The following is a 72,089-nucleotide window of genomic DNA, read 5'->3' on the forward strand; positions in this document are numbered from 1 at the left end:
CGAGGAATATAAAGAATGTAATTAGAATCTTAAGAAATTAGAAAAGCTAAAAGAAGATACGAGGTTGCTTTGGCAAGTAAGATGAAAATAAATCCGAAGGGTTTCTACAGTTATATTAATAGAAAAAGGATAGTGAGGGAAAAAATTGGTCCCTTAGAGAATCACAGTGGACAGCTATGTGTGGAGCTGAAAGAGATGGGAGAGATTTTGAACAATTTCTTTTCTTCGGTATTCACTAAGGAGAAAGATATTGAATTGTGTAAAGTAAGGGAAACAAGTAGGGAAGTTATGGAAACTATGACGATTAAAGAGGAGGAAGTACTGGCTCTTTTAAGGAATATAAAAGTGGATAAATCTCCAGGTCCTGACAGGATTTTTCCTAGGACATTGAGGGAAGTTAGTGTATAAATAGCAGGGGCTCTGACAGAAATATTTCAAATGTCATTAGAAACGGGGATGGTGCCGGAAGAATTGGTGTATTGCTTATGTGGTTCCATTGTTTAAAAAGGGTTCTAAGAGTAAACTTAGCAATTATAGGCCTGTCAGTTTGATGTCAGTGGTGGGTAAATTAATGGAAAGTATTCTTAGAGATGGTATATATAATTATCTGGATAGACAGGGTTTGATTAGGAAAAGTTAACATGGATGTGTGTGTGGAAGGTCATGTTTGACAAATCTTGTTGAATTTTTTTTAAGAGGTTACAATGAAGGTTGACAAGGGTAAAGAGTGGATGTTGTCTATATGGACTTCAGTAAGGCCTTTGACAAGGTTCAGCATGGAAGGTTAGTTAGGAAGATTCAATCGTTAGGTATTAATATTGAAGTAGTAAAATGGATTCAACAGTGGCTGGATGGGAGATGTCAGAGAGTAGTGGTGGATAACTGTTTGTCAGGTTGGAGGCTGGTGACTAGTGGTGTGCCTCAGGGATCTGTACTGGGTCCAATGTTGTTTGTCATATACATTAATGATCTGGATGATGGGGTGGTAAATTGGATTAATAAGTATGCAGATGATACTAAGGTAGGTGGCGTTGTGGATAATGAAGTAGGTTTTCAAAGCTTGCAGAGAGATTTAGGCCAGTTAGCAGAGTGGGCTGAACAATGGCAGATGGAGTTTAATGCTGATAAATGTGAGGTGCTACATTTTGGTAGGAATAATCCAAATAGGACAATCATGGTAAATGTTAGGGCTTTGAAGAATGCAGTAAAACTGAATGATCTAGGAATAATGGTGCATAGTTATCTGAAGGTGGAATCTCATGTGGATAGGTTGGTGAAGAAAGCTTTTGGAATGTTGGCCTTTATAAATCAGAACATTGAGTATAGGAGTTGGGATGTAATGTTAAAATTGTACAACGCATTGGTAAGGCCGAATTTGGAGTATTGTGTACAGTTCTGGTCACCGAATTATAAGAAAGATGTCAACAAAATAGAGCGAGTACAGAGAAGATTTACTAGAATGTTACCTGGGTTTCAGCACCTAAGTTACAGGGAAAGGTTAAACAAGTTAGGTCTTTATTCTTTGGAGCGTAGAAGGTTGAGGGGGGTACTTGATAGAGGTATTTAAAATTATGAGGGGGATAGATAGAGTTGACGTGGATAGGCTTTTTCCATTGAGAGTAGGGGAGATTCAAACAAGAGGACAGTTGAGAGTTAGGGGGAAAAAGTTTAAGGGTAACACAAGGGGGAATTTCTTTACTCAAAGAGTGGTAGCTGTGTGGAATGAGCTTCCAGTAGAAGCGGTAGAGGCAGGTTCAGTATTGTCATTTAAAGTAAAATTGGATAGGTATATGGACAGGAAAGGAATGGAGGGTTATGGGCTGAGTGCAGTTCAGTGGGACTAGGTGAGAGTAAACGTTCGGCACGGACTAGAAAGGACATCTCAGGATGGCCTGTTTCCATGCTGTAATTGTTATATGGTGTAACACTTACCCACAGGCTGGTATATGTCTAGGGGAAAAAGGGATCCAGCCACTCTCCAACCCACCTCCCGTACACGCAGGTGCTGTGAGAATCGAGTTTACGCCTCGAGCCCGCCAACAGTATCAAATCCACAACAAATACCGTTATGAAATACACTTTAAAGAGTTTACTAAAATTAAAAAGAGTAGTAAGCAATACAATATATATACACAAGGAAAAAAAACAAAAGGCGCCACTTATCAAAGTTCAGTCTGTTTAGTGCACTCGTTGGAGCTCAATCAACGAACCAATCGACCCATCCGGCCGTCGCACCTGGGACCACCCCGGTGGTCTTACGAACAGTCCAGCACACGTCCACCTTCTTCCATGTCTTCCTCGGCCTTCACGGTGATAACAAACTGACACATCGCCTTCACTCCAGGGGCAGGGACACTCTCCCACTCCTCGTCCTTCTCCTCCTCCCCCAAGTTCCCAGCATCACAAGACACAATGACATTCCCCATTGATTAACAAATGAATACAATTACCATATCAGCCATTCTAAAGTGAAACAACGGCTAGAGAAACACTTATCCGACAAAGAAACATTCCTACTTGTAACAAACCAAAGAGGCCATTTTGAGTAACATACCCAGGACATTGTACATTCTCTCCCCACCAGCAAATGTCATGCCCTCATGGCATTACTAGAGGTCCCCAAAGCTTCTCGCAACACACAAAACCCAACCCAGGTGCAGAAGGCAATGACATAACTACCCAGAGCAGTAGAAATCACACTCGGTTCTCCCGGTACCACATATGTCAACCGCTCCGGGGGGCGCCTAATCCTCTGAGATCTCCATACCCCTTCTGCCCCACTGGGCTCCCTCGTCACCTGCGAACCCACTGTCTCGGACACCCCAGGTCTACCTGACAGACCCGCACCCCCTTCCTCACAGGGGTCCTCCCTCACCCGAGATCTCCCCGGCTCACGCTCAGATTCCACCCTCTCTCCCACCAATGTAGTCTGCCTCTCCATCTGACCCTCAAGACCTTCCCTCCTCTCACCCAATTCAGTATGGGAAGGGCCAGGAGCCTCCTCTCCTGGTACTGGAGCACTAGCGAATGGGAACAGGACCCACTCATCTGAGTCGTCCTCCTCTGAATCGGTAGCCATTCCCGAGTGAGGGACCCGTCCCCGCTCTTCAGCAGCGGGCTCTTCCCGTTCTCCGCTCCCTCGCAGAGTCCTTGTACTGGGCGTAACCTCCCACTCGGGCTCCTTATCCACCTGCACCGCTTGACCCAGTGGCAGCAGGTGATTCCTATGGAGTACCTTGATAGGCCCTTTTCCATCCTCGGGTTTCACCCGGTAAACTGGCAGGTTCGGCATCTGGCTCTCTATTACATAGGGGCTGGCCGCCCATCGATCTGCCAACTTGTGCTTACCAGGGAGTCCCAAATTCCGTAAAAGGACCCGGTCGCCCGGTAATAATTGTACAAACTTCACCTTTCGATCATACCGCATCTTATTCCGCTGATTTTGTTTGGTAGCCGCCGCCTCGGCCAACTCGTACGCCCGCTGTAACTCCCTCTTCATGTCGGACACGTACTTTAGATGGGACTTCCCGGGAAATTCACCCACTCCACCTCCAAAACACACGTCAATGGGCAACCTCGCTTCCCGCCCAAACATCAGATAATAGGGTGAATACCCTGTAGCCTCATTGCGAGTACAATTGTAACAGTGAACCAATTGTCCAATATGACGACTCCACCTGCTTTTCTGCCCAATCTCCAGCGTCCCAAGCATATCCAACAGGGTCCTGTTGAATCTCTCTGGCTGAGGATCTCCCTGTGGGTGGTAAGGGGTAGTCCTGGATTTCTCAACCCCAAGCATAGTCAGTAATTCCTGGATAAGGCGGCTCTCAAAGTCCCTCCCCTGATCACTATGGATTCGCCTGGGAAGGCCGTAATGCACAAAGTACTTCTCCCATAGCACCTTCGCCACTGTCGTCGCCTTCTGATCCTTGGTGGGAAATGCCTGAGCATAGCGAGTGTAATGATCGGTGATGACTAATACATTCGCGGTGTTGCTGGTGTCAGGCTCAATCGACAGGAAATCCATACATATCAGGTCCAGAGGTCCCGCACTCTGCAAGTGCGACAGTGGAGCCGCCAACGCTGGCAGGGTCTTCCTCTGGATGCAACGACGGCATCCCCTACAGTATTCTTCGACGTCCCCCCTCATCCGGGGCCAGTAGAACCGGTCTTTGAGTAATCCATATGTCTTTTCCACCCCCAAATGTCCAGAATCATCATGTAAGGCCTGGAGTACAGTCTGGTGATACTCCTCTGGCAGGACCAGTTGCCAACAGCGGGGTTGGTCCGGAGGCGTTGTTACCCGGTACAAGATTTTGTTCTTTAACTTCAACCGAGACCACTCCTTCAACAACAGAGGCACATATGGGTGTTTCGCCTTCTCAGCCAACGCCCCATCCCCCTTCTCGACCGCTCTCCACACTGTGCCAATGCCCGGGTCATTTTGCTGAGCAGTTGCCACTTCCCCCGGACTCAGTTCCGGCAACTGTTTAGTCCCCAGAGCGGTCAGGTCACAGTAAACTAGGGGTATGGCGTCGTCAAAAACCCCCAAATGGTCCACGGCTCGTTCCAGCCTCCCTCTTCCACTCGCACCTCTCTAATCAGTGGCCCGAAGGATGGAGGGGGACCTTTCCTATAAGCCTGCCGGATAGTCCACGCCACCTTGTCCTCCTCCAGAGAGCCACTGAATAGCTGACTCATCCTCACGCTAGCCACGTCAGTCGCCTTCACTACCCCTCGGCGCCGCAGCCCCGAGAGCATCCCCTCCATCCTAAATATATACTCGGAGAGCTTTTCCCCTCTCCATTGTTCCAGGCGTTGAAACTCTGCTAAAAGCAGCCAGGGTTCCCCTGACAACCCAAACGCTCCCTCCAAAACTTCTAGGCAGTCTTCCACTGAGGCCCCAGGCTTCTCAGCTTTCAACTCCCGGATGGTTGTGGCTGCTAAACCCCTCAAACTTCCCAGCAATCGCTGCCTCTTCTCCTCCTCTGAACCTGGCCACTCCTCTAACATCAAAGACGTATGCTCGATCCAGGTCTCATAGTCCACCTCCCCATCCGGAGTAGGCTTGGCTCCGGAGAACACCCCCAGCTTCAGCCGTGGCCTCTCGGCCACCCCCACCAGGGAATAAAGTGCGGCTGCCAGCTCCGAGGCTTCCACCCTACCTGGGGAGCGGGGCTTAGTCACGACTCCCTCCTCCCACCTCCCTTTACTAGTGCCGGGCACCTCTCTGGGGTCCACCTCTAGCTCTAACTCCTCAGCCTCATCCTTGTAGGAGTGAAGCCCCCACGGGCCCGCCTCCCCCGGTACACTGACCGTCGCCGGCAGTTCCACCGTCCTGACTTCAGTACTCGTACGAACCAACACCCAGCTAGACCCCACCTCTTTACCACACCGTCTAGCTACCAATTCTACCTGCCCAATACCCTTCACCGAACTTAAACCCCGCACTATCACGTCTCCTGAAACTCGAAAATCCACTCCGCTCACTACGCATGCGTACTGTACCGGTACATCTTCAAACTGGCACCAACAAACAAACTTATCTCTGTCCATCTTCCTCTGCTGCCTGCGCGATTCCACAGCCCCTGACAATCCAATCCCGGACGAGCCCCCACATATGTAACACTTACCCACAGGCTGGTATATGTCTAGGGGAAAAAGGGATCCAGCCACTCTCCAACCCACCTCCCGTACACGCAGGTGCTGTGAGAATCGAGGTTACGCCTCGAGCCCGCCAACAGTATCAAATCCACAACAAATACCGTTATGAAATACACTTTAAAGAGTTTACTAAAATTAAAAAGAGTAGTAAGCAATACAATATATATACACAAGGAAAAAAAACAAAAGGCGCCACTTATCAAAGTTCAGTCTGTTTAGTGCACTCGTTGGAGCTCAATCAACGAACCAATCGACCCATCCGGCCGTCGCACCTGGGACCACCCCGGTGGTCTTACGAACAGTCCAGCACACGTCCACCTTCTTCCATGTCTTCCTCGGCCTTCACGGTGATAACAAACTGACACATCGCCTTCACTCCAGGGGCAGGGACACTCTCCCACTCCTCGTCCTTCTCCTCCTCCCCCAAGTTCCCAGCATCACAAGACACAATGACATTCCCCATTGATTAACAAATGAATACAATTACCATATCAGCCATTCTAAAGTGAAACAACGGCTAGAGAAACACTTATCCGACAAAGAAACATTCCTACTTGTAACAAACCAAAGAGGCCATTTTGAGTAACATACCCAGGACATTGTACAATGGTTATATGGAAGCCATGCTGACTTTGCCCTATCTTGTCCTGTGTCACCAAATACTCCATAGCCTCATCCTAGCAATTGACTCCAATAACTTCCCTACCACTGAGGTCAGACTAACAGGTCTATAATTTCTGTTCTGCTGCCTTCCTCCTTTTTACAGCATTGTGTTGTTTCATTTTGTCTATTTTTACAATGTAAAATATCACCACTTTATTACGTACAATATTCATACTATCTTGTTTATTGAGCATCATACAAGCAAGACAGACCATTGCACCCTCGTGTATGTGACAATAAACTAATCTGAACCTGAATCTTCAATCACAAATAGTCCCCATTCCACACAAACACCTTCTTTATAGCAAAATGATTTATATTATAGTCCACCCACGGAACACTTTGTTTAGTGTTGGCATTTCATACAACAGTCTTTTGTTGAATAATCTCACTGTTGTTTTTCCATCTTATTGTGAGGTTGAAATTCCACAGAAGCCTTTCTCACAAGTTCCTTTATACTGACTGTATCAGTGTGAGTGCATCATGGAATCCTACACTTGGTTATGGACAGTACATACATGTATCGACACACCACCACACACACGTTAGATAGTTGACTATAATATTTTGGAATTGGCTATCATTTTCATTCTGTGAGTTCAGTATTTAACCTGTGGCTGCAATGTCCCCAATCTTCATTCCAATTGTAGCAGAATTTGACTTGGGTTTAGGGCTCTAATATGCAGTGGTTCATTTACTGGGTTACTGACCCAAGTGTGGAACTGCTGATGCAGGAGGCACACATTTGAATCCCACTATGATTGCTGGGGAATTTAAAATCAAGGCACGAAACAAAAACCAGTGTCAGTCATGCTGATGCTGATCTATTAACATTTTGTAAAATCCCATCTGGTTCACTAAAGCTCCTTTGGGAAGGGACGTCCATAAATGATTCTGTACTTACCAATATGGTGACTCTCAACTTGCTCCTCAGTTCAAGGAAAGCAGGGATGGGCAATAAATGCAGATATTGCCTATGATGTCCATCTTTTCCAAACAAAACTCAAGTGTAAACTGTTGATACGCAATATCAATGGTTGTGGTTCTTGGAGTTCCTTTGGGAACAATAGCATTTTGTGTGTTTTTCAGGATTAATACAACTACAAATAGGTGAAGTACCATTGAATAGTTATGACATCAACTTGCTCAGCCAGCATTGTGATGAGCTCTTGCTTCCTGAAGCATCTTATGGAGCTCTGATCATCCGGACATCAGAAACAATAAGAAACAGGAAGCTACAAGAACATCCCTACCATCATTGGTTGAGTTCAGTATTCAACTAAGCAAACATTTGCGAACCATGTTCAGCTAGAAATGATGAATAGTTGAACAATTTTGCATCTGGTTGAGATCCTCATTGGCAAGTCTCCAGCCAATTCCCTTCATTCCATGTGAGGTCATAACCCAGAGTACAGGACTGGGTTACGATCTCACAAAGGCTGTGGGGTCAGATAAATCTGTGACTCTGGTGCTAAAGAACTGTGCTGGTGAACTTGGTTGAGCTCTGTCTAAATGGTTCTGGCATCGACCCAACAAATTGAGAAGTTGACCAGGCATATCCTAGTCACTGAAACAGTATGAAGCCAATCCAACAAACTACCGACCATTCAGATTACACTCAGTCACCAGCCATGATGAAAGCCGTCAGTGGTGTCACTGAGTGTCACTAATCTACTTACTGATTTCCAGTCAGGACCCAGGACCATCTGTGGTGAACTATGTGCCTGTCGGGACATGCCCCCTGCTGACTGCTCCTGTGGCTCCTCCCACAGGCCCCTATTTAAAGGAGATCTGAGGCCTGACGCTCGGCCTCAGTCTCCAGGACATTGTATGATAGACACTCACTCCTGGTTCCTTCTTCCAGTCAATAAAAGCCGATATCTCGCCTTACGTCTCAGTGTGAGTTATTGATGGTGCATCACCATCCAACTCCAGATATCACAATGTTGATCTAAATATGGACCCAAGAACTAAATTTCAATGGTGAGATGAGTCACAGCAATGGATATTAATTTAAACTTTGACCAATTGTGGCATCGATGGGTCCTGATAAAACTGAAGTCAGTGAGAATAGAGTGAAAACATGCAATCAGAGTGGAAGTAACATTCAGAATGATAGGTCTCACTATCTGACTGACACCCATGCTGGTGATCACTGGAAGCTGTGACTTCTGCAAGGCACCCATTGTGCTTGAAGTGTAAACAAATGAAGCTTATTTCACAGTGGGAACAAATTGACTTTATTGGATAACTTTGCAAAGTGCAAATAAAATTACAATTCAGATGAATCAGTGTTGTACATAGGCTTTTTTGAGTCAAAATAAAGCTATTGCCGGCTGTCGGTCAGGACACAACATCCCCAATTGCAGTAAGGTCACATAGCCTTCAGGCTTCACCCCTATACAGTCTGGACAGCAGGGGTCAGAATGCACCCATGGGTGAAATTCTCTCAACAATTCAACAACCTCACAAGATCTTGCCTGGCTTCGATGTTACTATAGCAGGGCCACAGTAAACAAGAGGGTGTTGGTGTCTCCTGTTTCAGGCTGTTCATTGTCATGAGCCAAGCTTCTCCTCTCAGCTCCTACAAACATCTGCTGAACAACACAGTAATGCAGCCCTGGGCAGGTAGAACAGAACTCAGTTCAGTGTGCAGGGAGTACAACACAAAGGTGAAAACATTTAAATCACAAATTTTTATATCAGTAGTGACAATTAGAAAAAAGTTTATCCTAGAAAAAACTTACCAATTACAATTTCTAATAAAGCGTGGTAAATACACAATTCCTGAGCTATAAAACTGCCCTAGAAATACAAATATCCAGAGCGTACTGGGTGTACATTTTTGTTCAATATTCCTGTGATGCACGTATATAATTAGCACAGATCTGACTGGGACTCACCGTATACCGTAGCATGAGCTGTTGCCGCCTTGACAGACGAAGCAACCAGGACATGAACCAGAGCCTTCCACAACAGTGCAGCACTGTTAAAATACTAAGTGGCGGCTGCTGCCTGATGGCTTTCTTAAATTGACAAGTCACTGTTGTGAAACATTAACTCTGCTTGTCTGTCCATTGGCACTGCGTGGCCTGCAGTTCGATCACCATTTAGTTGGGTGTTTCAGTGATTAGGGATTTAGAGGACTAATTCCTGATTCCCATGATAATAACGTGTTGTGCTATTCTACAACCTTTCCAGCCTCCCACATAAAAAGCCAAGGTTCTTGGAATTCTATAAAGGACACCCAAACAAGCTGAATATTAAAATCCTAGATGTTTGGATGTTGGCAGGCCGACTGAACCTGAAGCCTGAGGGAAGGAAGGAAGTTGTTGACCCATCAGTTTGTTGTCAGGAAATTTCACAAAGAAAAATTGGTCTTTATTGTCAGGCTGCGTGGAATTGGGCCCTTTCCCCTGACTTGTCCATGCCAACCAAAGTGCCTTCCTTAACCACTCCTGATTGTGTGCATTTGCCTCAAACCCCGCTGAAATTTTTCTCTCCATGTACCTGTTCAAATGTCTTTCAAACATTGCAAAATGATTTCCCAGTATTTTTTTGCCGGGGAAACACAACTCAAAAATATTGCCAGATGACTACCACTGTCATAGAATACAATGCAGCACTGGACAGATATATTGAAGAGTCACCGGTGTTCTTAATCACAAAAGCAGCATGATGATGTTTCACTCCTCTTTCATTTGAAATGCATTTATAAGAGCCAACGTCACTGTTAGAAAGTTCACCTATGGACAGCAGACAATTATCGTCACTTGAAGAACAGGGCAGCTCCTTGGAGCCATCTTTGAAACTCCAGTAGTAATCAGCATGATAGGAATGCTTCGGGCAGGACAGATACACAGGAACACGTTTCTTAAGGGGAAAAGTGAGTACCAGCCATCCAGGGTGAGTTGTTTGCCACGAGGAGCAGGAAGATACAGCTAGGAGGAGGAAAACAGCATTCATTACTTTGCCGGTTTGTTACAGCTCTCTTCAGCTCACTTTGCTGCTAGACTTCCTGAGATTTTACATCTTTTAAGGGTCAACTGCTTTAACAATTATTTTAGTTCAGGCACCTGACCTCTGGGGTTTCTAAATCTTGTCAGCACAGAAGAACATTTGGCCAATTAAATCCATGCAAACTCTTTGCAAAAATTATTCCTGCCCTTCTGTGTTCTCCTCAAAGCTGTGCCTCTACTGTGACCACAGTGATCTTTGCTTAAACTGCTCTTCCACAGACCTACTATTGTTCCTGTTTTGCATGGTCTAAACAGAAAGAGGAAGAGAGTCATCATTTCCTAACTCAAAAAATCAGAAAGCCAAGTGATTTGCCTCTATTAAAGGGTATGTATTTTGTTTAGAAATGGTTCAGACCGTGTTGTTCCAGTGGCCACAAATGGGCCTCATATGAAACATACCCTGAAATGAGAACTGAACCTGTGACCAGAGGTATGAAACAGTGCAACTTTGGATTTTTTTGTCAAAACAATGTCACCTTTAGCTGGAGGACAGCTGTCACCTCTTTTGAGATCTTGAAGGATATTCCTGCAAAAGGAAATGGAAAATGGACTTCAGCATCTGGTTATGGTTTATTATTATCAAATGTCCCGAGATACAGTGAAAAGCTTCGTTTCTGATGCCATCCATACAAATAATTTTTAAACAGAAGTACACTGAGGTAATTTGAAAGGAAAAACAATTACAGAATGCAAAATATTGTGTTACAATTGCAGAGAAAGTAGTTCAGGTGGACAACTAAAGTGCAAGGGACATGTTGAAATAAAATGAGAAATCTAGAGTTCATATTTATCAAATGAGCGTGGATGCATGTGTTTTCAAGTTTTTGTATCTTGTGCCAGATGGGAGAGGAGAGAAGAGACAATGACTGGGGTATGATTGGTCCTTGGTTATACTGGCTGCATTCCTGAGCCAGAAGAATAGTCACTGGAGGGGAGATTAGTTTTCCTAATAGACAGGGCCATATTCAAAACTCTCTGCAATCTCTTGCAGTCTTGGACAGAGCAATTGTTGAGATGCATTCTATATTGAGTTAGAGTTTATAGCCAAGTAGGGAGGAGTGTTGAATTTTTAATATTCAGTAATATTTAAGTAATATTGTAAATATATTGTTCAATTAAGAATTTGTTGCTTAAATAATTCATTACAGGTTATATGTAAAGGTATGTGATGGACATACATCATCACGCCTGTGCATCATAAGTGCATGCCTTACATAAAGTAAAAACAAAATGAAGACTTCTTTTCCTGGGCTCCCATAAGTGCCCCTTTACTGCTCATGAACTAATGTGCAAGGCCAGAAAATATTGAGGCTAGGGAACTCTATGGAGCTCAGGAATCATAATTTTCCTCCCACAAATCTGGCTTGACCAGAGTTCCTCTAGCAGATTGTTGCATTAGAATCCAGGTTCTGCAATCTCTTACATCTCTAATACTAAAAATAATTTATACACAACAATCCTGGCTGTGTGTTTACTAGCTAATGTATTTTATGTTCAATGGATGAGGGACAGTGACTGGATAACTTGGGGGATTCCTGTCCAACTGACAGAACAGGTGGTGCCCTGGTTTAATGGGTCACTGGAGAGTTGATCCCTCTGACGGTGTTGCTGTCTCTCAGTACTGCATAGACTTTCAGTCTGAATTTCATATAAAGGAAAAAAAAACAATGAAAAGACTTACTTAGAATTGGGTGTGACATGAACACATTTCTTTTTCCAATGATTCCATCCACAGTAAGGATCTCTGGCCTGAACACATCCTCCACACGATCTACAGTATTCCTCACACTGCACCAGTGGGAATCGAAGCAGCTCCTTGGCGGATGTGATGTACAGGAATTTCTACAAAGTACATATTCAATAACTATTTTAATAATTATTTACAATGCTTGTGTATGAATATTAAGTACTGGAAAATAATTCTGGTCATTTCTATCGGGGGTGATCATTGACACACTTTTTTTAAAGTTCCTTTTCCGGAAGAGATTTATTCAATGATTACAGAGCCACACATTACAATACTACAGTATCCCACAATTTATACTATTTCAGTTAATAAAGAGATCTCTATCCAGAATGTACTTAAACTCATGGTGCCCACCAGTCCCATTTTACCTATAGATATGCATACTCCTCCAGGGACACTTACTCTCACAGAGTCAAGGGACATTGATAAGATTAACGCAGGTTCCTTTAAAAGGGTTAGCTCTGTTATGATGAAGGCTGAGTGACCAGTCTCAAGAATCTTCTGGACTTTACCATCTCCTGTATAAACAAAAATCATTCCCACATTTCAGAACCTGGAGAACAACAGGAATTTGTGATGAGAGAGAGTGAGAAAAAGAAAATGAAAAAAAAACAGGCCACTAAATCACCAGAGTTTCAACCACCCACATTTGCTGATAAGGCATATTGTCACTTGCCCATAGGGTCACTCAAAGACCCGACACACTAACCAACTCTCCCACAACACCACTGAAAAACAGCCAGAAGCAGGTTCAGTTGTAACAATGAGATTTAGATAAGAAATGAGGCGAGGAAGCTGGAGTGCAGCTTAAGTGCTGGCATGGACAGGTTGGGCCAAGTGGCCTGTTTCTATATTGCATACCTCATGCGAGTAGGATCTCATGCAAGTCATCACAAGTAGGAGCCCTTAACCCTTGTGTACCTTTGATTTATTGTAATCATATAATGAATTGCCATGTGAATATTTACAAAGGTAACACTCTATGGAAACATGCTGCACTGTAACAAAACCCACCTACTGTGGGTGGAACTGTATCCCTACTATTGGAGAGAAAAATAATGCCAATTCAATAAGGGGAAAAAAAATTCAAATAATTAATTTGACTGCTCCAAAAAGCCAGAATTAGAATTATGAACAAAATGAATGTATATTATACAATTTCATTGTACAATACTATTGACAGTCAATACATTGGACTACAACAGCAACAACAAAATTGGGCACCTTCACATTGCTGGTTATCAGCCCTTACCCATCGCCACATACAGGATACGGGACTCATCTCCATTGGGGTCAACAACAGAATCCACAACTATTTTCTTGAAGTGATTCTGATGATTGATAATGAGGGGCTTTTTCCCAATAGGATATATCCAAGATTTCATCTCTGGGTTGTTCTCCACAACAGTAAGTACTTGATCCGATAGTTCTTTTGTGTTAGTGACACACTGAAATAATGAGCAAACAATAATAGAAATTGTGTTATTTACCAATTCAATGTGCATCAGTGTGAAAGGTGAGTAACAAAAGAGTCCTTCACCAATCTAAGATATTAAGTGAAGAGGTGGTGAGAGAAAAAATTTGAGACCAAGTCAAATGGTTTTAGTTGGAATGTGATTTTTTAAATGCACGATAAGTTACCAATCAAAAAATGCAATAGGAAGAAAAGTGACCATGAAGAAGTTGACAGATGAACACCTGGTAAAGCAGAGAGTAACAAACATTAGGAAGGTTGTTCTCTGGTCAGTGTTACGTACCCCGTAACTGGGTATCTTACCAGCAAAGATAGGAGTATCCGTTGAAGTCTGATGATACTATTTTTAACAGTATTTATTAGTAAAAATACACAAAAATAATATCAATGCAAATATACAGATAATATACATCATCAATACTAAACCTAAAAGTGCGGGTATAATAATAATCAATAAGAAATAAGCTCTATCGTTGTCTAGGCGATAATGAATTGCCCGATGGAAATATAAAGTTCAGTTCAGTTCATGCAGGCTGCGGTAGTTGCTGATCACTGTGTTGCAATTGTTGGAGAGAGAGAGAGAGTAACAGTTATTGACCTGCCGACTTTCCTTTTACGATCTTTATCCATCGATGTGTAATTTTTGTGGCCATTCACGTATGACCCCTCCGTCCTTGAGCTAGACCGTTCCATGGAGGACTTGTCACCCAGGCAAGGGTGGACACACACACACAAGCCCCCCACCGGTCTCAAAGCGTCTCTCCTGGTGCGTCTGAGGGGTGTACCCCAGATCCTACTTTTATCCCTACTCACGGGGTCTCAGGTGTCAATCAGGTTGGGATGATGCAATACATCAACCAGACCACTCTAGTTGTCCCCTGAGGTGTTTCAATGAATAGAACAGTACTCAATACACAATTCCTTCTCCAAGAGACAATAGCAGTAATCAGTGGTTCCATTCTGCTTTTGTTAGGAGGAGACATTCCACCTTTGTGTATCCCTGTGTTGTCTCTCTCTCATTAACTGACATGAGCTGTTTATCTCTCTCATTTCCTGGGTACCAGACCCGAAATAATAGCGATTTTGTGATTCTCAAAAGGGGGGGGGGGCGACTTTGCACCCTTCTGCCCATCAGAGATGCTCTTCATTCGTAATACCCCCATCCTTCTAAGAATTTTCACCACAAGGGAAAATTAACTAATACAGAGTCTTACAGAATTACAGAATCTAACACAAGAGTTTTTCACTACAGAGTAATACAGTTATACATTCAATTCAGCATCTAGACAGTTAGCGATTACATTGTCACTTCCTTTAATATCTTAATATCTTGTACCTTAATAAATTCCTGTAGCATCAGACTCCAATTTAATAACCACCTATTTTTATTCCTTTTCTTCAGCAAAACAAAACTAAAGAGTTGTGATCTTAGCTTAAGTGTATATTACAAAATGTGAACCAATACATGTGTGATTATTCTGTAGTACATTACAAAAGTTTATGCAAATACTAATCTTTATTTTACTTCTAAACTTAACAGTCAATCTTCCAGGGTGTTGTCTTTATTATTTACATGCTTTGTCGAAATCCCTCAAAACCAGATCCTGTTATTTAAAGTGGCATTTTTTTTAACCTTCGCCTCTTTTCCACTTAACTCTCACGTGGTTAGTTTGCTCACCAGTGTGGAATAGGCTTTCGCATACTCCTTTCATAGGAGTTATTTTATCAACAATGTTTTCCAAACTTAGCCCATCTTCTGAACTTCCACACAATTCTTTATTTTTAAGCAAGTCATTAGTTTTATCTTCAGGACCCTTCATTCTATTAGTTTTCAGTTTAATATCTGCAAGCAATCCCTCTTTGTCGAAACAACATTTCAAATTCTGCCTCTTCGCAACACACCCTTGAATAACATTAGCGAGTGGGGTACCTTTACATTCCAAATCAAACTGTAATTGATTTGCAGGCACCTTGTTAACAAGCCATTGTTCCTTCAGCCTGGTTACTGCTTCTGACACCAATGCAGACTTTAAATTTTCTTCATTCAATTTAGGAACTACACTTTTCCCTTCTCCTTCAATAATGATATCCACATCACCACCTTTTATCTCCTCACTAACTTCTAACACACCTTCTAACACAAACAACTGCGAATTCTCACTTCCCACTAGTACCAAGGTTAACCCTTTCTTCACTGAACCAAGTCCATCTGATCCAAAAGGACTGCATTCCTTTTCAACTAAATCAGATACCTCAGACTTTTCCTAAGTGTCACTACTAGGTTCAGTACCATGTGCATCCACATCTTGAACACACTCAAACGGGACAACTGCCCCTTCCAGGCTTTCAATACCCATCCCCTTTTCAAATTCTAAGTTCCCCTGATCCTCCCAGTTACTCTCTGGGCAACTCCCTTCTGAAGTAAACTCAACCCTGCGGGTTAAAACAACCTCATCTGCTAACCCAGCAGACTCCTTCAAGGTAATGGCATCCTTTTCATCTAGGACTGCCCTCATTTCATTATTGGGAACACCTTTAAATTCTTCAACTTCTTCAAACAGTTCTGTCAAGCCAGACAGATCATCCATGTCCAACCCTGGACCTTCTAACAGCCTTATTTGTTTCTCATTTTTACTCCGTGCCTCTATAAATTTCCTCCTGGCTAAGGGTAGGTCTACCACCTCTCCTTTACTCTCTTTCACTTCCCTATTCTCCGTTTTACCACCCTCTAACCCCTCTTGGTACAGGGTCGGTAAAAACGTCTCAGCCAAATCGATACTGGACTGATTTAAACTGGTCTCTTTCTCAGCTGCCTTTCTCGACATGCTGCAAGTGATCGTGCATGCGGGATAGATCTTGGAACCTAGGGGTGGGTTCTCAACACTTACAGGCTTGCTCATCAGCTTCACTGCTGCACACACATTACCACCTGCTAAATCATTACCAAGAAGGACGTCCACATCGTCTCCCGGTAATTCTGACTGTACCCCGATTTCAACTGGTCCAGATACCAGATCACAATTTATAATGATCCTATGCAAAGGTACAGCTTCTGTCCCTTTTCCTATGCTTCTCAAAACTACCTCTCCCGTCTCAGGACCAAAATCTAGTACCTTACTGAGAATCAATGACTGCTCAGCTCCAGTATCTCTCCAGATCCGCACTGGAACTGGTGTTTCTCCCTCTTTCACAGACGCGGTCCCTTCTGAAATAAATTTCTCATGCCCCTCTTGTATTTTATTTACCTGGGGCTTTCTCGTCAATTTGCTGATCGACACAATACATCCTGTAGGGACTGCTGCATTCCCTTTTCCTTTCTCCTTCCTCGGAGCAAAGCACTTAGATGCAATATGACCCACCTTTCCACAATTAAAACAGGTCAAGTCAGGAACCCTCCTGCCAGCTTGCCTTTCTTCCTCCTTACTTTTACCACTAGCTCCCAGCTGAACTTCTGCCTCAGCTGGCGGGCTTTCTCTACTGTTCCTACAGTCTTTCTGGTAACTCTTATTTGAGGAAAACTTTCTCTTGTGGGTTAGGGCATATTCATCTGCGAACCTGGTAAATTCTGATATGGACTTATTCGGCTTCTCATTCAAATACATCTGGTTATCATTGGAAACACAACCTTTAAATTCCTCAGTCAGAATTATCTCCCTGAAACGCCGAAAATCCTCTTCCACCCTTTCTACTGCACACCAACGATCCAAGAGCACACCCTTCTCATAGGCAAACTCTGCATACGTCTGATTCCACACTTTCTTTAAATCTCTGAACTTTTGTCTATATGCCTCAGGTACCAATTCGTAGGCCCAAAGAATGGCCTGTTTTACTTCCTCATAATTCTCATATTCCTCCTCCTCTACAGACAACGCCGCATATGCCCGTTGCACTTTCCCTTTTAACACACTTTGTAACAACGCCACCCACTGAACACTGAGCCACTTCTGATTCACTGCCACCTTTTCAAAATGCAAGAAATAACTATCAACATCCGTCTCCTCAAACGGAGGTACTAACCTAAACTCCCTACTAACATTAAACTTCTCCTCTCGGTCTGCCCCTTGAGCTCTTCGCTCTTGCCTTAACTTCTCCATGTCCAGCTCATGCTGCCTCTGTCTCTCCTTCTCCCTTTCAGCTCTTTCCTTCTCCCTTTCCTCTGCTTCTAGCTGTTTTAACCTACGTTCATGCTCCCTCTGGTTTTCAGCTCTTTCCTTCTCCTTTTCAGCTGCTTCCAGCTGTTTTAACCTAATTTTACGCTCCCTCTTCGCCTCTAACTCCTTTAGCTGGAGCTCATACTCCCTTTTCCTCTGTTCCGCGTCCAGCCTCAATTTTTCCAACTCTAACTGAACCGTCCCACTAGCTGGTACCTTTTCAGGGATCTGTTCCAATACCTCAGCCGAAAACACATTCTTCTCAATATAATACTGAGTTATGGCCCTCCGCATCTCCCACTTCTTCATGGATGACCTCACCTCTGTGAGATTTAGTCCTTTCGCAATATTTACCAAGTCCGTCTTTGTGGCCTCCTCTAGCGCCTTCAAAGTCGGGTTTTGTGTAAATTCGTCTAGGTCCATCTTTGCTGGTTTCCCGTCTGGTTACCTGCGCAACTAGATCCAAGTCTGGACTTAAACACCCGATTCTCTGGCCCTCCAATTTGGTATCAAATCTCGAGACGAGGCCCCAAGTTGTTACGCACCCCATAACTGGGTATCTTACCAGCAAAGATAGGAGTATCCGTTGAAGTCTGATGATACTATTTTTAAACAGTATTTATTAGTAAAAATACACAAAAATAATATCAATGCAAATATACAGATAATATATGCCATCAATACTAAACCTAAAAGTGCGGGTATAATAATAATCAATAAGAAATAAGCTCTATCGTTGTCTAGGGGATAATGAATTGTCTGATGGAAATGTAAAGTTCAGTTCAGTTCATGCAGGCTGCAGTAGTTGCTGATCACTGTGTTGCAATTGTTGGAGAGAGAGAAGGAGAAAGCGAGAGTAACAGCTATTGACTTGTCGACTTTCCTTTTATGATCTTGATCCGTCGATGCGTTATTTTTGTGGCCATTCACGTATGACCCCTCCGTCCTTGAGCTAGACCATTCCGTGGAGGACTCGTCACCCAGGCAAGGGTGGACACACACACACAAGCCCCCACCGGTCTCATAGCATCTCTCCTGGCGCGTCTGAGGGGTGTTCCCCAGACCCTACTTTTATCCCTACTCACGGGGTCTCAGGTGTCAATCAGGTTGGGATGATGCAATACATTAACCAGACCACTCTGGTTGCCCCCTGAGGGGTTTCAATGAATAGAACAGTACTCAATACACAACTCCTTCTCCAAGAGACAATAGCAGTAATCAGTGGTTCCGTTCCGCTTTTGTTAGGAGGAGACATTCCACCTTTGTGTATCCCTGCGTTGTCTCTCTCTCATTACTGACATGAGCTGTTTATCTCTCTCATTTCCTGGGTATCAGACCCGAAATAATAGCGATTTTGAGATTCTCAAAAAGGGGGGGGGGGCAACTATGCACCCTTCTGCCCATCAGAGTTGCTCCTCATTCGTAACAGGTCAGTTTGATTGCATGGAGATTGGATAACATTGCGATGATACGCACTTTAACCTTTGAAATTTGGGATTTGCCAGAATGAATGAATTGAACATTTTGCCTGTAAGATTTGCATATTTATCATAGATAACTTTACCGAGTGGTCTTGATATCTACCTACATATTTGAATATTTAAGAGAGACCAGTCAGGCTTAAGAATTCAAATTTGCAGATATAGAAAGTATTATGGTTCATTGTCTTAACCTGTGAATCAGCTAATTTGGTTTGAGCTGCAAGTTTAATCAGAGACTGATATTCTGTGTAATGGACGAGTCTGGTGTATGAAAGGCAAGTGTGGAAGTCGTGAATAGTGCTTGATTTTAGACTAAAATAGATCTAAAATGAACCAAGTATTTTTTCCTCCAGGAAATGAAAGCAAGGTTGGGGGTAGAAGATCTGGTTTGAAGTTCTTTAATTGATTGCAGATTTCAACAGAGTGAGCAGAAAGAGCAGAGCCCATTTGTGGGGAAGAGTGTGACCATGACCAGATGCCTTCAAGAGAGACACCAGGAAACTTGAGGAGAATTCAGAAGATTCCTCTTTACCCAAAGGGCAGTAGGAAAGTGGAACTCACTCCCATAGAGGGACTGAGCTGGCACTGTAAATGCATTAAGTTCATAGTCAAACAGCATGGAAACAGGCCCCTTGGCCCAACTCATTCATGCTGACCAAGATGCCAAGCTAAGCTAGTCCCATTTGGCTGCATTTGACCTGCATCTCTCTACTTCTTTCCTATTCATGTACCTAGCCAGTCGTTTTCTTTAACTGCTTGAACTGGACCCACCTCCAGCAATTCCTCTGGTAGAACATTCCATATATCCACCACCCTGTGTGAGAAACCTGACCCTCAGGTTTGCTTTAGAACTTCCACTTTTCATCTTAAGCTAATGCCTTCTAGTTTCACACTTCCTTATCTGGGGAAAAAAAAAGACTGATCATCTACCCTACAATGCCTGTTGTAATTTTATTAATCTCTGAATGGTCACTCTCAGCCTTCTTTACTCTAGAGAAAAAGTCCTGGCAAATTCAATCCCATCTCATAACTCAATGTATGGGGGACAAAGAAATATAGAGTACCACTGGTAGATTTGCATGGGAAACGAGATGAGAAAATTGAGTAGGGCTTAAATGCTGGGATAGACTGGTTGTGCCAAATGGTCTGTTTCTGTACTGTACATCCATGTAATTCTGTGCAAGGAGGGATCCAGTCATCTTAAGTGAAACCGTTAAACCTTCTGTATCCTTCACTTACTTTAAATTGCCATCTAAACATGTATAATGATGATTCAATGCAGACATACTGCTCTGTCATTTCCCCCACCTACCATGAATAGAACTGTGTCCCTGGTGTTGTACCTACCAGCTCCTCCCATTGTCCTGTAGCCTTTCCCAGACACCATCCACCTCTAAATCCCTACTACTCAAACTTCTGCCAGTTTTCAGAAAGACAGACAGACATACTTTATTGATCCCGAGGGAAACTGGGTTTCGTTACAGCCGTGCCAACCAAGAATAGTGAAGAAATATAGCAATATAAAACCATAAATAATTAAATAATAATAAGTTAATCATGCCAAGTGGAAATAAGTCCAGGACCAGCCTATTGGCTCAGGGTGTCTGACACTCCGAGGGAGGAGTTGTAAAGTTTGAATGACTTCCTATGATGCTCAATGTAACATCTCGGTGGAATGATTCATCCTGAATCACAAATGCTGACATTAAATCAGTGGCCCACATCCACATGCACTGGTCCAATTTTTCCCCTCACTGTACTCCTCACGTGTAACACCACAAGACTGTAATAAAGATTGTTCAAGTCCTGCTCTCATGAGATAATTACCCTGCGTTCATAAAAGTCAAACATCCAATTGGCAGTTCCTCACCTGGCCGGGTCTGGGGTTGGAGGGAATACTGCCCCCGTAACCCACAAAGGCAGATTGTCCAAACACGTCACTGATCTCCTTCATGGAGTACACGCACACAGCTGTTCCATTCCTGAAAGAGGCATGGTATTAGAAAAGTGTCTGGTGAAGGACAGAAATAGAACAAACTGAGTCATTTTTCACGCACAGCACTGAAATCCAAAAGCACCTCTCCTATTGGCCTTGGGTGAATTGTCTTCTATCCTAAATGAACAATTTAACTTACTTTTTACCTTTTATCTCCTCAATGGATTAATTTTACAGCACATATTTCAATATTACAGTGTTGGATCAGATCTGATGAATGTTACACTACAGGATATTGATCTTACTGATATTACAGTATACTGTATAGAAACAATCAGATTGATAATAGTGAATCAGAGATCCTTACATATTGTGAGCCCTTCTAGCCCATTATTCAGACTTTTCTCAGTGTAAGGATGCCTCTGCACACCCTGTCCTGTTATCTCTCCATGTCCAAAAGAACACATTAGTACAAAGGTATTTAACGACAAGGTACTGAGCAGTACCCTCCCATCCTGGGACAGTTTGTTCCTTTGTTTCCAGGGATGAAGTGCCCCATGATCCTTGGATGGCTTCAAAGTGAGTCTCTGCAGAGTGAACTTCAGGTCAGGAATTTTAACATCGGCTGGCTTACCTTTCACAAATGCCTTCTGCTCAAGGGCTTCTGAAGACAATTGGCCGAAGAGGGCTTTTTGTAACACAAAAATTCTTCCTAACCCTCAATGTTGAGAAAAGTGAAGCAATTCCAAGTTTGTTTAGAAAAAAAAAGACTGGCTGGAAGAATGTGCGGATAGTGGTGCCTTTTATCACTTACACTGTATCAGGGTGGCTCAGGCTCACATGGAACAGCATTAAATTTGATAGGTTTGATTTGTTCAGCTATTCTTATAAACTCACCAATTGCTGCTAAAAACTCCATACACTCTCTCTTCGTTGTCACGGGGCGACTTGTATACAAAGACATCTTCAATTCTGTTGAAATGGACGTTCTCAGCAGGGTTGCTACAGAGCAGACGGGCTTTGAGAAAGGTTGCCCACTTACTCAGCAGTCGTTGTCTGGATCCACCTCGGTCATTCTGTGAACAAAACAGATCCGAACCTGTTGCAACCCATCACATCGGCAGCTGACCCAGGAAAGGTGGAGAGGGAAGACGCCTCCCGTCAGGTGATTAGAACATGCGGTCAAAATGACTGCACGCTTTAAAGCGCCTTAAATCCTGGTGTGATCTCACTGAGCGGTACAAGGTATTGATAGAAGCTGTGGGCAAGTTTTATGATGAGGCACAGTGTCCAGAATAACATGTGGAGAGAAGATCACAGATGACTAACTTACAGCAGAAATGACCAGTTCACAGCAGATAGTACTCTTTAGACTTCTAACATGTGCAGTGATCAGCAACAATGATTTAGTTCAAACCGTACCTTTTAATGGCATAAAGTTTCATAACAAAATCATTAAGGTTCTCATTGAGGACAAAGAGGTGGCAGCAACAGATTTAAATAGACTCAACCTTTAAATAAATTGTCTGCGTGGACTGTCAGTGATTTCAGCAGTGTCCCATGGCAGGGCTAGACACTTTCCAACATTGGGCTTTGACCTGGAGCTTGCACTAATGGGGGGGGGGGGGGGAGGGGATAGAACTCTGATTACCGACCGCACTGTCCGATTTCCTTGAGGGAAATATGGCGAGAGGCCAGAGGGAAGCTTCTCAGTGATGGAGTAATGATCCAACTCAAGGTGACTGAAAATCCAGTCACAGCCCATGGGGCACACTCACCTTACACACTCGGCCAATCCGTGAAATCCATGGGTCAACATCTGGGTTTTCCTGTGCAATCCTTTCTCTGAAGAACACATAAACCAAATTGCCCAGTGGTGACATTCCCACAAACTTGGGATCTGAAGGGAAGGAAGTGAGATTACAGTTTATTTGATGAAGTGGCTGTGTAAGGATGAGAGAGCTCATGGTAGCCAGGAAATTGAAGGGTTGGGAAATGGAGAAACCCAGAATTCTTCATAACTGGGTGTCTTTGCTGTGGTAACATAGGAAACATGACAACCAGTTTGTACACAACAAGCTCCCACAAACAGTAACTTGGTTAATAAGTGGGTGACGCATTTTGGAGATTTCAAAGCAATCTTACCTCATTCAAAATGGAAAATTGGACTTTGTCTCTACATAAGGTATTAGACTGAAGATGAGACCCCTCATACTACAGCTTCATCAGTTTCCCACTGACATCACACCACTGATAGAGGGCTGAAGACATCCCACACATTATAAATGTTTCAAGCTCCAGATGCTCTGATGTTCTGTTGTCACACATTCCATTTAAACACAGGAAAATCTTCACCCTTCCCCCAAGTGAGATGGCACTCTCTCCGGTGAAAGCCTCCCGTGACCTTTTACCAAACCACAAACGAAGAATTGATTTTGCAATGGTCTCCCATGAGGAAGTCAAATTCAGTGCCAAACCCCATGGCTCACTGGCATGAGACACTAACACACAGCACTGAACCATCTGAAGCCTTCTGATATTGAGCCTTTATTGCCTCTGGTTTGGTACCACAATCCAGGCAGGCTGGGAAAATAAAAATCCGTTGTCCATAAATGTGGATTAACAGAAAGTCAGAAAAAACTGAAGCAAAACAGTTTGTTGTCAGAGCATCAGCCACAGGAGACAAACTGCTTCAATTCCTGCCGAAGAGACAGGGAACATCCCAGGTACGCAGTCACAGTCACCATTTCCAGCAGGCAGCTGCAGTTGATCTGACTCCAGCAAAGGGGTGGAATCACTCAAATTCCCTCCATTCCTCCCACACACCATCATGCAAAATTCAGCAATACTTAAAGATCTCAATATAGCATCTAACGGTGCAGTGATAATAGATAGATACTTACTGATCCTAAAGGAAAGTACAGTGTCAAAGTAGCATTACAATTGCACAGAATAAATTTTTTTCTTAAAGTTACTACAAATAGTCTAATAGGAGGGGGCCATCACTTCCCTGGCTATAGGTTGACTCATTTATGACCCTAATGGTCGAGGGTAAGAACGACCTCATACTTGAGCAGGGCAGTTGCCTTAGTCTGTAAGTGCTCCTCTGGTCAGCTAAGGTGGTATAGGGAGGGTGAGAAACATTGTCCAGAATTCCCAGGAATTTCCGTAGGTTCCTTTGTTCTACCACAGCCACCAGTATGTCCAGTTTGACTCTGATAACAGAGCCAGCCTTTCGAATCAGTTTATTAAGTCTGTTGGCATCACCCGTGTTGATACCAGCAAGTGGAGGAGACTCCGGCCCTTCTGGCACACAGCCTCTGTGTTGGTGTTCCACTCAAGTCTGTCATCAAGATGCAACCCACAGATACCTGTAGGTACTCACCATTAATAGTAACAGGGAGCAGTGCAGGCTTAGTCTATCTCCATCTCCTTTGTCTGAATGAACTTGAGCTGCAGATGACTCAGCTTGCACCACTTGACAAAGTCCTCCAGCAGGGCCCTGTATTCATCCTCCTTTCTTCCCTTTATATACCCAACTATTGCTGAATCATCAGAGTATTTCTGCAGATGACATGACTCAGGGTTGTATCTAAAGTTTGATGTATACAGTGTTTCAGACCCATTCACTGGACTAAAACTGGTGACACTTGTGGAAATGGTCATGGTCCTTTCTGAGAGAAGGGGTCATGGAAGAACTATAGAGACAGAAAAATAAATACTTCCACTCACAGGGTGAGGAATTTGAAGGAAAGAAATCTTAACAGGAGAAGCGAGAGAATGGAATGTCACACTTACCTTTAATCCATTCATCACGAGACTTTAATCGTGAGGGCTCATCACCTTTCTTGTAACCAGTAAGGATCTCTTTGTGTCCATTAGATGCTGAAGAATAGATTCTTTCCTCTGTAAAAGTACACACACACACACACACTGAGTGTACTAGTTCTGGATCTCCAAATTAATGTGAATTGAAACCGCAAGAGGACCTACCGACAACCAGTGAAGCAAAACCTCGTTGTGCACTTTTAGGGCAGATACCTGGTCCCACAGAAAAGTTCCTTTCATTGAGAAATTCCTTTAATTCATTATTGAACTGTTAAAAAAAGAAAAAAAAATTGGTAAGGGATATACCTTTTAAAATTAATGCTTTTTTCTCTTGTAGTGAAGATAAAGAGGAAAAGATTATTCCTGACATGCAGAGGGAAGCGTTAGACTCATGAGCCTAATGGCCTCTTTCCATGCTGCAACCTCGAATAAGAGGTTATGCTGATAAGATTAGGGAATAGCCACGTTATCCTGAGGAGAGTAGGAATTACTTCTTGCAGACGGTGGTAAGTCTCTGGATTTATTGACTCCGGAGGGTTTGTCACTAGGCAGGTTCATTCTGACTCCAGGAGACTGCGCACAATGAACTATATTTGGGTGGTAGCCAAGGAAATGCAGACAACAGGCAGGAGGTCTAGCCACTTCACACCATCATATAGGTTAAAATTGCTCCAAATCTGTTTTTCTAAACCTTTAAGGTGAAAGGCACAATTCAAATGAATATGTTAAAATATTAATCACCAGTTACTTACAAGCAGCCAACACTTTGGTGTCATCCAATTAGTTCCACACAAAATGAAGTTAGTTTCATTGAATTTGTGCAAGATCATGATATAATTCCCACAGGTCCCCTATAAAATAAAGAGATTCAATAGTTAAACAGCCAATCAGTCAAAGAAACCAGGTTCCTGATACCCAGTTGAAGAGACATTGTTCACAATGTCTTCTGATACATGAAAAGGCTAAATATTACTAACGTCAAGAAGTGCAAGGGCTGAAATGGACTGAGGCTCGAGGACAGTTTGTTTGATCTGGAGACAAGGTCCCTGTTAAATGCTGACACCATTTCCATAGCCATCAAATCTCAGAGGCATCAGGCTGAAAGGAAAGAGTTGGAGGATCACCCATTAAGGGTTTGAGAGGGTTGAAGGGGATGATCTCGGGAATTTCAGAGGGACTTGGGTGGGAACAGATGTGACATCCTTCACAACCAATGTTGGAGAGTCCCCGGGCAATCAGAAAGCTCTACAGACACATATGGCCACCAGTCCGACACAAAGGAAGGGTCTTCAACCAAGATCAGAATCTACAGAGGCAGGAAATCTTGTCCTCAGCACTCAGATTGCAGCTCACATAACTCAATGCACATGGATCTCTGGATTAGAGTTATAATTAAAACAGACTATCACTAACTGACTTGCAATATGATATCACTGGAAGAGCAGATTCCAGGAGCCACGTCACAGTTCATCAACATTTAAAAACCATTGACTCCTTTTGGAAGCTGGCTCAGTGCTAAAAAGAAGATTAAACAACAAATGAACACTCAAAACAGTTCTACAAGAGCTGTGTAAACAAATCAGGAGATTGCATTCCTGAAGAACTTAAGATAAGTGAATAGACTGGAAACAATTCTGAAGCAGAACTCACCGATTTGTCCCCTGAGCATTCTTTAGAATCACCAGGCACTTTGATCTGTAAGGTGAAGAGACAGGATCCGTGACCACTGCTGGACAATTCCCATCAATATAGCTGGTGACAGAGCTTATTTTACCTCGTTCTTCTATCATTGCGAATTGTTCTGTGCTGTACGGGTCTATTACTGAGACAGTGAACTATCCTGCACTTGTTACTACAGCAATCAGGATTTGAAACACGTTAAAGCATCTTGCAAAAAAATAACTGCCTCACTCCGCTGGACCTCACTGTTAATTGTTTTATATTGACACATGCACCAAGATAGTGAAAAAACTAGTTTTGCAAATTATCCACACAGACCATTTCAAAACATAAGTACTTTGAGAAAAACTGGAAAAGCAGTACAGAATGCAAAATCTAGCATTAGAGTTACAGTACCTGCCTCAACCACTTCCTCTGGCAGCTCATTCCACTTGAGAACCAGCTGTAGTTGAAAATGTTTCCCTCATGTTCTTATTAAATCTCTCCTCCAACCTTAATCCTGTGCCCCCTAATTCTTGATTCCACAATCCTGGGAAAAAGACTATTTACTTTAGCTATGTTTTTGATCGTTCGTACATCTATGAGATTACTACTCATTCTCCTACACTCCAAAGAAAAATGTCAGAACTTGCTAAGCCTCTCCATAACTCAGTCCCTCAAGTGCTGACAGCATTGTCTGTGCTCTTTCAAGCTTATTGACATCTTTCTTATAGCAGGGTGAACACAGTATTCCAGCCTTACCAACATCTTGAACAACTGCAGCATATAAAGGGGATTATCTGTAGGAGGCAAGCATTTGGTTTCTATCTACATTGTATTCTGTATTACACTTTTATCAGGGTAGCTAGTCACATAGGGTGGGGTGGGTGGTGAAAGTGAAGGGAATAAGTTATGTGTGCTTTGTTCTGGGCAGCATGGAGCTGGGACCAATGCATGTCATATCTTTTGTTAACCACTTAGTTACGCTTAACTTTGAAATCGCTTAATCCTACTTAACTTCGATTAAGTCTGCTTAAGTACATTTAATTACATTAGTCTTAATTTCATTGCTTTAATACTGTATGTTTTGCTAGATGCTAATAAAGGATCAAATACAGTCCTTTGATTTTTGGAACATTATTACTGATCTGATTGATCGGAGGCATGTCATACAAGGATAACAATCTGTGGGAATCACCAGTAGTGACATTCGTTTGTTAGAATTGGCCAGTATATTCTGTCAAGAAAAGATTTTGACAGTTATACCAAACGAATGTCAACACTTGGCTGTGACTGTGAAATCAGAAACACCGTAGCCTGTGTGCTTGGGTGTTAAACAATTTGGAATGGTCAGCACTGACTGTAAGCTCCATAGGATGGTGTTTGGCAAGGAGCTCAGCACTTGGTTCTGTTGAAACTCTAAAATATTTTGATTGCCAATATCTGAGTAGAATGTCGTTGTTTTGTCCAGTTTGCACACTTAGAAAACAACATGAGTCAAGCTGGACACAGTAACCTTCAAGTCAGGACTAAAAGGAAATTAAACTTACAGGGAAAGCTTTGGAGACCACAATTGATCATGTTCAGGACTACAATAAAATTGTTAAGAAGACTGATGGTTTAATACCATTAATTATAAGTGTCCTGGTATCAGAAGGGCAACAAGATGTTTCAAGAGTGCATTCCCATTTATGTGAAGATGTGACAGACAAACTGAAAGCTATGCAAGTATTAATATGCTTATTAATACAGTCACAGTGGAGGCTGAACAATGGTTGGAACAACATTGCAATGTTGAAGGTCAAATTGCTGGAGGAAATGAAAATCTATAAAGCCACAGAGCATACTATGACTACACCCTCCTAAGCTCATCAATTTCACTGGCTTTGCCTCCTTGTTTTTAAATTCAACTTGGTCCATTTCTGATACCTCTTCCCCTTTCTCACTCTCTGGAGACAAATTGTCAACCTAAGAGATTCCCATGGTTATCTCGAATATATTTCTTCCCGCCGTCTCCTGTAAAAATGCTATTCCCATTTCTCACTTCCTTCATCTCTACCAGATCTGTCCTGATCGAAAAGCTACAGAACTTAGGTACCTCCCTCTGCAACTAGATCCACAACTTCCTAACCAGAAGACAACCAGCTGTGCAGATTGGAAATAACATCTACACCTCACTGGCAATTAACGCTTGCACTCCATGTGGGTGTGAGCTTAGCCCACTGCTTTACTCTCTCTACACCCATGACTGTGAGGCTAGGCATATCTCAAACAGTATCTCTAAATTTGCTGATGATAAACCATTGTTGACAGAATTTCATGGTGACGAAAGGACGTACAGGAGCAAAATATATCTGCTAGTTGAGTGGTGGTCGCAGCAACAACCTTGTGATCCACATCAGTAAGACCAAAGAGTTTCAGGAAGGGTAAGACGAGGGAACACAAACCAATCTTCAGAGGGATCAGAAGTACAGACAGTGAGCAATTTCAAGTTCCTGGGTGTGAATATCTCTGAGGACCTAACCTGGACTCAACATATCAATGCAGCTATAAAGACAAGACAGCAGATGTATTTCGTTAGGAGTTTGAGGAGATTTAGTTTATCATTTAAAACACTCAAAAACTTCTACAAATGAACCTTGGAGAGTATTCTGACTGGGTGCATCACCATCTGCTATTGGGGGGGGGGGTGGAATGCTACTGCACAAGATTGAAATAAGCTGCAGAAATTTGCAAAATTACTCAGCTCCATTATGGGTACTAGCCTTCGTAGTATCCAAGTCATCTTCAAGGAGCGGTGTCTTCGGAAGGCAGTGTCCATCATTAAGGATCTTCACCACACAGGACATCCCCCTCTTCAAACTGTTACCATTGGGAAGAAGGTACAGAAGTCCAAAAGCACACACTCAGTGATTCAGGAACAGCTTCCTCCCCTCTGTCATTTGATTGAACCCATGAACACTACCTCACTACTCTTTTTTAAACTGTTATTTTTGCACTACTTATTTTAACTTAACTAATGTATACTTAATGTAACTCAGCTTTTTTCGATACATTTATTATGTATATCATTGTACTGTTGTCATAAAGTTAACAAATTTCACAAGATATGCCGATGATATTAAATCAGATTCTGGTGTGTTCCCAGGATGTGGTTTTCCTTTCCAGGACTTCATAGATGTCTTCCATTTCAAAGAAAGGGGTTTATCTTCCTCCACCATTGATGCTGCCCTCACATGCATCTCTTCCATTTCCCAAATATCTGCACTCAGCCCATCTTCCCACCACCTTAACAGTGTTAGCGTTCCTCTTGTCCTTACCTACCATCCCATGAGCTCTCGCCTCCAATACATCATTCTCTGAACACATTCTCTGCAACTTCCTCCTGCATCTTCAAAGGAGACCTATGACCAAACGTTATCTTTACTTTCCCCCCCACCCCTCCCTTAGTTATCACTCCTATGTGATTCCCTTGTCCATATATCCCAGAAACAAGTTGATTCTACTGTACCATTACAGGTGTTGGTGATTTATCAAAGTTTATTTGATAAAGTACTCCATTTCCACCAATGTAAACAGTTTTTCCGACACGAAGAGTGGTAGCAAATTCTTCAGCTCGCTCAAACACAGTCCGATTTCCAGCTTCACCTGTCAGGAAGCAGAGAACCATTTTTATGACCAACTCACATGGAAGAAGTCTGCCCTAGCATAGAAGTGTACAACACAGGAATGGGACATTCAGTCTACGTCTGCTCTCAGCATGATTGGAATCCGTATCTCTCTATTCCCTGTCTGCTTATGTACCTGATGAAATACTCCTTACATGTCGCCATCGTGTCTGCATCTATCCCCTTTCCTGGTAGGGTATTTCAGACACCTACAACATACCATGCCCCACTTATCTCCTTTAAAGTTCACCCCTCTCAATTTAATTGTATGCCTCTAGTATTTCCCATTTCGACACTGGGGGGAAAAAAAGGATCATACACTCCATCTATGCCTCTCACAATTTTATATACCATCCGATTGACCCTCAGTCTCCAATGCTTCAGAGTAAACAATTCAAATTTGTCCAACAGTTCCTTATAGCTGATACTCTCAAATTCAAGCAACATCCTGGTGATGCTCTTCTGCACCCTCCCCATTGCCTCCTCATCCTTCCTGTGATGTAGCATACAAAACTGTACACAATTCTTCAGATACAACCTAACTGAAGTTTTATACAATTGCAACATGATTTCACCACTTTTTATACTCAATACCCTGATCAAGTAAGGTCAAGTATGTCTTGCTTTGCATTCTATCCAACTCAGTCAGTGAGCAATAAACTTGTACCTAGGATCCCTCTGTACAAAGGTGCTCCATTCACTCTATAATTTCTGTTATTATGAGACCTCCTAGAATAAAACACCTCAGATTTGCTCAGATTAAATTCCATCTGCCATTTCCCCACCCAAATTTCCAACTGATGTATGACCCATTGTACCTTTTACAACCTGTCTCAATACCCACAGTTCCACCATTTGAACAGACATTGAACCCATGAACACTACACTCCTTTCTTTTATTCCTCCCTTTTTACCAACTTATTAAACTTTTAAAAATATATACTTTCTGTAATTTACAGGTTTTATTGTATTGCAATATACTGCTACTGTACATGACATACGACTGTGATATTAAACCCAATTCATATTTTCAAGCCACCTGCAAACCAGACCGCCTATATTTTCATCCAAATCATTTATAATTATATATATTACAACAGAGACTGCCAACTGATCCATATGAAACATTACTAGCCACAGACCACCAGTCAGAGAAGCATCCCATACGACCGTGATATTAAACCCAATTCATATTTTCAAGCCACCTGCAAACCAGACCGCCTATATTTTCATCCAAACCATTTATAATTATATATATTACAACAGAGACTGCAGAACTGATCCATATGAAACATTACTAGCCACAGACCACCAGTCAGAGAAGCATCCCACATCACTATCTTCAGTCTTCACTGATCACACATGCAGGCATCCCACCACTCCCGGAGGTTCTGGGAGTTTCATGCATATTGATAGCGGCTCGCTGACTCCCGCAAATTATATACAATATCCTGGAAATCGATTTTTTGAGAGAGAGAGAAACAGACAGAGAAAGAGAGAGGGAGAGACAGAGCACGCGCAAAAGAGAAAGCGACAGAGAGAGAGAGTGAGCACGCGGTAGAGAGCCTGATGGAGAGAGAGAGAGTGCGACAAAGGAGGCCAGAGAGCGCGCCACAGGGGGAGAGAGTGCGACAGAGAGAGAGAAAGAGGGAGAGACTGAAAGAGAAAGAGTGTGCGCAAAAGAGAAAGCAACAGAGATAGAGAGAGAGCACCCGATAGAGAGAGAGAGCGACAGATGAAGCAAGAAAGTGCGCCACAGGGGGAGAGAGCGCGACAGAGAGAGAGAGAGAGAGAGAGAGCATGTGACGGGGGGGAAGAGAGACAGAGAGACAGCGTGTGACACAGAGGTGGCCAGAGAGCGCTCGCGTGCAGCGGAGGCCAGAGAGCGCGATTTGGGGGGGGGGAGAGAGAGAGAGAGCGCGATTGGGGGGGAGAGAGAGAGAGAGATAGAGAGAGAGTGCAACACAGAGGGGGCCAGAGAGAGCACGCGTGCAGCGGAGGAGGCGAGAGAGAGCATGACAGGGGGGGAGAGAGAGAGAGAGCGAACGCGACAGGGAGAGACAGCGCGCGACAGGGGGGAGAGAGAGAGCGCGACGGGGGGAGAGAGAGAGCGCGACGGGGGGAGAGAGAGAGCGCGACGGGGGGAGAGAGAGAGCGCGACGGGGGGGAGAGAGAGAGCGCGCGCGACGGGGAGAGAGAGAGAGCGCGACGGGGAGAGAGAGAGAGTGCGCGACGGGGAGAGAGAGAGCGCGACGGGGAGAGAGAGAGAGAGAGCGCGACGGGGAGAGGGAGAGAGAGAGCGCGACGGGGAGAGGGAGAGAACGCGAAGGGGAGAGGGAGAGAGAGCGCGCGACGGGGAGAGGGAGAGAGAGCGCGCGACGGGGGGGGGAGAGAGAGAGCGCGACGGGGGGGGAGAGAGAGAGCGCGACGGGGGAGAGAGAGAGCGCGACGGGGGAGAGAGAGAGCGCGACGGGGGAGAGAGAGAGCGCGACGGGGGGAGAGAGAGAGCGCGACGGGGGGGAGAGAGAGAGCGCGACGGGGGGGAGAGAGAGAGCGCGACGGGGGGGAGAGAGAGAGCGCGACGGGGGGGAGAGAGAGAGCGCGACGGGGGGGAGAGAGAGAGCGCGACGGGGGGGAGAGAGAGAGCGCGACGGGGGGGAGAGAGAGAGCGCGACGGGGGGGAGAGAGAGAGCGCGACGGGGGGGAGAGAGAGAGCGCGACGGGGGGGAGAGAGAGAGCGCGACGGGGGGGAGAGAGAGAGCGCGACGGGGGGAGAGAGAGAGCGCGACGGGGGGAGAGAGAGAGCGCGACGGGGGGGAGAGAGAGAGCGCGACGGGGGGGAGAGAGAGAGCGCGACGGGGGGGAGAGAGAGAGCGCGACGGGGGGGAGAGAGAGAGCGCGACGGGGGGGAGAGAGAGAGCGCGACGGGGGGGAGAGAGAGAGCGCGACGGGGGGGAGAGAGAGAGCGCGACGGGGGGGAGAGAGAGAGCGCGACGGGGGGGAGAGAGAGAGCGCGACGGGGGGGAGAGAGAGAGCGCGACGGGGGGGAGAGAGAGAGCGCGACGGGGGGGAGAGAGAGAGCGCGACGGGGGGGAGAGAGAGAGCGCGACGGGGGGGAGAGAGAGAGCGCGACGGGGGGGAGAGAGAGAGCGCGACGGGGGGGAGAGAGAGAGCGCGACGGGGGGGAGAGAGAGAGCGCGACGGGGGGGAGAGAGAGAGCGCGACGGGGGGGAGAGAGAGAGCGCGACGGGGGGGAGAGAGAGAGCGCGACGGGGGGGAGAGAGAGAGCGCGACGGGGGGGAGAGAGAGAGCGCGACGGGGGGGAGAGAGAGAGCGCGACGGGGGGGAGAGAGAGAGCGCGACGGGGGGGAGAGAGAGAGCGCGACGGGGGGGAGAGAGAGAGCGCGACGGGGGGGAGAGAGAGAGCGCGACGGGGGGGAGAGAGAGAGCGCGACGGGGGGGAGAGAGAGAGCGCGACGGGGGGGAGAGAGAGAGCGCGACGGGGGGGGAGAGAGAGAGCGCGACGGGGGGGAGAGAGAGAGCGCGACGGGGGGGAGAGAGAGAGCGCGACGGGGGGGAGAGAGAGAGCGCGACGGGGGGGAGAGAGAGAGCGCGACGGGGGGGAGAGAGAGAGCGCGACGGGGGGGAGAGAGAGAGCGCGACGGGGGGGAGAGAGAGAGCGCGACGGGGGGGAGAGAGAGAGCGCGACGGGGGGGAGAGAGAGAGCGCGACGGGGGGGAGAGAGAGAGCGCGACGGGGGGGAGAGAGAGAGCGCGACGGGGGGGAGAGAGAGAGCGCGACGGGGGGGAGAGAGAGAGCGCGACGGGGGGGAGAGAGAGAGCGCGACGGGGGGGGAGAGAGAGAGCGCGACGGGGGGGAGAGAGAGAGCGCGACGGGGGGGAGAGAGAGAGCGCGACGGGGGGGAGAGAGAGAGCGCGACGGGGGGGAGAGAGAGAGCGCGACGGGGGGGAGAGAGAGAGCGCGACGGGGGGGAGAGAGAGAGCGCGACGGGGGGGAGAGAGAGAGCGCGACGGGGGGGAGAGAGAGAGCGCGACGGGGGGGAGAGAGAGAGCGCGACGGGGGGGAGAGAGAGAGCGCGACGGGGGGGAGAGAGAGAGCGCGACGGGGGGGAGAGAGAGAGCGCGACGGGGGGGAGAGAGAGAGCGCGACGGGGGGGAGAGAGAGAGCGCGACGGGGGGGAGAGAGAGAGCGCGACGGGGGGGAGAGAGAGAGCGCGACGGGGGGGAGAGAGAGAGCGCGACGGGGGGGAGAGAGAGAGCGCGACGGGGGGGAGAGAGAGAGCGCGACGGGGGGGAGAGAGAGAGCGCGACGGGGGGGGAGAGAGAGAGCGCGACGGGGGGGAGAGAGAGAGCGCGACGGGGGGGAGAGAGAGAGCGCGACGGGGGGGAGAGAGAGAGCGCGACGGGGGGGAGAGAGAGAGCGCGACGGGGGGGAGAGAGAGAGCGCGACGGGGGGGAGAGAGAGAGCGCGACGGGGGGGAGAGAGAGAGCGCGACGGGGGGGAGAGAGAGAGCGCGACGGGGGGGAGAGAGAGAGCGCGACGGGGGGGAGAGAGAGAGCGCGACGGGGGGGAGAGAGAGAGCGCGACGGGGGGGAGAGAGAGAGCGCGACGGGGGGGAGAGAGAGAGCGCGACGGGGGGGAGAGAGAGAGCGCGACGGGGGGGGAGAGAGAGAGCGCGACGGGGGGGAGAGAGAGAGCGCGACGGGGGGGAGAGAGAGAGCGCGACGGGGGGGAGAGAGAGAGCGCGACGGGGGGGAGAGAGAGAGCGCGACGGGGGGGAGAGAGAGAGCGCGACGGGGGGGAGAGAGAGAGCGCGACGGGGGGGAGAGAGAGAGCGCGACGGGGGGGGAGAGAGAGAGCGCGACGGGGGGGAGAGAGAGAGCGCGACGGGGGGGAGAGAGAGAGCGCGACGGGGGGGAGAGAGAGAGCGCGACGGGGGGGAGAGAGAGAGCGCGACGGGGGGGAGAGAGAGAGCGCGACGGGGGGGAGAGAGAGAGCGCGACGGGGGGGAGAGAGAGAGAGCGCGACAGGGAGAGAGAGAGAGCGCGACAGGGAGAGAGAGAGAGCGCGACAGGGAGAGAGAGAGAGCGCGACAGGGAGAGAGAGAGAGCGCGACAGGGAGAGAGAGAGAGCGCGACAGGGAGAGAGAGAGAGCGCGCAACAGGGAGAGAGAGAGAGAGCGCGACAGGGAGAGAGAGAGAGCGCGCAACAGGGAGAGAGAGAGAGAGCGCGACAGGGAGAGAGAGAGAGCGCGACAGGGAGAGAGAGAGAGCGCGCAACAGGGAGAGAGAGAGAGAGCGCGACAGGGAGAGAGAGAGAGCGCGCGACAGGGAGAGAGAGAGCGCGACAGGGAGCGAGAGGGAGAGACGGGGGGGGGAGAGAGAAAGAGAGAGACAGGGAGAGAGAGAGAGCGCGACAGGGAGAGAGAGAGAGCGCGACAGGGAGAGAGAGAGAGGGCGCGCGACAGGGAGAGAGAGAGCGCGACAGGGAGAGAGAGAGCGCGACAGGGAGAGAGAGAGAGCGCGACAGGGAGAGAGAGAGAGAGCGCGACAGGGAGAGAGAGAGAGAGCGCGACAGGGAGAGAGAGAGAGCGCGACAGGGAGAGAGAGAGAGAGCGCGACAGGGAGAGAGAGAGAGCGCGACAGGGAGAGAGAGAGAGAGCGCGACAGGGAGAGAGAGAGAGAGCGCGACAGGGAGAGAGAGAGAGCGCGACAGGGAGAGAGAGAGAGAGCGCGACAGGGAGAGAGAGAGAGAGCGCGACAGGGAGAGAGAGAGAGAGCGCGACAGGGAGAGAGAGAGAGAGCGCGACAGGGAGAGAGAGAGAGAGCGCGACAGGGAGAGAGAGAGAGAGAGCGCGACAGGGAGAGAGAGAGAGAGCGCGACAGGGAGAGAGAGAGAGCGCGCGACAGGGAGAGAGAGAGAGCGCGACAGGGAGAGAGAGAGAGCGCGACAGGGAGAGAGAGAGAGAGCGCGACAGGGAGAGAGAGAGAGCGCGACAGGGAGAGAGAGAGAGCGCGACAGGGAGAGAGAGAGAGAGCGCGACAGGGAGAGAGAGAGAGAGCGCGACAGGGAGAGAGAGAGAGAGCGCGACAGGGAGAGAGAGAGAGAGCGCGACAGGGAGAGAGAGAGAGCGCGACAGGGAGAGAGAGAGAGCGCGACAGGGAGAGAGAGAGAGCGCGACAGGGAGAGAGAGAGAGAGCGCGACAGGGAGAGAGAGCGAGAGCGACAGGGAGAGAGAGAGCGCGACAGGGAGAGAGAGAGAGAGCGCGACCGGGAGAGAGAGAGAGAGCGCGACAGGGAGAGAGAGAGAGAGCGCGACAGGGAGAGAGAGAGAGAGCGTGACAGGGAGAGAGAGAGAGAGCGCGACAGGGAGAGAGAGAGAGCGCGACAGGGAGAGAGAGAGAGAGCGCGACAGAGAGAGAGAGAGAGAGCGCGACAGGGAGAGAGAGAGAGAGCGCGACAGGGAGAGAGAGAGAGAGCGACAGGGAGAGAGAGAGAGCGCGACAGGGAGAGAGAGAGAGCGCGACAGGGAGAGAGAGAGAGAGCGACAGGGAGAGAGAGAGAGAGCGCGACAGGGAGAGAGAGAGAGAGCGCGACAGGGAGAGAGAGAGAGAGCGCGACAGGGAGAGAGAGAGAGAGCGCGACAGGGAGAGAGAGAGAGAGAGAGCGCGACAGGGAGAGAGAGAGAGCGCGACAGGGAGAGAGAGAGAGAGCGCGACAGGGAGAGAGAGAGAGAGCGCGACAGGGAGAGAGAGAGAGAGCGCGACAGGGAGAGAGAGAGAGAGCGACAGGGAGAGAGAGAGAGAGCGACAGGGAGAGAGAGAGAGAGAGCGCGACAGGGAGAGAGAGAGAGAGCGCGACAGGGAGAGAGAGAGAGCGCGACAGGGAGAGAGAGAGAGCGCGACAGGGAGAGAGAGAGAGCGACAGGGAGAGAGAGAGAGCGACAGGGAGAGAGAGAGAGCGACAGGGAGAGAGAGAGAGCGACAGGGAGAGAGAGAGAGCGCGACAGGGAGAGAGAGAGAGAGCGCGACAGGGAGAGAGAGAGAGAGCGCGACAGGGAGAGAGAGAGAGAGCGCGACAGGGAGAGAGAGAGAGAGCGCGACAGGGAGAGAGAGAGAGAGCGCGACAGGGAGAGAGAGAGAGCGCGACAGGGAGAGAGAGAGAGCGCGACAGGGAGAGAGAGAGAGCGACAGGGAGAGAGAGAGAGAGCGCGACAGGGAGAGAGAGAGAGAGCGCGACAGGGAGAGAGAGAGAGCGCGACAGGGAGAGAGAGAGCGCGACAGGGAGAGAGAGAGAGACGGGGGGGGGGGAGAGAGAGAGAGAGAGACAGAGGGGGACAGTATGTTCCAGCATAAAATATGAAACGTACTTCAACCCAAACTACACTAAAGTGTACCCCTGCCTTATACGAGTCAAAATTATTAACAGTGTTGCTCGCTGCACTGTTCGCAACAGTGTCTTTTCTATTGCCCATGGAGGGTTGAAATGTAAAAGACATGTTGAAGTGAGTTTAACAGGTGTCGCTCGTTCATTAGCATAGCTAACGTTATTTAAACTAGCTGAAAACACAAAAATACAACTGCAGATGCTGTGGATCGAAGAATACGAATTCAGCGCTGGAAGAACTCAGCAGGTCAGGCAGCATCCATGAGTTTAGAGTAGCCAACGTTTCGGGCCGAGACCTGCTGAGTTCTTCCAGCGCTGTGTTCGTGTTTTTTAAACTAGCTGCTAAGGAGTACTCTGTTGCAGATATCCCACCCCTCCCGGGACTTTCCCGCAAATTGATGGTGCTACCTCCCCGAAATGAGTTTTTGCAGGGTGGGATGTCTACATGCGCATTAATCTTCTGCCTCAGCCACGTAGTCCACGTAGATAACATCCACCCTCTACCTTCGTCGATCACCTTTGTCACTCGAGACCCCGCTCCCACTCAAGGCCCCTTCACTCACCGCTGAAGTCCAGTTTGAGTCGGGGAGAATTAACTGCCACAAGGCCAGGCAGCAGGAGGATAGGCAGCAGAGTAACCATATTTACAGCAGTAACACCACCCGCCTGGGACTAGGGCTGTGTTACCCGTGACCGTATGGTAACTGCTGATAAAGGGCAGGACCTGGGCTTGACACTAACAGCGAAGGCAGCTTCTGGAGTCGAGTCGGGGCGGGGCCGTGTCTTGGTGGAGTAAGTGACAGGGGTGAGGGGCCCGTTGCTAACGGCTGGGCCGGGCGTCAGGGTGGAGCATGTGACGGGGGTCGTGTTGCTAAGGGCGGGGCCAAGACTGCGTTGGACAGTGAGGAGGGGCGTGGCTGGTGCCCTGGAGCTGGAGCAGGACGGTAACTCCAATTGGTCAGTAGCCGTTGGGGCGTGGCCCCACGTCCGTTCCGTCCCGCCCACTCTCCCGTTCCTTGTCGCCACCTCTCGTTCTTCCGGGCCACCGACTCTCACGGGTCGTGGGATCACACACCCATGTGGGGCTGGATGGCAGGTGTCAAGTTTTGATTCTAACTACCCGCCGCTATCATTGTAGTTTTATTGAACAATAAAGTGCATTCGGGCTCTCACGACCAGACTATGTAACAGTTTCTTCCCCCAAACTATCAGACTCCTCAATACCCAGAGCCTGGACTGACACTTTATTGCCCTGTTATCCTGTTTATTATTTATTGTCCTGTTTATTATTTATGCAGTCCTGGGTAGGGCTGTAGTCCAGTGTAGTTGTTTTTTTTCTCTCTCTCTCTGTTGTTTTTTACCTAGTTAAGTCTAGTTTTTGTACTAAGTCATGTAACAGCATGGACCTGAAAAACGCTATCTCATTTTTACGATGTACTGTACATACCAGTTATGGTCGAAATGACAATAAAAGTGACGACTTGAAGTAAAGCACAATAAGTTATTCGAAATATTACAGGAAACTCTAGAGCTAGATTCGAAGGACCTCCGCCTGATCAGAAACCTGTACTGGGAACAAACTGCCGTTGTAAGAATAGATGGAGAAGTGACTCAGTTTACGAAAATCAAGAGAGGCGTTAGACAAGGGTGTGTTTTCTCCCCTGATTTGGTTAATGTGTACAGTGAAACAATATTTCAAAAAATAAGAGACATCTTTGGAATTAAAGTTGGCGGTGAAAACATCAATAATTTTAGATATGCGAATGACACGGTGTTAATTGCAAGTACAGAGGAAGAACTACAACACTTAATTGAAACAGTTTTTGAAGAAAGTGAAAAAATGGTTCTATCAATTACAAAATGACAGAATGTACTGTGATATCCAGATAAAAGGAGAATCCTACCCGCAGGCTGAAAATAAACGGGGAAGACATAAAACAAGTACAGAACTTTTGCTACTTAGGAAGCTGGGTGACGTCAGATGGCCGGTGCGACATGGACATCAAAAGAAGAATAGGGATGGCAAAAGACACCTTTACGAGAATGAAGACTATACTGACCAACTCTAAACTAGGCATGACAACCCGCCTCAGAGCACTGAAATGTTACGGTTATCCAGTTATGTTATATGGCTCAGAATGTTGAACAATATCTAGTAACATGAGGAAACGAATTGAAGCAGCAGAGATGTGGTTTTTGAGGAGAATGCAGAGAATATCATGGACGAAACGAATATCTAACGAGGATGTCATGAACAGAGCAAGCACAAAAAGAGAAATAATGTATGAGATCATGAAAAGGCAACGTGACTTCATTGGACCTGTGATTAGGAAAGAGGAGTTAGAACACACGATAATTATGGGAAAGATTGAAGGGAAGAAAGCAAGAGGAAGGCAAAGACAGATGATGATGGAGACAGCAGCCACTTGACCCGAAACAGGAGTGCGTGGGCCATTCCAGTCAAAGCTCAAACTGGGCACGGCACCTGATGATGACGACGATGATGATGAAAGTATCTTAAGTATATAATTGCATAAAGTAAGACAGAGTGCGCTGAGAGTTATAACTCCAGGTGAAATACATCAAGTTACTTCTGTTTTATCTGCTTTCCCGTGACCTGGGCATCGCCGGTAAGATCAGCATTTATTATCCGGCTCCAGTTAGACCCATTTGAAATTGTGCTCCCTACATTTCAGATCTTCTTAGGGTTACAGACATGCAGTAAAATCTAGCGTCTCTCGAGGCATCCCTAGACTCACATTCAATGCCTTCTGTCGGGAATATTCATACCCTGAATCTCTCTCTGCTACGTCGACTCATTCAACCTCAAAGTTATCCGCAGTTCCACTTTATTTTTTGCTGTATTCGGTGCTGCGTTAGGGGACTTTTATCTTCCCTGTACGATTGGACTCTTGCATTTCCCGAGTCTCCTGGGATCTTCCTTCCCTTTCTTTCCTCAGATCACGTCTCCCACTCCAGCCCCAACCCAGTGTTTTACCACCCTTATTGATCTTCCGCTCTCTGATCTTAAACAGTCAGTCTTCAGTTTCAACTCCTACATCCCGATTTGATAACTACTGAGGTTCACTCCAAACCCCGAAGTACTTTATTTGCTGCGTAAGTGGCATTGTGGTCTGAGACACGCATGTCTACAATTTCATTACTCATGCTGTCAACAACTTCTTTCCCCCCCACTTTCACATGGTCAGACTCAGGCTTTTTCCGGTTTTTTTTTAATTTATCTGTCTCAGTCTCAATAGACAGGCTGGCTAAGACAAGTTGATAGACGCCTCATAAACCCCTGTCTGGTCTCCAGTCAGCCTCTAGCAAAAGCCAGGTTTATCCAACCTGGCCTTACAGAATGTGCCTCTATAATCCAGACAAACCTTGGTAAAGCTCTCTGCGGCCTCCACATCCTTCCCCTAACACAGACACGGTAGGGTGGGCAACAGACTGGAGTGATGGTACAACCCACTCACTGGTACACACTCCTTCCGACCGACCCAAATCAGCAAGTCAGCCAGCATCTATGAGGGAAATAAACAGTCGACGTTTCAGGCCGATGAACTTTCCTCAGGAAGGACATTTCATCGACGCCTCGACTGGAATACTATTTATTCCCTTCCCAAGATGCTGCCCGACCTGCAACCCCGCGCCACTCCCCGTTCTGCGCATGCGCTCTGCGGCCAGCCGGCGGTCGGGCCGCACTGCCCACGCGCGCCGACCGCCAAATCGCTCCAAACCCCGTGTTCGGCTTGGCGACAGCCAGGCCCAGGCCCTTCCCGATCCTCGCAAGTCTAATGGAGGCCCCATTAGATCAATAAGTAACCCAGCAGATCCCCATGGAAACCCCACAAATCGACGCACGGTAATCGTTTAGATGCCTCCAAATCCATCAGAAACCCCATAGGCCCAATGGATCCCTGCAGATGGTCGTGGGATCCCTATGGAAACCCTCTGAGCCCCCATAGAACCACTAGAAACACCATAGATATGTCGAGACACCAAGAGAAATTAAAAGAAACCCTTTGACTCCTATTGATCCTAGAGCACCATATAATCCCATGGAAAACCCATAGAATCAATAAAAAACCAGTGGGTTATCCATAGTAGGGAGAGAGAACTTGTGGTATGTCAAATTCCTGGATGAACAAGTAGTTTTTGGGGTACTGCAAGTCAGAGCCTATTAATGCATGTTTGAGTGCTGAGTGGAGGGCGCTGATGCTTTTTTTGCTGGTGGGGTGGGGGGATTGTTGCCTTCCTGCTGCTTGTGTGGGGTGTGGGGGAGCTGGCGGGGCATTGGGGTTCTAACATTTAACTGCCATTCATTCGTTGGGGCACTCTGTTGTTGTGGATGTTTGCAAAGAAACAATTTCAGGACGTATATTGCATAGATTTCTCTGACATTAAACATACCTATTGATCATACAGGTACCACATAGAAAGACTTTAAATCTGATAGAACCACCAGGGGCCCTTCAAAATAATGACCCCTTAGAAAACCTGATAGGTCCTCATAGGTTATGAGGACTCCATAGATTCCTGTAGGTTTACTTGGAAACCTAAAAACCCTTCTAGATATATTTGAAACTACAGTATAGACCGCAAAGAATGTCTATAGACAATATAGGTTCCATGGCTCTTCATATGGAATGATCCTTTCATCTGGGGGTGGGAATAGAGAGTCTGGAGCCCTATTGAGATATTTTCAGTTCTAAGTTTTTTTGAATTTAAGTTACTATTTTTTCTGAATTCCCAACAATTAATTAGTTTTGTGTTGAATTATTAGTCACAGATATTTACTTTTAGTGTTCATTTCTACAGTGATACAGGTGCATGTATTAGTGTGAAAGAGAAAAGGAGGGGTGCAAGGGGTTCCGGAGATCAAGAGGAGTTTGTGAAGGGAGTTGCAGAGGCTGGGAGGAGATGTAGAGCACATTGGGAAGGATGTAGGAAAAACAGACAGTACAAAGAAAGGGAGAATTGTGGGGGCCAGAGGCTGGAGTGAAACTACTGATGGGGAGGGGTGTAAGGCCAGAGGAGGTAACAGAGGTGGGCAGACATGAAGGGGCCGGAGGAGATAACAACAGTGAAGAGAAGGGTTGGTTATCAGGACCAGTCTTGATGAAGGGTCTAGGCCCGAAACGTCGACTGTGCACTCTTTCCCATAGATTCTGCCTGGCCTGCTGAGTTCCTCCAGCATTTTGTGTGTATTGCTTCCCAGCATCTGCAGAGTTTCTCTTGTTTGGTGTTTGGGGTTGAGGGGTGGTCACAGAGATAAGGAGAGGAGTGTGAGTTACCCGACATTAAATCTGGTTTCTGGTCTGGATTCCAGACTCTGAGAGGTGGGAATGGGCAGCATTCCGAGTAAGAGAGTCCGTACTTCAGGGAGGAGGAGCCGATACCCACATGTGACCTCAGGCGAGGGACTAGAGGAGGGACCGTCAGAAGTTGGAGGTGAGTGGAACATGAACAATCTATCCCAGCCATTTCCTTCAAACATCTCCAGATGTGCACTGAGACTATCTTCTTCTTTTGAAACTTGTCCACTTCTGTCTCACCATGACCCCTGACCCTTGCCCACCTCCCCAGGTATCTCCAACGTGCTGCTACACCTGACAGACGCTGAGCTCTACCGGGTCACAATCTTCTACCAGAGTCGCCTGGAGGAGGTCATGACCCCCAGCACTCAGGACCTTATTGCCACCCTCTCCGAAGTCCCTGCCTTCAAAGAGGAGCTGAAGGTCAGAGGCCTGAGACCTTGGGACTAGGTCAGGGATGAAGGTGGTTAGTGAGGTTGTGGGCTGAGGGCTTGCTGGAGTTGGGGGATCTCTGGCTATCTTAGATAGAAGTTAGTATTAGCAGGCAAGGGGCAGGCTCAGAGGGAGGAGGTGGAGACCATGAGTCATGGTTAAAGATAAAGAGTCTGGGCCAGGGGTTGTTAACCCTCTGATCTGATCAACCTTCCTTCCCTCTCCCTCCCCCCCCCCCCACGTCAAACCAGGTTGTGAAGAAGCGGCTGCTGATGGGCCAGAAGAGGGTCCAGCTCAAGGGGCTGCTGAGGGTGGCAATGGAGGCGGGTGGGAGCAATGTGAGGGAGCTGTGGAAGGCCCTGGGACAGGTCTCTGTCCGAAACCCAGCCCTCCAGGATGTCCTGCAGGAGGTGCAAATGAGAGGTAAGGAAGCCCCTCTTTCATGCCTCTTCTCCCCCCACCCCCACCTTGCTGTCTTTCTGTTCCAGCTCCCTCCCCCTCTCTTCACCATCCATCCCCTAATGCTCTCTTTCCTTTTCCTGGGTTGGGTGTGAGTCGGTAGCAGATAGGCGGGAGGGGCTGGAATCCTTGATACTGAGTCTCATTGCTCTGCTATCCCCCCTTCTCAGGTTCTGGCCTCCTGTTTCACATCATCTGGAACTCACTGAGTGAGAAACTCCCAAACTACATGGAAGGTGAGTCCTCCCCCCCCCACCTCCTCTCCCTCCAGTCCCCTCTCTCCACTTCCCTCTTAATCTCACATCTTCCCCATTCGCCGTCTCTCAACCTCCCCGCCCCGATCTCTCTTCCATCTGCTCCCATTCTCATTCTCATCCCCATCACCTCTAACCTCCTCCACCCCTACTTGCTCATCCCCACCACCTCTTCTAACTCTGCTCTCCCCCCACTCTGCCTCCCTACCATTGTCTCTAACCTTTCTCTCCCCGATCCTCCCTCCCCTCTCCCCTGCCACTTTCCTCTTCTTCCCCCACCCCCTCTGTCCCCCTTCCACTACCCCACTGTAAATCCTCTATCCCCTATCCCTTCCCCCATTGACTCAGCCCTCTCCCCACCATCTATTGCCTCTAATCCTCTCTCCCCCTCCCACCTGCTCTCTAATTCTCTCTATCCCAGTCCCTGCCTGCACTATCCCTCTGCCCCAACTCAATTCCCACACAAACCCATTTGCACTCATTTTTTTAACCTCTCTCTCTCTCTCTCTCTCTCTCTCTCTCTCTCTCTCTCTCTCCCCCTGCAGTGATCCAACAAGCCAGCCTCCGCCACCGCAGGGATGTCCTGCGCCAGCTCGAGCTGCTCTGGGCCGTTGGGTCTCATGACCCATGGCCCACCCCACACCCTGAGGACTACCCTGACTTGCTGGCCATATCCCAGTCCCTCGAGCCCAGCTTCAATCCTGGGATGGAGGAGGTCTCTGCCACCATAAGAGTGCGCCCCCTTGACCCCCGTCTCCACCTCTTCCCCCCATTCTCCAACCCTGGGAGCCAAGGGCATCTGACTTTGCTGACTGGAGCTCCAGGGATTGGCAAGACTGCTTGCCTGCGGCGCCTGGTGTCTGAGTGGGCCTCCAGCCCCTCTGTCTACCCCGAACTCCACTTCATCTTCTACATTGAGCTCTTAGCACCTGGCCCAGAGCTCAGCCTGACGGCGATGTTGCTGGAACACTACCCTAGCCTCACCCCCCTGATCACCACCCTCTACTCTTGCCCCCAGGCTCTGGCCTTTGTCTTTGATGGTCTGGAGAGACTGGATGCTTCGCCGCTTCCCCCCGAGAGGCCCCAGGCCGAGCCCGAGGTCACACCTGAACATGCCATGCCTACCTGGCAAATGGTCCTCTCGTTAGCCCGCGGGCGCCTGCTGCCCGGCTGCCAGGTGCTGCTCTCCACCCGGCCCCACACCGCGGAGCCCCTCCTCCTGCTTCGGCCTCGGCTCTGGGCTGAAGTGCGGGGTCTGCGCCCCAAGGCCTGGCAAGCCCACCTATTGCGCTCCTTCTCGCAAGAACCCGAGGCCGGGCAGTGGCTCCTGGCTCGCTTGTTAGCCAGCCCGCTGTTGAAGAATCTTTGCTCCAACCCAGCCTACTGTTGGCTGGCCTCCCGCTGCTTGGCTCCCAGAGCCAACGGGCAGGGAAAGGAGGAGTGTGGGGAAATACCAGCCACCACCACCGAGCTCTTGGCTCGTTACCTGCGCTGGGCTCTGAGCCAGGAGGGCCGTCCGCTTCTGCCGGCCCAAGGTCTAAAGAGCCTCCTCCGCCGCATTAGTGTTGTAGCCTTGCGTTGTCTGGCTGATGGCGGACGGCCCTTTCAACCAGCTGAATGGGCCCTGCAACCTGCTGAGCTACCACCAGGCCTAGCCCATCCTGCTGCCACCAGCAATGGCGCCTACTCCTTCCGGCAGCCCCCTGTGGCCGAATTCCTGGCAGCCCTGGCTCAGTTCCTGGGCCCCCACTCTTGGGAGGCAGTGAGGGAGACCCGGGAGGCCACGGTCAGGGACAGGCGGTATGCGGGCTTCCTGTATTTCACTGCCGGTCTGAGCCGCAAGGTGGCCACCCAGCTCCTTTCGCCCCTGCTGGGGCCACTGACCCGTCGCTCGGTTCGTGGTGCCCTGCAATGGCTGTATAGCCTGAGCCAGGACGGGGCAGGCTGGGTTACGGAAGGTGACCAACGCGGTCTGCTGCAGCTCGCTCGCTGCCTCTACGAGTCCCGGCGGCGGCGGCTGGCCCTGCGGGCTGTGACTGGCTTGCCTGGCAGAATGGTGGAGCGGTCAGGAGAACTGTCAAAGGCTAGGATGGACGCCCAGGACTGTGCTGCTCTTGCCTATCTCATGGGCCTGTCTGGGGGCACTGACATCTATGACTTCAGTGGCTGCTGGCTTGGTGCTGTGGGGCTCCATATGCTGATGCCTACCCTGCTCCACTGCAAGAAGCTCAGGTAAGGCTCCTGACTTCCCTACTTCTCGATCTCTCAGGTCTTCCTTCAACCCTACACCGGTCTCTTCCCCCCCTCCCACCATATTTTCACACCTTTCTTGATCTTGTCCCCAACCCAACGCTACCCCAATCTTCTCAAATCCCTCCATCTTTTCCAACACCCTCCGTCTTTTCCAACCATCCCATCTTTTCTAACACCCCCACCCTTCTAGCATCCCCCAACTTTTCCAAAAACCCCGCCTTTCCCAACACCCCCCACCTTTCCCAACAACCTCCGTCTTTTCCAACACCCACACCTGTCTTTTCCCAACACCCTCCATTTTTCTAACACCCACACCCATCTTTTCCAACACTCCCATCTTTTCCAACAATCCCGCCTTTCCCAACAACCTCCGTCTTTTCCAACACCCACACCTGTCTTTTCCCAACACCCTCCATTTTTCTAACACCCACACCCATCTTTTCCAACACTCCCATCTTTTCCAACAATCCCGCCTTTCCCAACAACCTCCATCTTTCCCAACAATCCTGTCTTTTCCAACAATCCCGTCTTTTCCAACACCCACACCTGTCTTTTCTAACACCCCCCTGTCTTTTCCCAACACCCTTCATTTTTCTAACACCCACATCTGTCTTTTCCAATATCACCCTCTAGTCTTTTCCAACACCCCCACCCTTCTTTTCTAGCATCCCCCAACTTTTCCAACAATCCCACCTTTCCCAACACCCTCTGTCTTCCCTAAACCTCCCTCATTTTCTCTTCCATCGTCTTCTCTTCCTCCATCTTCTCTTCCTGTCTCCTGGTTTTACCCTGACTTCTTTCACCTATTTTCTCTTTGCCACATCGCCACAGCTACTCTCATTCCCCTGACCCCATCTCTTCCCCCCACCGTCTATCCCTTATCCCTCCCACACCTCTACCCCACACTCTCCTTCCCATCTCTCTCTCCCCATTCCAAACCCTTCTCCCCACGCCCCATCCCTCCACCTGCCCCACCCTCTGCGCTCCTCCCAACCCTATACTCTTCTCCCCATCTTCCATCCCTCCGTTCCTGCCACACCCGACTGAGGGCATCAAACTGTCTGTTTTTGTCTCCCCAGCCTCACCTGTAACAACCTGGGTGATGAGGGAGTGCGATTCCTCGCCATTCTCCTTCGTGACCCCGAATGTCAAATCACCCATTTGGAGTGAGTAGTGCTGCCCCATCATCCCATCTCTGGGGAGTCATGGAGAGGTGGAGAAGTGTGGACCTCCAGGGGTTTGAAGAAGGGAGCGAGAGGGATGATGGAATGAGGGGAAGAGGAGGATGTAGGGGAGAGTGGGGAGAGATGATGGGGTAGAAGATGGAGGAAAGGTGGGGAGGGTGAGGTAGGGGAGGGAGAGGTGCGTAGGCATGGGAAGGAGAGCTGCAGAGGGGTTGTGGAGGAGAACGGGGGAGCTCGAGAGGGAGTTAGAGGAGAGGGAGACGGAGTGAGAAAACTGGAGAGGGAACATGGAGGAGTGAAATCTGGAGACAGAGGAAGGAAGCGACAGAGCTGGGGAGGGCGGAGTAGAGTGGAGAGAGCTGGGGATGGCGGAGTAGAGTGGAGGAGAGAGCTGGGGATGCCGGAGTAGGGTGGGGAGAGAGCTGGGGAGGGTGTTGGAGTAGGGTAGGGGGAGAGAGCTGGGGAGGGCGTTGGAGTAGGGTGGGGGAGAGAGCTAGGGAGAGCGTTGGAGTAGGGTGGGGGAGAGAGCTGGGGATGGCAGAGTAGGGTGGGGAGAGAGCTGGGGAGGGTGTTGGAGTAGGGTAGGGGGAGAGAACTGGGAAGGGTATTGGAGTAGGGTAGGGGGAGACAGCTGGGGAGGGTGTTGGAGTAGAATGGGGAGGGCTTTGAAGTACTGTGAGGATGTGAGCTAGGAAGGGTATTGGAGGGGTTGTGAGCTCAGGAGAGAGGAGGGGAGAGTGTGGGATAGTGTCTGGGAGAGGTGGAGAGTGAAAGCTAGGGAGGTAGTGGGGGAGAGGGGACTGATAATGATGTGGAGAACTAGGGAGGGGGAGTGGGGAGAGGTTAGCATGAGGATTGGGAGGAGTAATGAGTGTGGTTTGAGGAAGGGAGGGAGTTTAAAGTTGAGATGGGGACAAGTGAGTGATGGGTGGGAAGGTAGGTGAAAGGGGAGGGAGGGAAATGAGGCTCTCAGGTAGCATCCATGAGGAGGATAAATATTGATGTTTCGGGCTGAGCCACTTTATCAGTACCAGTGAGTAACTCTCTCCTCTCATTTCTCAACCCCATCTCCCCCGTGTCTCTGTCCTCCTTTCTCCCTTGCTCCCTCTCCCCCTCCCCCTTTCTTTCTTCTACCACCACACCTTACAGTCTGACCCAGAACGAGCTCACCCCATCCTGTGTCCCAGATCTGGCATCAGGAATCTTTTCCCTCCGAGGACTCAGCCTCAATGATAACTACTTGGGTGATGATGCTGTCCAAGAGCTCTGTGAAGCCCTCACTGGTCCCTCATGTCGTATAGAGGTGTTACAGTAAGTACAGAACCTTCCAGAATGGTTGAGTGGCCTCGTTTTAGCCCCTGCCATTAACCTGTCAACAATTATTAAGTCCCACTGCGCTGAAACATGCCCGCTGACCTGCCTTCAATTTGCTTTTGCCTATATCCCACTAAACCTTAGCCATGGATAGCATAGTGATTAGCATAACTCTTGATATCACCAGTGATGGGGGTTCAATTCCTGCCACTGTCTGTAAGTAGTTAGTATGTTCTCTCCGTGACTGTGTAGATCTCCTCCAGGCACTTTGTTTTCAACCCACATGCCAAAGACATAGGTTAGAATTGTTAAATTGTGGGCATGCGATGTTGATGACTGAAGCAGAGTGACAGTTGTGGGCTGACTCCACACATGCTCAGACGTAAGTGATGCATTTCACTGTATATTTTGATGTACATGTGGCAAGTAAGGTTAATCTTTATCTTTAAAATCTCTCCAATTTATGACCTGTTGTTTTAAATATTATTAATGTGCCTACTGTATCAGAATCGGGATATATATCATAAAATTTGTTTTGTGGCAGTAGTACATTGCGATACATAACAATAAAAAAATCATAAAAACTATAGGTTACAATAAATAATACATACAGGTGGCCCCCGTTTTTTGAACGTTCGCTTTACGACAGCTCGCTGTTACAAAAAACCTACATTAGTACCTGTTTTTGCTAACCAAAGAGGTTTTTCGCTTTTACAAAAAAAGACACCCGCTTTATATGTGTTTATCCCGAGAAAGACTCATGACCGTGAACCCTTGTGTGGGCAGTTGTGTGCGCATGCATATACGTGCACATGCGTGTACATGCTAATTTTTTCTTTTCCAAATCGATTTTGGCTCGCTGTCTTCCTGATTTTGATAAGTGAAACTACACTGTTCATACAATATTTCTACTTTATATAGGCTGTATATTTATCATATCATTCCTGCTTTTACTATAAGTTAGTGTTATTTTGGGTTTTATGTGTTATTTGGTTTGATTTGGTAGGTTATTTTTTGGGTCTGGGAACACTCAAAAAATTTCCCATGTAAATTAGTGCTAATTGCTTCTTTGCTTTACAACATTTTGGCTGACAAACAGTTTCACAGGAATACTCTACCTTCAGATAGCAGAGGAAACCTGTATAAGAAGTTAACTTCCCATGTAATGGAAAAAAGAGCAAAAATAGTGAGTTTATGGGTTCATTGTCCATTTAGAAATCTGATGGCTGTTACCTGAGCAAGGCAGTGGATGAACCCAAGTGCAGAACACGGGCACAGAGGCAGAGTTGGGAGGCTTTCTTGATGTGGCGAGCATGGAATAGGTATCTAGGAGCAATGCTAGACTTAGAACTGGCAGTCCTAAGAACCATGAAGTAAGGTTACTCACACTGGAGTCAACCAACGAACTGGCAGCTCCTTGTTGTGATCACAGGGTCTTTATCCTGCATTTTCTGATGGAAAGCAGGTGTTTGCAGTTCGTGGAACCTGGGAATGATTGGAACTAAATGAGGGGATTGAGGCCCAATTCCTGAGGTAAATAGCAAGGTGGGGGATTGCCAGAAGGGACCATGACAATGGCGGAGGGGAAGAACCTGCTCATGAAATGTTATCTGTGTGTCTTCAGGTTCCTGTACCTCTTCCTTGATGGTAACAACAAGAAGAGGGCCTGTCTTAGATAGATGGAGGTTCTTAATGATGGACACTGCCTCTTTGAGGCGTCGCCTTTTCAGGGTGACCTTGGTGTTGGGGATGCTAGTGCTGGCTGAGTTTACAACTTACTGTAGCTTTTTCTGATCCTGTGCATTGTTCCCTCCATACTAGATAGTGTTGCAATCAGTACAGTTCTCTCCACGGTACACCTGTAGAAATTTGTGAGAGTGAGGCTACCTATTTATATAAACGTGTGTGTGTGTGTGTGTGTGTGTGTGTGTGTGTGTACATATATATATATATATATATATATATATACATATATATATATATATATATATATATATACATATATATATACTTATATTATGTGTGTGTGTGCACATGCGTGTCTGTGTGTGTCTGTCTATATAGATCACAAACAACAAAGGTTCCAGCATTGATTCTTGGGATTCTTGGTCACAAACCCCTAGCCAAAGTAACAGCCTTCCACCCCTCTGTTTTACCTTCTGCAAACCAGTTCCAAACAAATCCAAACTTGCTATTCACCTTGGATCCCATGCACCTTTATGTTCTAAATCAACCTACCATGAGGGATCTTATTAAATGTCTTACTAAAAGTCTATATAGATAATGTTCACTGCCTTACCTTCTTCATCAAGCACCTTTGTTGCCTCAAAAATCTCAATCAAGTTTATAAAGCATGACCTGTCCTCCACACTGCCATGCTGACTGTCTTAAACAGGCTATGCCTTTCCAAATGCATATTAATCTTATCTCTCAGTATTCTCTCCAGTAACTTCCTTACCACAGATGTGAAACTCACTGGCCTATAATTACCTGGATTATTCCTTTTTCCCTTCTTGAACAAAAGCACAATAGTACTCTCCAATCCACCATGCCCTCGCCTGGAGCTAGCGAGGACACAAAGATCTTTGTCAAATGTCCCAGCAATTTCCTCACTTGCTTCTTTCATATGCAATCGGGCCCTGAGGATTTATCTACCTTAATACTTTCCAGAAACCCAGCACCACAACTTCCTTAATCTTATAATGCTGCAACAAATTAGTATGCACCGCCATGTTTTTTTGATCCTTCAAATTCTTCATGTTAAATACTGGTACAAGGTAGTACATTTAGAACTTCAGCCAATGTCCCTGACTGCAAGCACAAATTTCCTCCTTTATCCTTGAATAGACCTACTGTCTCCTCAGTTATCTTATTTTTCTGCAAATAATACTACCTGTTACACCACTGGCACTTAGGGCAGCAACGAAGGTGATGCACCATCTATAACTCTCTGAGACGTGAGGTGAGATAAAGGCTTTTATTGGCTGGAAGAAAGAACAAGCAGCAATTGACCACCACACTACATCCTGGCGACTGAGACCAGGGCTCAGGCTCCAATCGCCTTTATACCGGGGTCCGTGGGAGGAGCCACAGGAGCAGTCGGCGGGGGTGGGGGTGTCCAGACAGGTATATGTAGTTCACCACAAAAGGTCCTCTGTCTCTGGTGGTGTTCAGGGCTTCCTTCAATGCGTCAGTAGCTTACTCTTGGTTTTCACAACTCTCAGGCATGCAAGCCCTGGGTGGAGACTCAGCAGTACTCAGATGTAGAAGGATTCTTCACTGCTGTTTCTTTAACAATATTATTTTACTAGTCAGGGTTGTAAGTCCTGAGCTGAACCCCCACTGTGGAGGACTGGTAGACCACTCTTAGTTTGTCCTCTACCCTTTGACCTATTTGGCATGGGTGACCCTACCAAGAACCAAAGCATAAAGCCCAGCCAACATAGCTCTCTGAGTCATTGAGGCACACAAGCCTCCAAACCACAACAAGGTTGTTTCTCTTCAGATCGTATAATTTTTTTGCCTTTTTATCTTAATATAAGATTCTTCTCAATCCCTCAATCCCCTCGTTTAGTTCCAATCATTCCCAGGTTCCACTAACTACAAACACCTGCTTTCCATCAGAAAATGCAGGATAAAGAACCTGTGATCACAACAATGTGGGATTCTTCTTGATCTGCTTGCCAAGAACATTTCATGTCTCCCTTTAACCTTCCTATTGTCTGGTTGAGTTGTGGTGATGATGTTAGTTCCCCTCCAGTTCAGATGAAAACCATGGTGTTTGTACAGATACCAGCTCTCCTTGAAGGAGCCCAAGAATCAATAAATCTGAAGCCCTCTTTTTTGCACTAGCTGCTTAAACACATATTGAATTTCACTGTATATCTATTTCTCACCTCACCAGTATGTGGTGTGAGTTATAATCTTGAGATTACAACCCTGGAAGCTCTGTTTTTTTTTTTAAATTTTCTACTTTACTCCCTAAAATCACTTTACAGAACTTCACCCCTGCTCCAGCCAATGCCATTAGTACCACCCTGAACCACGACATCTGGCTGCTCACCCTCTCCTCCAAGACTGTCCTTTATAAGACATGCTTGACCCTGGCACCAGGGAATGATAGCCATATTGAAGCAGGTGTTGATCTGCAACATAACAAACCTGAAAGCCCTGCAGTATGCTTGCTGTAAGCACCACTGGGTGGTAATCATTCAGGTAGATCACCACGATCTCCTTGGGCAGTGGTACAATTGATATGTTCTTGAAAGAGAAGGGACCCTATAAAGCACAGAAAAGAGAGATTGAAGATTCCATAAATATTCCAGCCAGTTGGTCTGCACAGATCCTTAGCACTCAGCCAGGTATACGATGTGGACCAGGGACTTTCTGTGGGTTTGCCCTCTTCAAGGGTGTGAGTGTCAGAGACTGAGATTGCAGGGTCATTTGGAGATGTTGGGGCTTGTGTGGATGTGACATTGTTCTCCCTCTCAAAATAAACTAACACTAAACTGAAAAACTCGACACTCAGTGAGTGATTATTGTTGCAGCACCACTCAGCCAGGCATCCGAGCTCACTCCAGTACTCTGCCTTGTCACCACCCGTGTTTTGTCCTATAGCAAGTGGTGTGGTGCCTGGATTGTGACCCTCTCTCCCACAGGTTGACGAGGAACAGGCTGACCAGTGCCATTGTCCCCATCCTCTGTAAACTACTGAGTGTTTGGGACCGACTCTACTATCTCAGCCTGGATGGGAACAGTTTGGGGGACGAGGGGGTGAAGGATCTTTCTGCCGGTCTCAGCATATCAAGACTCCGTATGCTAGGGTGAGAGAAACTCTTGCCTTTTCTTTCTTTTTTTCTCTCTCACTCACCCACTTCTCTCTTTATCCTTTCTTCCCACCCCCTCTTTCCTACCCTCTCTCTCCCCACCACTCCTTTCCAACACGTCTCTCCCATCCACAAGCCCTCCCCACACCACAAACTCTCTCCCCAACAACCCCTACCCCCAGCATGAACTGACGCATCCTCTCTCCTAGACTTTCCTCCAATGGACTCACAGATGCCTCTGTCCCAGAACTGGTCAGCGCACTTGGGAACCAAATGGCCATCCGCCGCCTGAAGCTGTCAAACAACTTGATCACCGACATCTCCCTGCCTCACATCTCCAATCTTGTCAAAACCTGTCATCGGCTACAGAAGCTTTGGTGAGTTTCCATCTCCCACTCTGCCTGATCCTCACCGCCTTTCTCTCTTCACTATTCCTGTCCTACACCGCTCCCTCCCACCCCCCACCACCCCTCTCCCACATGGCTCCCTCCTCACCACTCCTTCCAAACTCCTCCCCCTCTTGCCTCTCTTACATTGCTTCCTCCCCTGTGCCTCTCCCCCACTCCTCCACCCTCACCACCCCTCTGCCACACGGCTCCCTCCTCACCAAGCATCTCCCCTACCACTCCCTCCTAACCGCCCCTCCCCCACGTGGCTCCCTCTTCACTATCCCGCTCCCCTACCACTCCCTCCTCACTGCCACTCTCCCACACGGCTCCCTCCTCACCACTCCTTCCACACCCCTCTCTCACACTGTTCCCTCCCACCATCCCTCTGCTTCACCCCTCGCTCCTCACCATTCCTCCCATACCATTCCCTGCTCACTGTCCCCTCTGCCACTCCTCACCATCCCTCGTCTCTGCCGCTCCTATGTTGCTTCCTCCTCGTTGCCCCTTGAACATCGAATTTAAAACGTATTGTATGGGATCATGCTCTTTGTCCATCCTCACCGGTAGACAAGGTGGTGAAAAAGGCTTTTAGCAGACTGGCCTTCATCAGTCAGGGCTCTGAGTACCAGTGTAATGACATCACGTTGCATTTGTATGTCACCGGTGAGGCCACACCTGGAGTACTGTGTACAGCTTTGGTCACCCTGTTTTGGGAAAGATGTGGCGAGAAAGGAACCTAGGTTTTCAACAAAGAGGATTGTGAGCATAAGGAATGAGCTTTCAGAGGAAGTGGTTGAGGCAGGTACAGTAGTATCTAAAGAAACACTTAGAGGGTCTGGGAAAAATGCAGGAAATTGGGACTAGCTGGGTGGGCACCATGGTCAGCATGTATTCATTGGGCAGAAGAGCCTGTATCTGTGCTGTATTGCTCTATGACTCTCTAAGTCTGTGTGTAACATGATGCTGAACTAAATCACATCTGCTTCCAAGTGATCCATACCCCTCCACTCTCTGAATATTCATGTGTCTGAGATCCTCTTAAACACCACTATTATATCTTCTTCCAACACCCCCTCCTCCCCACCAGCAGGGCATTCCACGATTCCAGGCACCCGCCAGTCCCTGTTCGAAAGAAACTTGCCTTACACATCTCCTTTAAACCTCTGCCCTCTAGTACCCTGGGAAAAAGATTCTGCCAGTCATCTCTTATCTGATCTCTTATCATTTTATTAACCTCTATGAGGTCTCCCCTCACCCTCTGACACTCTGGTGAAAACTAGGTGTACAGGTGCATAGTTCCCTGAACATGACATCACAGGTAGACAGGGTGGTGCAGAAGGTGTTTGGCATGTTGACCTTCATCAGAGTAGAGAATCTGAGATTTCACGTTGCAGTTGACAACTCTTGGAGTATTGTGTTTACTTTTGATTACCTCGCTGCAGGAGAGAAACCATTAAGATGGAAAGAGTGCAGAAGTGAATTATGAGGAACTTGCTGGGACTCAAGGAACTAAGTTATGGAGATTGGTTAGGACTTTATTCCTTGAAGTATAGGGGACTGAGAGGTGACCTTAAGAGAAGTATATAAAATCATGAGGGTCATAGATAAAGTGAATGCACACAGTCTTTTCCCTATGGTCGTGGAATCAAAAAGTAGAAAGCAAAGGTTTAAACTTTTGAAGAGAGAGATTAAATAGGAATCAGAGGAGCATTTTTTTCACCCAAAGGGTGGTCCACAAATAGAAGGAGCTGCGAGAAGAAGTGCTGAAGCATGTACATCAACAACATCTAAAAGGTACTTGGACAGATAATTTGATAGAAAGGTTTAGAGGGATATGGGCCAAACCCAGTCAGGATGGACCAGTTGGGTCGAAGGCTCTCTTTCCATAGTGGATGACCCTGCCACTCTTAAATAATTTCACCACGGTTAGGAAATCCTGCTGAAGGAACTGAACTTGACTCTGTCCTCCCTTTTCGATCCTCACTGCACACAGGGTGATGAACAACCTCTTCAGCAAGAGCGGACTGCAGCTCCTAAGTTTCCTCTCTCAAGGCCAGGAGTCACTGAATTTGGTCATCTACTGAGGGGTGAGGCTTCTCCTTGGGAACAAGACTGCAGCTCCATAATCCAACTCAACGAAGGTCGCCTTTTCTAATAAATAATCCCTTCAAAGATTTATCTGTCGATTTGTTTCAGTCCCACTCTGTGACCTACTCCAGCCCCTCTGTCCCTCCCTTCCCTGTCCCTGTAAACCTTCTGGCTATGCCCCCTCCCTGTCTCTGTGAATCCCTGTGGCCAAGTTCCCCACCCTGTCTCCGTGAACCCCTCTGGCTGTGCCCCTCCCTATCTCTATGAACCCCTCTGGTCATGTTCCTCTCCTTGTCTCTGTGAAACCCTCTAGCCATTTGCCCCTCCCTGCCTCTGTGATCCCCTCTGTTTGTGCATTGCTCCCTGTCTCTGTGAATCCCTCTGGAGGTGCACCCATCCCTGTCTCAACACTTTTACAATCCACTCCATCAACTGTACAGCTTCTCCAGAGCCCTGCTGACCGGCCTTACCCATTTCCACCTCTCACAACAGCAATGTAGGGTTCAACCTTGGGAAGCCAAACACCCACTTACCCTCTATTTTGTCTCCCCGCTTTCCTATCTTTCCCAGAGTCTACCTCTTACCTACATGGGAGGGGAAATTGACATGCTAGCTTGCTGCACGACGTGGGCGGAAATGAGCAGCCGGAGGAAAGGCAGTTGATCATGAGGACAAAGTGTGGGGGAAATGCCACTCAGACAGCGGCAGAGATCAGGATCACTGGGAGCTGTGAAGCAGCCACCCTACCACCTGTGCCATTACATCTTCCCTGTCGTCAGTACTTCCTTGGACACTACTGTCCATTGTTCGTACACAGTAAGTTCAGCTCCTATCTTATTATTAATGTGTCAAAGTGCAGTGCCTCATTCCTCAGGATTCAGATTAATTTATTTGGTTATCACAGGTGCTTCAAAAGAAACAGTGAAATGTGCTGCTTGCATTAACAACGAAGGATGTGCTGGGGCAGCTTATCACACGTTCCAGTGCCAATTTAACACACCCACAATATTCAACACAGACAACAACAACAAACAAAACATTAGCAAAACAAGCCATTTCTCTTCCCCAGCTCCCGCCACCCACTCAACTCTGTTCAAGTTCTACAGTATCTATAGTTCATCCAAGGGATTTTCAGGAGTTTGCTCCCTGAGGAGCATCTTGTGCAGGACAGTTTACAGGAAATTCCTGGGCTCGCCACCCACTGCATGGGCTGAGGCTACACTACTGGCGGATGTACATCTGTGCTTCCAGGGTAAACCCATCAATCCGGTACATCAGAACTATTTATTGACAAAATTTATCTCCCAATTATTGCCAAGTGCTAGACTGGATTATAATCATGAAGTTGACCCCCAGAGGGGTGAGAGCTGCTGCTGGTTTAAAGGATGATGTGTGGGGTGGAGGGAGTGAAGAACTGGGCGATTGCTGAATAAAGGTAACAACAACCTCACTGACAGCCCGGAGCCGTGCTCTGCCCTTTCTTATTGAATGTCTGGTGTTTCTGTCCCCTGTCCTGTGCAGTGACTGTCACTTGCCCCTGCTGCGTGGAAAGAGGGTGGCACTTTTAAGTGTCGGCCTGGGTGTCAGAAGCAGTGAGGAGCTTCGTCAGTGGATGTGTCACAGGCAGCGAGAACCACGGTAATAAACAGAATGAAATCAATGGCTGTAACCTGCTGATCTGATAAAGACTCCCATGCCCTTTCACTAAGAGCCACTTTTGTCATTTTTGTCCCTCCGCTCCTGGATAAATTACTGACCAATCATTTCATTATTGTGAAAACAGTCAAATTTTCTACTCTGCAGTTTTAACCAACTTCTTTTCATTTTGAAACAAAGTGGAGTGAGAGTATTGTACAGTTTTTGAGTTACACATAAATGAATAGTTACCTTAACTCCTGGCATTTGTACAGCTGGGGCCCAGCCACCAGAGTTCTTCACACTGAATGTGGCAGCAATCCAGATCAAAGTGATTTATTGTATCATTGGCCCCAAGGACATGAGGCAGGACTATGCAGTCAATCGGGATCAGTTCCAATCCACTGAATGGAAGGTTTTCCATAGGTCCCAGTGTGGCCTGAGCCAGTTACTGTTCTGAGATTCACACAGGTAGTTCAGAAGTTTTCTTTTGGTCCTGTCTTTAATTTAACATCTAACTCCGCCTTCACCCAGTCACTTGCCAGGTTGTTTGATGAGATAAATGGACCCAGAAACTCCTCCGGGTGTCAAGCTAACCCTGGGGAGGAGAGCTCAGCAACCAAATGGAAAATAATTTCTTAAATCACCCATGTGGACTTCAGTGAGGAGTTTCAGGCTACCCCTGGGATCTGGAGTCAGGAATTGCATGAGTGTGGCTACAAACTTTTGGGTGGTGAGGTGTGTGAATGCATACACCTGGTTCTTGTGGAATCCCTTCCAAAAGCTTCATTAGGAAGCTGCACAGAAACTGGAAAGGCTGTAGTAATTCCAAGTTTCAAGGTGCATTTATTATCAAAGAATGCTTATAAATTATACAACCCTGAGATATGTTTGCTTACAGGCAGTTGCAAAACAAGGAACCCAAATTGAAAAAATAAGACCACCCTCTTCACAGTGCCCACAAAGAAAGAGAAAAAAAATCATATAAACAATAGACGCTATCAACTTCAGCATTCCGAACCAAATTGAGTCCTGAAATCCAAATTCCCGGAGTAGGCCCAGCACCTCAGTATTCAGTTCATCACATTAGCGGGACAGATTGCCACAAAGTTCGCAGACATGAAGCACAGCAGCCGGGGCAGTCTCACAGCCTTAGCTTTGTGGAAAGAGAAACTTGCAGACTATCTGGGCCGGCATTTAAATTGCCTGAGCCTCACACTAGGATCTGGGCCCGGCCGTTGGCAAATTGCTCTAGGCCTCGAACATGTCACTCCATTGATTTGTTTTGGACCTGGATTTCAGTGCTGAAGAACCCATTCTTGACCACTCCAATCTGGCCTGGCATTTAAGGTGATCCACCGTCGTACCTGGGTTAGCTAGATGGGCATCAGAACTCCTCCAAATCTTCTCCCCTCTGAATCATTCACTCTAACCAACAGGACTCCAACTCTAAGTGCATTGCTTTTGCAGCGCACCAACAGGGCACATCTTGCAAATTCGCTTTCCCTTCACTCACTTTTTCATTGCTTGAGGTGATAATTTACCACAATTTTCTTTAAAAAGCGTTAATAATGGTTTTATTGAATTCCTTTGCTTTTGAAATACCAGTAAGTACGTCTTTGGTTGCATCATCATAAAGCGGATTTTTTTTTCACAATCTGTAGGTACATTTCATTGCTTGCACCTAGGCCAGCATGCAGATGCAGAGAACAATTTGGATGACTCATGGTATTTAGGAAGTATAGTTACAAAACCAATGTGTCATTGGAATAAAGAAGTTTAATACAACTGTACAGGGCCAAGATCAGTCTGCATTTGAGTATCGTGGGGGGATTAGTTACTTGTCGGTTGAAAAACACTTCTACTACGTTGATCATCAATCGGCCTGTTTGAAGAATGCAGCAGCTCTTTCCCTTTGGTTGCCTTGTGTGCCATGGCACTGGTGTCTTGTTTCAGGCATCTCTGGGGTCATAAAATAGCACATGCTGGAGGCTTGGCCTCTTTTCTCTCATCCCCAAGGCCTGCTTCACACTGAGATGGCACCCAGTGCTGAAGAACCATTGGGAAAGGATGCTGCAGATAGGAGGGCACTCGCACATTCTTAGCAAAGTATCTGTCTGTTGAATGTTTAGTTTTGTAGTTTATGTAATTTTTGGAGGGGGGCTTTGATGTTTGGTAGAATGTTTTACTATTTGTGAACAAATTATTAATATACTTATTCATGATCAGTGCCTTCCATCTCACTTATCAAACCCGCGAACCAGCTTTCTCGTGACATTGAATTACCGCTACCTTTCCATGAAAGAGATGGAGGAAGTACAGGGAATATGATGCCAGGCTGGCAGGTTTTATTTATGAGAGGCTGAGCAGACTGGGAGAGGATTCCTTACAGTTTAGAATGGGTGGTAACATAGAGTTTTGAAAGTACTTGGTATGAAGGCACAGACCAGACTGGGACTCCAGTGGGTCCCAGCACCAGGTGTTGGGCGGAATAGCGAATGGGTGAGTGGCGGGCTGCAGGGGTGGGGAGCTGCTAAGTTTTGATTCTGACCTCACAGGGCTCCTGTTGTGGCTTAACTGAAGGATTTAGATGAAGGAAGCTGTGAGCACAGGAGATATTGTGCTGAGAGTTGCAACTCTAGATGAAGTATAACAAATTAATTCTTTTTCATCTTCACTCCCATTTTCTGGGTATCACCTGTAAGACCAGCATTTATTGCCGGGTCCATTCTGTCTGTACTGCTCTCCTCGTGTATGAAGTAGGAAGTATACAATTCAACAGTAAACTAAACACCACTTAACTGACAGGGGAGCCAGGATTTAGTGTCAAAGCTACTGGTGCATTATTGGGCAGCACTCATATATATAATTGAACTGAAGTAAAACTGAGAGAGAACCAGAAAAAGTATCATGAGTACTTAATGCAGCAAAACTTATGATGATTAAATGACACATTCATAAGAAATTATGCATATATGAAGCTTGACTTGTATACAAAATAACCAAAAATTCTACACAACACGAGTAAACAGAGTTTTTAATGTTTGCGAGAAAATTAATATGTGGTGGTGGTTGTCCCTCAGGGTCCGAGGAAGACTAAATACTGTGGATACGCATGTGGCTTTGGAGGCCAAAGGCCGAAGCCATGTGCGGTTGCACGTTGTGTGTGGAATGGCGGTTGTTGGAACAGGTGCATGCACAGCTTTGTGGCGTTGGTCTCGTGCTGCTGTAAGGCACTGATTTCAGTCATCCTCAAAGTCAGATGCAGCTTTTTGGTTCAGGGCGCGCCATGCAGCCCTGTTGGCTGTGGACTCCTCAAATTGTTAAGGCTAGAGGTCTGCCCATTTGCTGTACGACTACAGATTGTCTTTGAATCTCTTTTTGGGGTGGCCCTGATTGCGACTGCCATGCTCAAGCTCACCGTAGAGCAGCTGCCTGGGGATTCTTGTTTCACCCATGTGGATTATGTGGCCAGTCCAGTGAGGCTGGGCCTGGAGGATCCTTGCCTCAACGCTCTGTCAACGACTTCCTGGTTGGTGATTCGGTCCTGCCATCGAATCCTCATGATCGACCGCAGAGAGCGCATGTGAAACTGCTCCAGCTGTTTGATGTGCTTGCGGTACAGGGTCCAGGTTTCGCAGCCATACAGGAGAGAGGAAAGGACCATGGCCTTGTACACCTTGAGCTTGGTTGAAAGCTGAATGTCCTTGTGCTCCAGAACTTTGACACGGTGTTTCCTGAGTGCCTGGCTGGCTTTCTGGATCCTTGCTATGATCTCTTTGTCAAGGGCTCCGTCACTGGAGATGGTGTTTCCTAGATACTTGAAGCTCTCCACATTCTTCAGGACAGTGCCATCGATGGTGATGCATGGCTGAGGAGGGTGACTGTTTGGTGCAGGTTGTAGGAGAACTTCTGTCTTACCAAGGCTGATTATCAAGCCGAACAGTTTTGAGGCTGCGGAGAAATTGTTGACAATTGTCTGCAGGTGGTTCTCCTGGTGGGCCATGAGGGCACAGTCATCAGCAAACAGGGCTTCGGTAATGAGTCTCGTCAACGTTTTGGCCTTTGTAGCAAGACGTCTCTGGTCAAACATCAATCCATCTGGGTGATATCTTATGTAAATACCCAGGTCTAGGTCCTTAACAGCATACTTCAGCATTTGGGTGAAGAAGAGGTTGAATAGCACTGGTGCTAGAATGCACCCTTGCTTCACTTCATTTGAGGTGTAGAAAGTCTCAGATGGGGAACCACCTGAGAACACTTCTCCTGTCATGCCATCGTGGAGCCGGTGGATGAGTGGAGTGAATCTCTGTGGGCAGCCAAACTTTCTAAGGATGATCCACAGCGCGTTACTGTTGACCATGTCAAACACCTTCGTCTGATCAATGAAGACAGAGTATAATGTTATGTTCTGTTCCAGGCACTTCTCCTGTATCTGTCTCACTGCGAAGATCATGTTGACAGTGCTGCATTCAGGATGAAAGCTGCATCGCGACTGGGGAAGGTTCCCTTCTGACACTGTTGGAATCAGTCTGTTGAGGATGATGCAGGCGAGGATTTTTCCGGCAATAGAAAGTAGTGAGATGCCTCTGTAGTTCCCACAGTCAGTCCTTGAATCTTTATTTTTGTAGAGGGCAATTATCGTTGCGTCTCTGAGGTCAGGGAGCATCTCTTCTTCCCAAATGCTAGTCAGGGTGCTGTGGAAAGCCTCAAGTGATTCCTTTCTGAGTGCTTTGTATTGTTCAGCAGGTATTCCATCCTTGCCGGGTGCCTTACCATTGCTCATCTGCGTGATACCCTTCTTGACTTCATCTATCGAGGAAGGATCATCTAGTTCCATGTGAATAGGCTGTTGGGGGATTTGGTCCAGAGCAAACTGGTCGACCGATGAAGGGCGGTTCAGGAGCTGGCTGAGGTGCTCTTTCCATCTCTGTTGGATGCTGTCTTTGTCCTTTAGCAGCGTGGTTCCATCAGCGGACAACAGTGGAGATGAGCCAGATCTTGAGGGGCCGAAGATCATCTTGATGGAGTTGAAGAGCAGCTTCGAGTTGTTGATGTCGGCGAAGAGTTGCACCTCTTCAGCTTTCCTATCCCACCTCAGATCGTGCATCTTGCGACTTTCCTGTTGGGCATGGGCCTGAAGGGACTTGAACCGCTCTTCTACGGGAATGGAGCTTGTGTTGTTTTGCCATTACATGAATGCTTTGTTCTTCCTGGCCAGGAGATCTGTGATGGCACCATCATTCTCATCAAACCAATCCTGGTGATTCCGGTCCTTGGAGCCAAAGACTGATTTTGCTGTCTCTGTCACCATCTCTCTAAACTGATTCCACTTCTGGGTTGGTCCACTAGTTACTGGCCCATTGCCAGACAACTTCTCATCAAGGGCAGTCTGGAACTTGCGTAGATACAGCGGCTCTTGGAGTCTGGCGGTGTTTAAAGCTGTTCTGATTAACTTAGGGCACTAGGGTTGGTGGTGAGCAATACGTAGCTTCAGTGTGGTGTGGACAAGCCTGTGGTCAGTCCAGCACTCTGCTCCTCGCTTGGCTGTGGTGATGTTTACATCCTGGATGTCTCGGTGACATACTATAATGTAGTCGATCATGTACCAATGTTTGGATCTTGGGTGCATCCATGTTGTCTTGTACTTGTTTGCCATCCTGAACACTGTTTGTGATGAGGAGGTCATATTCGGCACATTTACTAAGGAGCAAGAGGCTGTTGCTGTTCATATTGCCAATGCCATATTTGCCTAGAACCCCTTCCCAGCAACTGTGATCGCAGCCTACTTGGGCATTGAAGTCACCAAGCAGGATTAGTTTGTCGTTGGTAGGGACTGAGCACAGAACCGAGCTAAGGTCAGCGTAGAACTGTTCACTGGTCTTATATTTGCTGCTCATGGTGGGGCATAAGCGCTGATGGCTGTTGCATGACGTTTGTGGCTGAGGGGCAGACGTAGCCATATAGGCCTTCCATTGATTCCCACGGGCAGGTCAGAGAGTTGTTTCAGGAAGCTGGACGACTGCAAATCTAACTCCGTGAATCCTCTCTTCATCTTGCACTTTTCCTTTCCAAAAGGAAGTGTAGCCGTTGGTGGTTTCAGTCAGGGATCCTTCCTCCGCAAGCCTGGTTTCACTTAGGACTGCGAGGTCAATGTTGTAGCATGGAAGTTCCTTGGCAACAAGGGCTGTTCTTCTTTGGGATCTTGATGCGTTCTCTCTGTCCATGAGTGTGCGGATATTCCATGATCCTAACAGAAGTTTCTTTCTTCTTTGAGTGTAACCACATTGGAGGATGAACTGCCAGCTGCGGCAAACTGGCCAATTATCTGTCTGTAGGGCAGGCAATGTTTAGGCCACCTTTTCTAGGCCCCTCCTTATCAAAGGGTGAGCAGTGTTGTCCTGAAAAGGGCTGCTCAGTAGCCCTTGGTGCTGCCGGACTCCTCTGCTGTCCTGGTTACAGAGAAGAACGACCACTTGTCCAAAGGCACCCATGTGCAGGTTTGTGACTACAACTCCCAGTGGTCACCTCCACTTGTTGCTTCACCACGGCCCCATCGCTGTAGGACTTTTAGAAGACTGGTAGGAATTTGAAGTTGGGAGATGAATGTTGCACAATGTGACCAGTGTGTGAAAGATATTAATGCCTGGCACAGAGACAATCCCATTCTCTTGGCCTCAGAGGTCAGGATCCAGTGGCACGAAGAATTGTTACGTCTGGCAACTTCCTCGGCTGCATTGGATGGCCCCATCTTCTTAAGTGCTCTGCTGCGCCCTACACACTCATCAATGTGCTGCTGCAATGCCTTCTCAGCCATTGAACCCTCGGGGTTTCCTCCGCCTGAAGCAATCTCAGCATGCTGGGATGAGCAAATTCCTATCTCACCAAAGGTTTCAGACCCGTTGACTACCGTCACCAGATATAGCCGGCCTGGTGAAGCCATTGCCCGGGGTGTGGCTGCTGTGGCATGTAAACAGCTATGAGAGGCCACAGGTGAGAGCTGAGCATTGGTGGGGACCAATAGATGATGAGCCACTCCAAAGAGTGCGACAAGCCCCTCATCGAGAGGTGCTTCCCCTCCCATGCACCCCATGCATATAAGCATGTAAGCGTTCCTTAAATTGTCAAGGCCAGTTAAACACTACATTGATAATCAGGAATAAATTTTTTCACAATATTAAGTAAAATATTGCTCAGATATTGTGCTCCTTTATGAACTAAAACAACTTACAGATGATGATTTTGATTAAACAAAGAATTATGTATATGTGCTTCAGTCCGACTGAAAATAAAACCGCTACTGAAAACAAAATGATTGTCCTGATGTGGTTCAATTGAACTTCAAAATTAAAGTCAGCATGGCGAAATTTCAAAATAAAAGGTGAACACTCCTGCTTGGCATCTATAAAAATGCCACAAGTATTTAATGGAACAGGTTACAAAGTTCAAAGCTGTGCCGAGCATGTCCTTACCTTAGAAATTACCTAGGGTTACCCATAGCCCTCAGTCCTATTTTTTCAGAAAGAACAATCTCAGACGCAGGCCTGAAAAGTTTCTTGCTTGACCCTTGCTTTATCACTTTGAACTCTACTTTGCAAACTCCACCATTTTCAGTTGAAAAGGTGTGTGTTATTAATGCCATTGACCAGTCATTTTGGGCTACTCTGCTGCCTTTCAGAAGCACGACATTACTGTCTTCAATTTTAGAGCATGACTTGCTATTTGTGATGAACTTGCACTGTCTGCAGATGTTTTTGTTCCCATCACCCCCAGAATTGGTCAGCTATATTCTGCACTTGAAGCCATTGCTGTTTATAAAGGTCACTTTCCGTAAAGCTTCCAGTTGAAACTGGAGCAATATGTTGCTGTGTGAGGAGTATCATAGAAGTAAGAATTTAAGGTGAGTCTGCATCTGCAGAGACTGGAAACAATGGCCTCAAGTTGATAATTGCCATTTCTTCTAGCATGAGAGTACATCAAATCTCTTGATTCAAACTGGAAGACCTTGTGCCTGTAGGCCTAGAGTCCATGATTCTCCTTGACACTCCAGTTGTACTTCCTTGTGCTGCCTGTTTGTGTGGCGGATTAAATTCCCAAGTGCAGCCTTGGCTGGTGGTGTACCTCTGCACCTTAGAGGCCTTTGATGCTTTCTGCAACTCAGGTTCATGGCAAGCACCGTCAAAATTCATACAATAGTCAGAATATTGTCCTTTAGAGGGATCCCAGATGGCAAAGAACATCCCAGTCCATTAGTGCAACTAGATGTATCCATGGACTCAATCATTTCTATGTGACCAGCTTGAGTACTCGGGCAAGTAAAGAGCACTGCCCATCCCTTGCTGTGAGCTAGACCTTGTCATGTACATCTACTAACCACAGTCCGAGGGCCGAAGACATACAGACCAGTGGATGTGAAGGGTGCAGAGGTGCTTAGTCGCTCCTCTAGCAAGTCTGGCATCATTTGCCTTTTCACTTACCCCACAACTTACGACAAGTGGCACAGTCATGTAAAATGTTACTTGTGCGTCTCTTGCGCAACACACACAAGATGCTGGAGGAACTCAGCTGGTCAGGCAGTATCTATAGAAATGAATGAGTGGTTGATGCTTCAAGCCAAGACACTTCTTTGGGTTGGGAAATGAAGGGGGCCAATGCCAGAATAAAAAGGTGGGGTGAGGGGAAGGAGACTAGAAAGTAATAGGTGAAGTAATAGGTTGGTGGGAAAGATAAAGGGTTGGGGAGGCAGGAATCTGACAGGATGCTTGCCACCAGTCAAATACCAGCAGCTGTATTGTCTCCTTCTGTGAGTGTGTATCCTTGTTGCCCCAATTGTTCATCATAATGTCATAGGAATAACATGGAGGTATGATGCTTGCAAAGCAAAATAATGGGGTTCCCTTCCAAGCTGCTCAAATCTCCATGTTTTAATCTTCCTGTAACTCTGAGCAGGCTGCCATTGCCTATGATTGGATTCAATGTAGTGAGTGAGTTGTTCTTGTTGAGATTTCTAATTCATCAGAGAAGGTGGTTGAATGCACAAATCGGATTGTTATGTTCATTGCCTTGGAAAGTACTCTAGCAGTGTGGGGTCTCAAACTAATCTCATGCCAACTTCTGCACTTGATAGGGAGCTAAGTGGTAGGCTTTAAAGAGTGAGCAATGTGAACAAGAGTTGCAAGTACTCATTGCAAGAAGTTCCAGAAAGAGAATTTTTCAAACCTCCCTGAGGTCAGCAGCCTATTTGTTGAGCCAGTGGCCTAGCTTGTCACTTGTGGTTGGATGTCTCCATCAGCATCAGGATCAATCAGCTGATATAGATTTGGTTGTGTGCAGCAAGTGGACTGTGGTTTGTACAGGAACACCAGTCATGTGAACCAGTTGATGTCACCCAGTTCGGATATGGCGTGAGAGTGTGGAGTGAGAGACACTGAAGCGGGTCGATAGTTCACAGAATTTAATGTGAAAAGACAACAATAAACGCTAGGCTAAACAAGGCCATTAACTAAAACTCTGAAATGTAAAACCAAGGCTACACTTCACAAAGGAATAACTAAATATAAAATGAATATCGCTAGTCTTCAGGGTCAGTTGATCCGAGAGTCCAATCTCTCAGGCAAGGCCAAATGCAAACAGGAAGTGAAGCATTACTGTGCTGCTTTCAAGTTTCGACAAACGCTACAATGGAATGAATGGAGTTAAATACTTTCACAATGAAATAATAATTAGCTGACTCGTGCTTATTCACGAGTGCAATTGCCGTATCTACTGTGCTGCTGAATCCACGGTTGTGACAGTTGATTGGTGTTGGTGAACGGTGAGGCTTGGACAGATCTGGAAGTGTGATCTGTGGGATTATGCTTTGTGGGTCTATACTCCACTGATCTGGCCGTGTGAACACTCAACTTCATTGGACCCTGTTATGGTTGATATTCAAGTCTGATGCAATGAGCAGCATGTTATTCAGATTGAACCACCTTGTTGCACACTGAAGTTGAAAACCATCTTTTGAAGATTGTGAGCCCAAAGCAGTCTTCATCTGTTCTGCTGATACTGATGCTTTGCGAGAGACCATGTTGAGGCTGTGAACTTGAGTTTACCTTTCTTTTAAGGTTAACATGACTGGTGCAAGATCTAAACAGTGAATGTTGTTGCATTCATCCCACTTTAATGTGGCGTTGCAGTTACGTGATGATGAAGAACAGCATTTGAAGCAAATCCCTTGCTCTTACTGATAAGTTTTTCATTTCTCAATGGTATTTGGCCTAGAGCCACGGAACTTCTGAAACTGGTGAGGTTCATTATGCGTTGGGCAATGTTTTCCTGGGTCAGCTTTAAGTACAGTTTCATTCTGAGCTGTAGGTTGGGAGACAGTCGTCTTGTGGACCGACACTGGAGTCCTAATGTTTGTGTGCTTTTGAGGAGGTTTCTTGTTCTGAGATGAGCTATGGTTGGGAAGAGCAAAGCTGGAACATTTTTTCATTTGACGACAGATGAAATAAATGAAAAACGAAAAGGCGGGATATGTGACTCAATACTCTTCTTTATACTTTGAACCTTGACCAATCCATTCCTCTTGCAAAGAATGTGACAGCTTTTCAGTGATAGAACTAATGCCACGGAAATGTCTAAGCAAGCTAGGCCAGGCAGATACCAATTTTGCTTTGCTGCAAGCAGCTCCATTAACAGATCCCAAAATTCTCCTAACATAGTTATCTTTATTTGCAATCTTTGGAAAGCTGCCCAGTTTCTTGAAAAGTGCATTTTCTATTATCTCCAGAGCACTGTAACATTCGACAAGCCAGTCCCAGATCATTCTTAAAACAGCAGTTGGGTGGATTATATGAACTGCTCTAAAGATCATGAGACCATAAGACACAGGAGCAGAACTGTACCACTTGGCCCATCGAATCTGCCCTGCTATTCCATCATGGCTGATTTATTATCCCTCTCAACCCCATTTTCCTGCCTTCTACACATAACCTTTGCCACACTGACTAACCAAGAAACTATCAACCTTTGCTTTAAATATACTCAATGGGTTGGCCTCTACAGCCATCCAGAGGCAATGAATTCTGCAGATTCACCACTCTCTGTCTAAAGAAATTCCTTCTCATTTCCATTCTAAACAGATGTCCCTCTATTCTGAGACTGTGTCCTCTGGTCTTAGACTCACCCACAATAGGAAGCATCTTTTCACATCCACTCTGTCTAAATATTCAATACGCTTCAATGAGATCCCCCTCTTTCTTCTGAACTCCAGTGAGTACAGGCCCAGAGCCATCAAACAGTCCTCATATAGTAACCCTTTCATTCCTGGAATAATTCTCATGAAGTCTCCAATGTCAGCACATCTTTTCTTAGATACATGGCCCAAAATTGCTCACAATATTCTGTTTGGTCTGAAAGCTGTTCCATAAAGCCTCAACATCACATCCTTGCTCTTATATTCTAGTCAGTTTGAAATGAATGCTAACATTGCATTTGCCTTCCTTACCACTGGCTCAACGTGCAAGTTAACCTTTAGGGAATCTTGCATGAAGACTCATAAATCCCTTTGTACCTCAGATTTTTGAATTTTCTCTCTGTTTAAAAACTAGTCTATGCCTTTGTTCTTTCTACCAAAGTAACTGCCCATACACTTCCCCACAATATATTTCATCTGCCACTTCTTTGCCCATTGTTCCAATCTGTCCAAGTCCATCTGCAGCCTCCCTACTTCCTCAACACCACCTGGCCCTTCACCTATCCTTGTATTATCTACAAACTTGGCCAAAAAGCCATCAATTCTGTCATCCAAATCATTTACATATAATGTAAAGAGGAGCGGATCCAATACCGATCCCTACAGAACACCATTTGCCACTGGGAGCCAACCAGAATAGGCACCATTTATTCCGAAACTTTGCCTGCTGCCAGTCAGCCAATTTTCTATCCATGCTACTATCTTTCCTGTAATACCATGGACTCTTATCTTGTCAAGCAGCTTCATGTGTGACACCTTGTCAAAGGCCTTCCAATAATCCAAGTAAACAACATCCACTGACTCCCCTTTGTTTATCCTGCCTGTTATTTTCTTAAAGGATTACAACAGATTTGTCAGGGAAGATTTACCCTTAAAGAAACAATACCAACTTTGGCCTGATTTATATTATGCTGCCAAGCATGTCAGAACCTCACCCTTAATAATGAACTTCAACCACTGAAGTCAGGCTAACTGGCCTATAATTTATTTTCTTCTGCCTCCCTCTCTTCTTAAATTGGAGTGAAACTTGCAATTTCCCAGTCCTCCAGAACCATTCCAGAATTTAGTGATTCTTGAAAGATCATTACTAATGCCTCCACAATCTCTCCAGCTACCTCTTTCAGAACCCTGTGGTGGAGTCCATCTGATCCAGGTGGATCTCCTTTAAGACCTTTCAGCTTCCCAAGCACCTTCTCCTTGGTAATACCATCCACACACACTACTGCCCCCTGATACTCTTGAATTCCTGGGATTCTGCTAGTATCTTCCACAGTGAAGGCTGACGCAAAATACACATTAAGTCCTTCCACCTTTTCTTTGTCCGCTATTACTATCTTTCTAGTGGTCCAATATCTATTCTCACCTCTTTTACTATTTATATACTGTATCTTAAAATCCCTTTGGGAACCTTTTTGATGTTTTTGCCTAGTTTACCTTCATATTTCATTTTTTTTCTCCTTGTAGTTTTTTTTATGCTTTCTGTTGGTTTTTAAAAACTAATCAATTCTCTAACTTTTCACTAATTTTTACTGTATTATATGATCTCTTTTTACTTTTATGCTGTCTTTGACTTCCCTTGTCACCCTCAATTGCCTCATCCTCCCTTTAGAATACATTTTCATCTTTGGGATATATCTACCCTGCACCTTCCAAATTGTCTCCAGAACTGCAGCCATTGGTGTTTTGCCATCATCCCTGCTAGTGTACCCTTCCAATCAACTTTAGCCAGCTCCTCTCTTGTGCCTCTGTAATTCCCTTCACCCCAGCGTAATACAGATACATCTGACTTTATCTTCTCCCTTTTAAGCTGCAGGGTGAATTCTATCATATTATAATCACTGTCTGCTCAGGCTTCCCTTACCTTGAACTCCCTAATCAAATCAGGTTCATTAGACAACACTCAATCCAGAATTGCCTTTCCCCTAGGGAGCTCAACCACAAGCCACTCTACAAAGCCATCTTGTAAGAATTCTACCAATTCCCTCTCTTGGGATCCTGCACCAACCTGATTTTTCCAATCTACCTACATATTGAAATCCCCCATGAATATCACATTGCCCTTTTTATACACTTATTTTATTTCCCATTGAAATTTCTATCCCACATCCTGGCTACTGTTTGGGGCCCATATATAACTCCCATCAGGGTCTTTTTACAATTGCAGTTCCTTAACTAACCACAAGAATTCAATGGCTTCTGATCCTATTTCACTTCTTTCTAATGACTTGATTTTATTTTGTTCCAGCGGAGTCACCCACCCCCTCTGCCTACCTACCTGTCCTTATGCTACAAGATGTATTCTTGGATGTTAAGCTCCTAACTACAATCTTCTTTCAGCCATGTCGCAATGATGTCATAACTTCCAATCTCTAGTAACTACACTACAAGAGCATCTCCCTTATTCCATATACTCTGTGTATTCAAATATAACACTTTTAATCCTGTATTAATCACCCCTTTCAATTTTTTCCCCATGTTACACTTCAGTTCATCCCACTGACTGCAATTTTGCCCTATCACCAGCCTATCAATCCTCAAGTCTCACTACACACTACTCACTACTGCCCCATTGCTCCAGTTCCCATCCTCCTTCCGACTTAGTTCAAACCCTCCTCAACAGCTCCAGCAAACCTGCCCACAATGATACTGGTCTCCTTTGGATTCAAGTGTAAGCTATCCTTTTTGCACAGGTCACAACTTCCCCAGAGGTGATACATAAATCTGAAACCCTGTCTCTGCACCACTTCTTCAGCCACTCATTCACCTGTCATCCTATTCCTGCCCTGACTAGCACATAGAACTGCGAGTAATCCAGAGACTACTACCTTGGAGGTCCTCCTCTTCAGCCTCTTCCCTAACTCCCTGTACTCACTGTGCAGGACCTCTTACCCCTTTCTACCTATGTCATTGGTTCAAATGTGCACCATGACCTCTGGCGGCTCACACTGCCTCTTGAGAATCATCTATAACTGCTCTGAGACATCCTGGACTATAG

General features: G+C 47.0%; 1 protein-coding gene across 2 annotated transcripts; it reads right to left on the bottom strand.

Annotated features, from left to right (window-relative positions):
• Positions 1-8,552: 8,552 nt before the first annotated feature.
• On the bottom strand, positions 8,553-38,535 carry LOC132378878 (semaphorin-7A-like). 2 transcript variants are annotated; one of them, XM_059946145.1, is made up of 14 exons: positions 38,261-38,535; positions 30,134-30,270; positions 26,614-26,658; positions 25,716-25,814; positions 25,129-25,231; positions 24,934-25,041; positions 22,914-23,035; positions 22,033-22,211; positions 21,070-21,181; positions 13,346-13,541; positions 12,496-12,611; positions 12,028-12,188; positions 10,823-10,872; positions 8,553-10,268 (listed from the first exon to the last, which is right to left on the bottom strand). In XM_059946145.1, exons 1-14 carry the CDS (start codon positions 38,337-38,339, stop codon positions 9,904-9,906), a joined length of 1,872 nt encoding a protein of 623 aa, XP_059802128.1. In that variant the 5' UTR covers positions 38,340-38,535; the 3' UTR covers positions 8,553-9,903. The 2 variants fall into 2 exon arrangements, with proteins under 2 accessions (XP_059802128.1, XP_059802129.1); XM_059946146.1 differs by lacking the exon at positions 38,261-38,535 and adding an exon at positions 31,600-31,675.
• Positions 38,536-72,089: the final 33,554 nt, after the last annotated feature.

This window comes from Hypanus sabinus, chromosome 21, assembly GCF_030144855.1.
Source record: "Hypanus sabinus isolate sHypSab1 chromosome 21, sHypSab1.hap1, whole genome shotgun sequence".
NCBI classification, from domain to species: Eukaryota; Metazoa; Chordata; class Chondrichthyes; order Myliobatiformes; family Dasyatidae; genus Hypanus; species Hypanus sabinus.

Excerpts from the sequence above, each read along its gene's own strand:
- LOC132378878 (XM_059946145.1), bottom strand. The coding sequence starts at position 38,339 with ATGGTTACTCTGCTGCCTATCCTCCTGCTGCCTGGCCTTGTGGCAGTT. Across the intron at positions 21,182-22,032 it reads GGAGTTTTTAGCAGCAATTG|GAATGGAACAGCTGTGTGCG; the intron begins GTGAGTTTATAA and ends TGCCTCTTTCAG. Across the intron at positions 12,189-12,495 it reads TGTCCCTTGACTCTGTGAGA|AAATTCCTGTACATCACATC; the intron begins GTAAGTGTCCCT and ends TGTACTTTGTAG.